Source organism: Spinacia oleracea, chromosome 5 (assembly GCF_020520425.1).
Source record: "Spinacia oleracea cultivar Varoflay chromosome 5, BTI_SOV_V1, whole genome shotgun sequence".
NCBI lineage: Eukaryota > Viridiplantae > Streptophyta > Magnoliopsida > Caryophyllales > Amaranthaceae > Spinacia > Spinacia oleracea.
Genome location: NC_079491.1, coordinates 116,185,039 through 116,257,127, shown reverse-complemented (window position 1 = coordinate 116,257,127; position 72,089 = coordinate 116,185,039). Strand labels below are relative to the sequence as shown.

General features: G+C 38.3%; 2 protein-coding genes across 2 annotated transcripts; one reads left to right on the top strand and one right to left on the bottom strand.

Moving 5' to 3' along the window:
• Window positions 1-51,358: 51,358 nt before the first annotated feature.
• LOC110805525 (probable serine/threonine-protein kinase PBL21) lies at window positions 51,359-55,036 on the bottom strand. Its single transcript, XM_022011143.2, has 6 exons — window positions 54,374-55,036; window positions 53,984-54,016; window positions 53,746-53,906; window positions 52,746-52,938; window positions 52,258-52,649; window positions 51,359-52,171 (listed from the first exon to the last, which is right to left on the bottom strand). Exons 1-6 carry the CDS (start codon window positions 54,477-54,479, stop codon window positions 51,842-51,844), a joined length of 1,215 nt encoding a protein of 404 aa, XP_021866835.2. The 5' UTR covers window positions 54,480-55,036; the 3' UTR covers window positions 51,359-51,841.
• Window positions 55,037-55,899: 863 nt separating this feature from the next.
• On the top strand, window positions 55,900-57,963 carry LOC110805527 (uncharacterized). Its single transcript, XM_022011146.2, has one exon. The coding sequence runs from the start codon at window positions 55,900-55,902 to the stop codon at window positions 57,961-57,963; it is 2,064 nt and encodes a 687-aa protein (XP_021866838.2).
• Window positions 57,964-72,089: the final 14,126 nt, after the last annotated feature.

Here is a 72,089-nt window from a genome sequence, read left to right as displayed (position 1 = left end):
TATAAATACAGCCCCAAATTCGACGTGACACAAGACACAATTATATTCTGAGTATTGACTCCAACCCTTAGCCTAAGCCTCACGCTGCGAAACTGTTCACGCGTTCTGTCGCAATCGATCCATAAATCGAACAGAACGTATCCTGTCCCATAATTTGAGATTCGTTAAATAAAAAGGAGAAATAGCAAAGTCAAAGTGGTTAGTTTTCTGAGAACCGTGACGCACCTCTCAAGGGTGCGTCGTAATGTGTCCCTTTTCGATGATTTAACTGCTTTCCTCGCCCTTTTTATGAACTGTTAAACTAACTAAATCTGATTGTTCTATCACGCCTAACAAATATAATATTTTTGGGAAATTGGATTATCATGCTAGGTCCCTTAATCAATCTAAATCAGATAACCACGATCGATCTAGTATTATATGTTGCATATTGCTAAAATCAACTCAGATTAGTTTAATAGTTAACGCATGTCCCTTCAATTATTTATGCTGAGCTAGTAAGGATATCCTGCCTCTGGAGTTATCGAAGAGCGAGTACTCCTCTCGGTAGTTACAGTCCCCCGAACCCTCAATCTCTACCTTGCGGGTGTATGTTGAGAGATCCCCACACCAGGGATCACAAGGGAACCTACGGCCGTCGTGGTCAAACATAATTGCACTCCCTTTATGTCACGATAACCGGGTTTTGTCAGTTTTTCTCATTGTCGTTAAAAACTGAATGGCGACTCCTATATTACTAGTCAATTGGGTGTATACTCACAGGAAATCCAATTACACTTGATTGAATAAAAGAATCGTCACACCCACGAGGGACGAGGTCACGCATTAGCCTCGCGCTTTTTCGACCCCCTCACACCACCCTAGGCCAACTAAAATTAAAGGTCCACCCTAGGCCTACTAAAATTAAAGGTCCACTATAGGCATACCAAACGAGGCTCACTCAGTCTCGCCTCGTGACTCAAAGACCACAACCATCTACCTCTTAGCTTAAATAAAAAGGGGGGGAAATCCCGAGCAAAAAAGAAAAAAGAGAAAAAGAAAAGGGAGAGCGAAAAGAGCGAGCCATGAAATACTTATCCCGTACCTCCCAAAGTGCAACCTTTACCCAAGTAAACGAAGGAAAAGAATTGAGTCAACCAATCCAAATCATGCCACAAAAACTACATAAAATTCTACAATGTCTACCCTTCCCAATCCTTATGTTCTTAGACGCCTTCGCTCTGGGGCCCCTGTTCAGCTCATTTAACCCATCCATGTTCTCATTGCCATAACCCAAGAAACCATTACCTCGACTCTTGTTCTTGAACTTGTTGTCAACTGCAAACCACGTACGACCATTGACACGTGCGTCATACCCATTATTTCCAAAGCCCAAACCTGCTCTTACACCACCATTAGTATAATGACCATATAACTTGTTTGGATACATCCTTGAGCCGTCCCCATGCTACTCATTGGCCTTGGTCAATGTAAACTCATGACACTAGCACGAGGCTGCAAATTGTGAGTCATAGCAGATGTAATCCTCATGCTTGACTAATACCTATACAAATTATCCTATCTCATTCGACCCGTCTTTCAAGCCGTCTTGAGTCACGAATAAAAAAAAGCAAATGAAAAGTACGTTCTACGCTTAACGTAAATAATAATAATAATAATAATAATAATAATAAAAAAAATAATAATAAAATAAACTTTGCAAAGCGCACAAAAAGAAAGAAAAGAAGCATTTAAAAAAGGAAAAGAAGCATTTAGCGCACAAAAAAGATTCGCAAATATTTGGCACGAAACGAAAAGGAGCAGCGCAAAAAGGCAGCCTAGAACACGCTTTCAACGCCCAGACCTGGGCGCCGAAAATAATAGCGCCCAGCCCTGGGCGCCGTTCTTGCTCTCAACTCCCAATTCTTAAAAGTGTTCGTATATTTTCCTACATACATGCGGAAGAATAACGAACACTTGGGGGGTAGAAGATCGTATAAAATACGCAAAACACGTGCGCTCCAAAATTTTCGTACACTTATTTCACCCTATTTCAAACATTACGGTTCCACTCGAACGTACTTGTTCAAAATTGCCATTCTAAGAAACCATTTTCTGGCTAAGAACTACGCAAGACCTGATTCCGAATTAAATATATTTAAGGCAAATACGTAGGCAATCCATGATTCGGTCCAACCAATTTGCAAAATATTAAAGCCTATAGAATAACAAGAATAAAAAATAGAGTCCCTTATTGAAATTTAATTACTTGCAATCCAAATCGAAAGAAAAACTTAAGTCAAACAGAAGAATCCAAGTCATCAAGATGCCAAAATAAGCACACATCGAAAAATAATAGGGGCACGTACCCTTGCCAGAAGGAGCACTCACACTCCTAGGCACTTAGCCAATACTCAAAAATCGCTTTGCCTCAATAGAATGGGGGCTAGCGCGAGCGTCCATGACCTCTAAAGTACTCGACTTCACCCTCCCTAAAGCAAAGTAACTCACTTAAAGACCTTCTTTCACCACTAGCCACAGTCATAATCGCCAACAAGTAGTAAAGGCAGTAAGCTTGCAATAAAGAGGATTGTTCTACGGCATCGCCCCATCGTTCCTTCGAACTCAGGGCACCCGTTCATGGTAATTCAAATGCTTGCGAATCCCCTTTGAAAAAAAATCACGAATCCCCTTTGAAAAAAAATCAGACATTGCCAATAGGACTTGGCACTTAACAAAAGCTCACCCTACTCAGACATATGACACGGGCATCTAAAATCAAAATCTAAAAGCATCATTAATAGGAAGAAATAATAGCAATTGGGGGCTAAAAAATTGAAATGAAAGAGCTAGGGAAAGAACTAAGTATACCTTGACCTTTTGTACAGACATACACCAAGTAAATCTAAGTCAATTTAAAGATGGTTTATATTCCCGCAATTCTGGAAAATATGGCCCTAAAAGCCTAAAGCATGTGCCGCACGGGCACAAGTAAAATCTTGGCGCCTGCACCCTAGCTTCCAGCAAATCCTTAGACAGCATTCCAAAAATCGTAACATTATTTTGATTCACTCATGTAATCCTGTACGAACACTTCTATAAGTTAACTTACTTAGGACACCTCGGGTTGTACACAGTAGGACTCGGATTTCAAATAATTTTCAAAGACTTTTTCGAACATAATAAAGTGTCGTTGGTTTAAGCTAAGTATGCGTTTATCTCAATGTTGCAAGTGAGTCAAAGAGATTTCTAAATATGATTATGGGTAAAGAAAGGCACCTAGCTTTTGGCCAAGGCACACTTCAACATGTGACTACCTTGACCGTGGCAATGTCGCACAATACGACATTTACAAGAGAAGTAGCAAATCACTACTCGAACGTACCTCGCACTAAACGAGTCTCGTTCAAACTATTCATGATCCATATCACCATGAATGCATAAAAACGTATGCCAAGCATTATAGCACCAAGCCAATCCCGTAGCTACAATTGGGGGCTTGAGAAAAACACTCTAAAAATGCTCGAAATGACGATTTTATCGCAAATTCTAGACGCTAATGCTATACACACGTCATAGGGGCACAATCCTAAGGTTTGATCGTGTAAAACGAACCTTAGAATGGCTACAACCTCTCCCAAATTCTAAAGCACTACTTAGAATATATAAAGTCACCCCACGAACAAGGGTAACTGAAAATCGCGAGTCACTAAAACTCCGATCAAACTACTGCACATAACGCTCGCCCTATAAGCGCCCGTTACACAGTCTACGTCGTTCCAAAGCAAAGGCGAAAGGAAAAAAAACTGTCAAGTTCTGCCAAGAAATCATTTTCAACGCCCAGCGCTGGGCGCCGATATCTTTAACGCCCCAGCCTGGGCGCTGAATATCTCTGCTAGCCAAGTTTTGCCCAGATATAAAAATAAGAAAGAAACACCTATGAATCCTCGCACCGAACGAAGTAATAAGCCGTGCAAACCCACGCAGAAGGTGCTACACTTGTTCGAGCACCTGAACGAGGCGTGATGAAGTACTCCAATGCAAAAAATAATAATGATATCCCAATACCTGGAGGAATGGTCTAAGACACGCCGTTAGGCCACACAAGCCTACGTCGCACCGTAAGTTCAACCATCCCACAGTACAAGTCTAAGGAAAATAAGAGTGAGGCATATTGCACTAATGCGGGCACGACCAAGAGCATGAGGCAAGGACTACTTATCGCCCAAATTCAAAATGCAAGCCACACGACTTCTATATTAAGGATTAAAGGTAGCAAAATATTACCTACCACGGAAGGGATAGCTCGCACCTACACGAGCGGGACCCCAAGGCATCTTTCTCGAAAGAACCTACAAAAACCCAAAAGGAAGCACCCCAACATGCATACTTGGGGGCTCCAAGCTACGAAACGACCATAGCAAAATAAAAAAATCTTGAAGCAAATGTTTGAACGATCGAAAGGGCACGATGCTTGAGCCCACTTCATGAGTGGGCCTGAACCCTATCAAGCTTCTAAGCAAACTATTCAAAATCAGTCATTGCTAAAAAAAAAATGATTCAAGCGAACTGATTAATTGACCGCACGCAACGGCCATGCTATGAACACTCGTTCGCACATACATATCATCATTCTAACCATCAAACATTCACGAACGCGTTCAAAGAAAAAATATATACGAGAGCGATCAAAGTCTTACGTCTCAAGGTATGTTCCTCGGGCCATATAGACTCGCCCAACTATTGCAATAACTGTACGCCTTAAGAGCAACAATTCCTTTAAATAATCGCCCCAAAGCGACAAACACCGTAGTCTACCAATCGGCTACGGCTTCTCGAGAAATCATCACGATCACTAGGCTCATTGTGATCTCTAGTAAAATTCTACGTTCCCAAAAATAAAGAATAAACAAAAGAGAAGAGAATACGTAGAATTCCCAAGTGAAATAAGCAAACGGAAAAGAGGCAGATCTGCCCAATAATCAACTCTGACGCCAAATCCCACGCCTGACTTTGGGCGTTGAAGATGAATCCCACAATCGTTCTAAGCTAAGAAATGGCGAACGAATAAGGAAATAATAAACACCGTTGGTCCACTATTAGGCTACAGTTTCTCGAGAAATAATTATTCACCAATCAACGGTGATCTCAAAAGAACGGTGCGTTCCAAAAAAGAATCTCTAGACGAAAAGAAAAAAAAGAAAACGAACGAACAAGAGGCCAACTGTGTCATCAAGAAATCTCGCCAGAAATCATTTTCAGCGCCCAGAGCTGGGCGCCGAAATCTTTAACGCCCAGGCATGGGCGCCGAAAATGATCTCAGACCCAAAAAAGGGCCCCTGACTTCTATAGGGCCCTGCCGTATCCATTCGACTCAAAAATTGCCGATTTCTTTACTGAAAGTCGCACCTCACGGCTTTGTTAAGCGTAGCACACCACTATAAAGATCGCTCGCACTTACGAGCACAATCCCAAACACGATCAAGGACATTACAAAATGCGTATCCCCAAGGAATCTCTTTGACAAGAAATGACCGTCAAGTACGAGTGCTTGGGGGCTCGAAAGAAAATATATATTATGCAAAGTTAAAACAATATTCCCAGACTACGCTGTACGAAGTCCCGTGTTTGGATGTCTCAAAAGATAAAACCGGTTTACGACCTTAAGACAAAGGTCGCCGTTGATACCTATACGTAGTCCCCTAATCAAGGACCCAAGTAGTGGAAAAATTGAGCCGTAAAGACTAGCTCAAGACCATGAAAGATGATGACCACGAGACAATGGTCCGTCTAAGCACGTTGTCAACCCAGATTTAGGTTGCAACTGAATCCGAGCATCCTCGAAAGAATTCGCTCCTACAAGAATGAATAAAAAGAAATTCTCAAGAGAAATCACAAGAAAAAAATGAAATAGGGACTTGTCCACCTCAATCAGGCAAGACCGCGGCACGCGAATCCCAAATCGATAAGAAGAATTCAGGTTCGCTCACCTCCAGCGAGCGGGGCGTCCACCCTTAGCGGACAGGGCTCGCCCACCTTCAGCGGGCGGGGTCTGCGTCACTAACCGCGCAGGTCCTCAGCTTTCGAAAATGAAAAGAAAATAAAATCTTCAAAACAAAAACAGGCTCGCCATCTTCAGCCGGCGGGGTCTGCGTCACTAACCGCGCAGGTCCTCAGTTTTCAAAAAATGAGATCTTCAAAACACAAACAGGCTCGCCATCTTCAGCCGGCGGGGTCTACGTCACAAACCGCGTAGGTCCTTATTTTCAAAACATCAAAACAGATTCGTCCACTTCTATCGGACGGGGTGTCCACCCTTAGCGGACAGGCTTGCCATCTTCAGCCGGCGGGGTCTACGTCACAAACCGCGTAGGTCCTTATTTTCAAAAAAAAACAAACAAACTTCAAAACAGATTCTTCCACTTCTATCGGACGGGGGTGTCCACCCTTAGCGGACAGGCTCGCCATCTTTAGCCGGCGGGGTCTGCGCCACTAACCGCGCAGGTCCTTAGTCGCCGTAGCGATAACTTTTTCCGGTTTTCCCTTTTTCCAAAAATTAAAGGACTGGTTTTCCCTTTTTCCAAAAATTAAAGGATTGGTTTTCCGTTTTTCCAAAAAAGAGCGATGTGCTGGATTTTCCTTCGTTTTACGTCCTATAAAAACAAGGGGGTTTTCTCGTTTAGCTAACCCCGAAAATGAGAATCTTTAAAAACATTTTACCTCGTGATTGGGCTTGGCCAGGCCCAATTACACTTTATAGCTTTGATTTCGAAAACATTTGTAGCTACTTCCAATGACAAAGTGAGGGAGTTTCTACACATCTTTAGATACTTCCAATGACAAAGTGAGGGAGTTTCTATACTATCCGTTGACAAATCCCAATGACACGTGAGGGATATGTCGACACTTCAAGTGATGACCCTTAAGTCAAATGTTGTAACTCGGGGGCTCGTGAGACCCTCGCAAAACAGGTCACATACACCATGGCTTGTGTGACGCACTCCGTCCAGTACTTTGACCATCGTCTCATCCCGAGACTCAGTCAAAGTGGGGGCTAACTGTAGACACCTACTTTTGACCCCATACCCGAAAGGGAAGGTTCGATGATGAGAACATAAATCTCCACATGGCAATGCATCTCCTATAAAATAACGAATCTCAATCACCCTTTTCAATTCAACCAAAATTGCTATTTATAGAAACCTGCTAAAAATAGTAACTGCCGTAACGGGTAGTTGCTAAAAGTGGCAAGACATAAAAGATAGAAACCTGTCAGAATTAGGTGTTGCACTCCGACATAAATCCTAAAAGAGATGGAATTTACAAGAGGAATGCTATTCCTAGTATAATTCGAAAATAAGAGTTACGCATTAATTAAAATCCTAACGAACCTAAAGTTCGTAACGGGCCCAGACGCATTCCGTCATAAAGTTAATACGCACTAAAAGACTCGGATAAGTCTCAAACACTCCGGATTCTAAGAGTCCAAGTCTGACAAAGAACTCGTCCCAAACATCATTTTCAACGCCCAGCCCTTGGCGCTGAAATTGCCTGGATCCCATTATCAACGCCTGGCTCTGGGCGCCGAAATCTTCGGCGCCCAGCCCTGGGCGGTGAAATTACCTGGGTACGTGTTCTCTCCTAATTCTTCTTGGATTAGTGCTCTAAAATTCTATCTTTCCACGAACTCTTCCCTATAAATACAGCCCCAAATTCGACGTGAAAGGAACACACACAATTCATATTCTGAGTATTGACTCCGACCCCTAAGCCTAAGCCTCACGCTGCGAAATTGATCCCGCGTTCTGTCGCAATCGATCCAAAAATCGAACAGAACGTATCCTGTCCCTTGTAGCTGAAGAATTAAGCCCGGAAACTTGAGATTCGTTAAATAAAAGGAGAAATAGCAAAGCCAAAGTGGTTAGTTTTCTGAGAACCATGACGCACCTCTCAAGGGTGCGTCGTAATGTGTCCCTTTGCATGATTTAATCGCGTTCCTCGCCCTTTTATAAAACTGTTAAACTATTAATCTGATTATTCTATCACGCCTAACAAAGATAATATCTTGGGAAATTGAACTATCATGCTAGGTCCCTTAAATCAATCTAAACAAGATAATCACGGACGATCTAGTATTATGTGTTGCATATTGTTAAAATCAATTCAGATTAGTTTAATAGTTAACGCATGTCCCTTCAATTATTTATGCTGAGCTAGTAAGGATATCCTGCCTCTGGAGTTATCGAAGAGCGCGTACTCCTCTCGGTAGTTACAGTCCCCCGAACCCTCAATCTCTACCCTGCGGGTGTATGTTGAGCGATCCCCACACCAGGGATCACAAGGGAACCTATGGCCGTCGTGGTCAAACATAATTGCACTCCCTTTATGTCACGATAACCGGGTTTTGTCAGTTTTTCTTATTGTCGTTAAAAACTGAATGGCGACTCCTATATTACTAGTCAATTGGGTGTAAACTCACAGGAAATCCAATTACACTTGATTTGACAAAAGAAACGTCACGCCCACGAGGGACGAGGTCACGCATTAGCCTCGTGCTTTTTCGACCCCCTCACAGCTGATCAAGGGGATCAACCTTATGTCACCAAACTCGCCATTGTTATTCGACAGTAAATAGTGGTTCAACAAGCAAAATACAAATGCTCGAATAATCAATTTCTGTTCGGTCATATTTTTACTAGGTCTAAAGTGATGTTTTACAAGCTTTGCCAAATTAACCTTATCACCCACAACGATCTCAGCGAGCATGTTAGCATCTAGTCCTAGGAAAGCCCCTATAGTTGTTTTACCCTCTTCAACAGTTCCAGGGGTAGCAGGAGTAGCATTGGTAGGATAACCAAGGATCGCGGCAAATTCATCTGGCAAAGGGCATACTTCATTCCCCCGAAAGACAAAAACATGGTGATCAGAATCCCAAAAAAGTCCAGGGTCGCATACAGAAAATTATAATCAATATTAATTTGTTGTAAGCCTAAGAGTGCCTCTTAGTGGTATCCTTTCAACAAAGCCTTTTCTGTGGGATTAAGGGCTCTTAACCAGCGCCTAACAACTCGTTGGAGGGAGAAGGGAGGAATCGACATGGCAAGAGCAGGGAAGAATAAAAGCTAAAGCAATTGCAAAAAAGAGGAAGATCGAGAGTGGTGAAAAAGAAAGACGTACTTAACCCCTATATATACGAGAAAGCATCGAGTGACATCCCAATCCCATTCGGAAACGCGCAAAAAAATCCGGGAACTGCCAAAATAGAACTTCTTGCGCCCAAGGCTGGGCGCCAAAATTTTTAACGCCTGGCCTGGGGCGCCGGAAATGTAGCCCAAGGCCCGGACCCTTCAAAACGCGGAGCGGGAGAGGACTTAAAACCGTGTTAATAGACACGAGGCCCTGCTGTAATCAAGATCAAGCCCAAAGCACCTTTAGAGCCCGAATAGTGAAAACAAATGTTAAAGCTTGTCGAAACTCAGACTCATCTCAATAAAAAATATGTGTACATTTTTCAAGGCAATATAGAAAAAAAAATCAAGGTCATTCTTCGAAACAAAAAAAAAATCAAAATTAAAAAATCAAGTCGTTGGTTTCTCAAATTAAAAAGCGTTTATTTGTCAAAAGATCAATCCGGGCCAAAGTAAGCTCGATGTATTAATTATTGAAAAAATGAAGCAAACTTTGTCGCCCGAAAAATGAAGTCGCACTCCACGACTTCACCAAAGTAGCATACCGCTACAAAGATCGCTCGCACTTACGAGCACGATCCCAAACACGATCAAGAACATTACAAAATGCGTATCCCCAAGGAACCTCTTTGACAAGAAATGACCGTCAAGCACAAGTGCTTGGGGGATCGAAAGAAAATATATATTTCAAAAGAGAGTATGCAAAGTTAAAACAATATTCCCAGACTATGCTGTACGAAGTCCCGTGTTTGGATAATCTCAAAAGATAAAATCGGATTACGACCTCAAGACAAAGGTCGCTATTGATACTTATATATAGTCCCCTAATCAAGGACCCAAGTAGTGGCAAAATTGAGCCGTAAAGACTATCTCAAACCATGAAAGATGATGACAACGAGACAATGATCCGTCTAAGCACGTTGTCAACCCACATTCAGGTTGTAACTAAATCCGAGCATCTCTCGAAAGAATTCGCTCTTACAAAAATGAATAAAAAGAAATTCTCAAAAGAAATCACAAGAGAAAATGAAATAGGGACTCGCCCGCCTCGATCAGGCAAGATCACGGCACGTACCACGCGAGTCCCAAATCGAAAAGACGAATTCAGGTTCGCTCACCTTCAGCAGGCGGGGTGTCCACCCTAAGCGGACAGGGTTCGCCATCTTCAGCCGGCGGGATCTACGTCACAAACCGCGTAGGTCCTTATTTTCAAAACATCAAAACAGATTCGTCCACTTCTATCGGACGGGCGTCCACCCTCAGCGGACAGGCTTATTTTCAAAACATCAAAAGAGATTCGTCCACTTCTATCGGACGGGGCGTCCACCCTCAGCGGACAGGCTCGCCCACCTTCAGCGGGCGGGGTCTGCGCCACTAACCGCGCAGGTCCTTAGTCGCTGCCGCGATAACTTTTCCCGGTTCATCCTTTTCCAAAAATCAAAGGATGGTTTCCCTTTTCCAAAAATCAAAGGATGGTTTCCCTTTTCCAAAAATCAAAGGATGGTTTCCCTTTTCCAAAAATCAAAGGATGGTTTCCCTTTTCCAAAAATCCAAAAATCAAAGGATGGTTTCCCTTCTCCAAAAATCATAGGATTGGTTTTCCGTTTTTCCAAAAAAGGGCAATGTGCTGGATTTTCCTTCGTTTTACGTCCTATAAAAACAAGGGGGTTTTCTCGTTTAGCTAACCCTGAAAATGAGAATCTTTAAAACGTTTTACCTCGTGATTGGGCTTGGCCAGGCCTAGTTACACTTTATAGCTTTGATTTCGAAAACATCTTTAGATACTTCCAATGACAAAGTGAGGGAGTGTCTATACTATCAGTTAACAAATTCCAATGACGCGTGAGGAATGTGTTAACACTTCAAGTGATGACCCTTAAGTCAAATGTTATCACTCGGGGGCTCGTGAGACCCTCGCAAAACAGGTCACATACACCATGGCTTGTATGACGCACTCCGTCTAGTACTTTGACCATCGTCTTATCTCGAGACTCAATCAAAGTGGGGGCTAACTGTAGACACCTACTTTTGTCCCCGTTCCCGAAAGGGAAGGTTCGATGATGAGAACATAAATCTCCACTTGGCAACGCATCTCCTATAAAATAACGAATCTCAATCACCCTTTCATTTCAGCGAAAGCTACTATTTATAGAAACCTGCTAAGAATAGTAACTGCCGTAAAAGGTAGTTGTTAAAAGTGGCAAAGTCGTAAAAGATAGAAACCTGTCAGAATTAGGTGTTGCACTCCAACATAAATCCTAAAAGAGATAGAATTTGCATTCCTGGTATAATTCGAAAATAAGAGTTACGTATTAATTAAATTCCTAACGAACCTAGAGTTCGTAACGGGCCCAGACGCATTCCGTCATAAAGTTAATACGCATTAAAAAACTCGGATAAATCTCAAAAGCTCCGTGTTCTAAGAGTCCAAATCTGATAAAGAACTCGGCCCCGATCCCATTTTCAACGCCTGGATCTGGGCGCTGAAAATGCCTGTGGCCGTTTTATTCCCGGATTCTTTTTGGATTTGTATCTTAAAATCTATCTTTCCACACACCCTTTTCCTATAAATACAGCCTAAAACCGACGTGAAAAAAAACACACAATTCCATAACCTGAGTATTACCTCTAGCCTTAAGCCTATGTTAGGTTATGATACATATGAATAAACATAAATCATACGGAAAAACCATAAAGCCAGGAAACATATTATTTACACATAATCATTTAGCATAATTCAGATGCATACACTTTGTAGCGTGCCCTCCCTAGCTGCGCCCGAACCAAACAAGAACAAGTCTTTAGGACTCCAAGTGTCGTCCCTCCGTAAATAGTCCACAGCACGTCCGATTCCGCCTTAATCTTGACCAACTAGAATCGCGCTTAAGGTACTAGGATTTTCGGCTAATAGGCAAGTGTTTGTGGCTGATTTTTGCTTGAAAATCTTACCTTTGAATACTTCAATTCTCGATAAAAATATGTGACCCTAGGCACCTATTTATAGAGTTATGGAAAAGGATTTGGAATCCTATTAGGATACTAATTTATTTAATTAGAATTTTATTAAAACTCTATTAAACAAATTCTATCTTTATTAGGATTAGGATTTAATCATAGAACAAATTCCATTAGCTTTAGGATTTGTATTGAAACACAAACGTTGCACGAGCACGAGCATCGCACAAACCCGCGCAGGCCTTGCGGCCCATACGAGCTGGCGCTACTCGAAGCCCACGAGCATCAGCCCGCGCGCGCCAAGCCCATTGCTGGGCCCGGCCTTGCGCTGGGCCTGGCGTGGCTGGCGTGTGTTTGTTGCGCTTCGGCTTGCTGGGCGATGGCCTGGCTTCGTGTTGGGCCTTCGTCTGGCAGGCCTCGTCCGATGCTAATTCGTACGATACGCTTCCGATTAAATTCTCGATTTCGGAATTCATTTCCGATACGAACAATATTTAATATTTTCGATTCCGGAATTAATTTCCGTTTCGAACAAATATTTAATATTTCCGTTTCCGGAATTATTTTCCGATTTCGATAATATTTCCGATTCTGACAATATTTCCGTTTCCGGCAATATTTCCGATTCCGGCAATATTTCCATCTCCAATAATATTTTCCGATACGTACCATGTTTCCGTTTCCGGCAACATCTACGAATTGGATAATATTTATATTTCCGATACGATCCATATTTCCGTTTCCGGCAATATCATCGTTTCCGGAGTATTCACTTGCTTGCCTTTGACGATCTCAGCTCCCACTGAAACCAAGATCCGTCGATTCCGAATATCCATAGATGGAGTATTTAATGCCATTAAATACTTGATCCGTTTACGTACTATTTGTGTGACCCTAGGGGTTCAGTCAAGAGTAAGCTGTTGATTAATATCATTAATTCCACTTGAACTGAAGCGGCCTCTTGCTAGGCATTCAGCTCACTTGATCTCACTAAATTATTAACTTGTTAATTAATACTAAACCGCATTTATTAGACTTAACATTATATGCATACTTGGACCAAGGGCATTATTTCCTTCAGTCTCCCACTTGTCCTTAGGGACAAGTCTGCATTTCCTAATTCCTTTGTCGCTCGATGCTTGCTCTTGAACATAAGGTAAGAGTTGTCATCCTTATTTCGTCCAAAGGTGTTTCCCGGTTTCAGAGTTCAACTGATCAAATAAACAGATAATCATAGCCTATGATTCATCCGAGCACGGCCATGCATTTTACAGTTTCTAGCTCTCCGAGTGGCCTTGTACAACTTTTAAGCATCTCATCCCGATTTATGGGAGGACAATCCCAATCTTGCGATCTTGAGATTAGACTTCGTTTGATAGGTGATTACCTGAGCGTTGCCTTTATAGCCTCCTTTTACGGTGCGACGGTTGGTCAACGTCAAAGTAAGAAGTTCTCAAACAAGTAATCTCAAATCACTCAGGTATTGAGGATTTAGTGTCTAATAATTTTAATGAAATTGTCTTATGACAGATTTTCATCTCTTACAGTAAAGTTTCATAGGTCTGTCCGATACTAGTCTTCCCAAAGTAAGTATCTGTGCAAATGATTATGACATTGCCATGTCCACATAGCTCAAGGAACAAAACTACTAGTCATCTTGCATTCTGGTCGTCTGAAGTTTTCTATGCGTCCATCTTTATAGAAAACTCCGACCAGGGACCATTTTCAACTTTTGACAATCAAGTTCACTTGATAGACATTTCTTAGTCACAGGACTGGTCCTGACAGTCTATCTTGAATATATATTGTCAAATTGAAGGGAATCATCATTTAATACTGAACCAAGATTAAATGGAATATGAAAACACATTTCATATATGATAAATGTTCAACCTCAATGTTCTACAACCATGGGCCTCGAACCCATCTTTAAAACAGTTCATGGAATTCAAAGCTATGCTTGATTTCCAGTGCTAAAATGTGAGTGTTGCTTCTCACTTGTTGCATAGGTTTAGTTATCATGCTTTGCCATTCTTAATATCCTTTTCATCGAATGTTCTTCGAGATAGGATGATAAGATCTTTTGGGTTTGTTTATTATGTGATCTAGTCTTTCTTACTTCAATAGTGGTTCTACGCATTTTGCAATGAAGATTCATCAAGTCAGCAGACATGTGATCCACCCAAGTTCAGTGAAGAACTCTTTAACGTAAACAACCCTGTTTTATTGCTTCTAAGGCAGTAATTACTTTTACTTCAACTGTATAGGTTGCTAGTGATGCTTTGTTTGGATTTGCTTATCCAAGCAGTTCACGGATATGTGGAAGACTTTCCATCTGTATCTTAGAACATAGAAATTAATATTTAATTTCCCACGCAACAACTCATGGTCTCCAATCCATGTTGCCATTTCAAAACACGATGCTCTATAGCTCGTCCTTGCCAATGGTTAACTCCAAAGGGATCTTTCTTGATCATTTGCCAGTGTTTATGCGTGTAGCATCAATATTTAGCATATCTTTATTTTCTTGAGTCAAGAACTGTTCCTATGTACCTTTTCAAGTACCATAAGTTTTTCTTGATCTCAATCTAGTTGATCTTCACTTAGATCAATAGAGATTGGTATATGTTCGTCATGCCTAAAGTCATACGATACGTTTTTGGCGATCCTCATATTATATCATACATGATAAATTCTTTTGCAGAATAATTCCCAATTGAATTCTATTCATGTAACTTTAGCTCATTCAATTTCAGTAGATACTGAATCCAGCTAAATTCTTTGACATATAATATAGGTTAAGAATCTCACTTAGATCCTTTGATGTTTAACTTAGTAAAAGCTTATACATATTTCAAACATTCATTACTTAGATTTATTCACATGGGTCGAATATCTCTAATGGAGTATTTCGTGTTTGATTTAGTAAATGTCTTTACTTAATCCAAAACAATAACATAAGATCTTTGTAAATAGATCTTAATACCCAGTATGTACTAAGTTTCGCCATGGTCCATAATTGATGAATAATTTCAAATCTAAGTTATTAGCATTTGAATTTTATTTCACAATAACGAGATATGTGTGTGATACACATAGGACCAATTAAGTTTTACGTACTCCCACTAAACTTCTTATATATCTATAAGAATCATGTACATTTTATGAAACTAAAATACTTATTAGCTTCACTAAAATACAATTCCAATTCCCAATTGCTTGCTTAAATCTGTACTTAGATTTCATAAGCCAGCATTCATTTCAAGCATTTATTTGGATCCACAAATCCTATGATATTCCATGTACATAGTTTATTCCAACATTTGATTGAGGAATACGTTTTGTCATCCAATTGCCATATGTACCAATATGCAATTATTGCTTGATTTATAGACTTGAGCATTACGATTATGCATGAGGTTTCAACACAATCCATGCCATGAATTTTCTTGTAACCTTTAGCAACTACTCTAGCTTTGTGTTGTGAACACATTTCCATGTTTGATGGTTTTTATCCTTAAAACCAATTTGCAACCAATCGGTGTAAAACTATTCTTGCGAATCAACAAAATTTCAATTTTGTCATCAAAACATTGAGTATGTTTTATGGCCTTTAACCATTTAAAACATTTGAGTCTATATATGGCCTTTAACCATTTTAGGGAATCTAGGTTTCGTCATAGCTTTCTTACAAGTCACAAACTCATTAATCTACATGATAATAGTTTGACTGCAAGTTGTAGGTTTCTTCACTATCTAATAGAAGAATCTCATAGCTTCAGTGACCTGAACTCCATGCCTACTAGGGTATAGAACATCAAACAATAGAATATCAATAGCCACTTGTTAGTTTTTTCGAATATTCTGTTCTCCTTGAAGCACTTGTAAAGTCTTCTAGGAGATGTCTATTCTTTAAAAGCCACTTCTAAAGTCCTTAAAGAATACGTGTTCGGATTTTCTAAAGCACTTCGAAAAGCCTCCGGAATGTCCGTTTATGTTTGTTGTTCGCCTCGAAGACTTTCGAGGTGTATTTTCTCCCACTTGTCATTTTGGAAACGAATCTCCAAAAGGACATCATTTCGAGCAAACAAACATTATGTTCTCAAACATTCGTGGTAGAAATAATACCCTTGTGTCTCATTTGAATAAATCACAATGAAACATATATCTATACTTGGGCCTTAGTTTGTTGAATAACAAACAACAAGCTCCCAATGAGTTTAGCAACACTTTAGATATATATTATGAAAGGATATTCTGAAATTACTTTTCAATAGCTTTGACGAATTTGGTTTAGTTTGGTGGTAGTTGAGCATTTTGTTTAGAAATTATAGGAAAAGTCTTTATGATCCATCATTGATCGAATCAAGTACTAATGGACTTCGATCATTCAAACTTAGATATACCATATCTTATGGAGCTAGATCGTGAAATTTTAACACACAATCATTGACGACCATTCTTGGTATAAGTAATCAACAACATGATCTAACCTGGATCTTTATGATTTCGTGCCAAGTGGATTTTATACTTCTGAATCTTTGAACTAGCCAAACAGATTCAAACTTATATCACATTGAGTAAATAAACCAATATTCACTCAAATCTGGGTGAAATAAAATCTCTTTCTTTAGCTTTAAACTCTATCGTCTAGGCGTTCTAACAATAGTTCATATCTTTTGTTACTTTCAACAAGTAAGACTAACTTGTCTTGAATGATCTAGAAATCAATCAACTTTCAAAAGTCCATCAAAATAGAGCTCTTTGAATGTTAACTTGTTGATATGGTCTAAGCAACAATGCCAAAGATTAGTGGAACTCAAATCAAGGGGTTGGTTTGAACCTAGTAAAGTTTTTATTGTTAAAGAGTTGTTTTTTTTAATCAAGCATATTGACTCAACCCGTAAATGACCATTCATTCAAATAAACAAACAAACAAACAAGCATTGTTTTCGTTCTTCTGAATGTGAGTCTTTCTGTGTTTGAAGCAGAAATTTAGGTATGCTTATTATGGAACAAAATAGCCATTAAGTTCCAGCCTTGAAAGGTCTTAAAACAAACTAGATGACCCTACAACTAATGTAGCATTGCCATGCTTCATTTCCCACTTGTAGGCCATTAGTGTAGCCTAACTTCCATTATTTGAGTTATTACCGAAGTAAGAACCTCAAGCGGTATATGATACCAAGGAAGTTTGATTGCTAGGTCACTTCTCTTTAAACATAAACTTATAGGTAGAAACGGAATTGTAGGTTCCTTTCACTTGTTCCTTGTTTTTCCTATTTCTTGTACCCTTTCTAATAGCCTTAAGAATTGAATTCTCTAGTGTTGACTTTTATACTTTGTTTAGACATGTCCAATGTCACTCCAACAAAGTTCTTACCATTTATGTTGAATATTCTGTTTCAACTAGATGATCTTACCAGAAGCTTCTAAAGTTCTCTAAGCATCGATCTATTCGAATGTCTAGGGACTAGACTCATTCGAGAATTAATTGAAAAAAAGATTTTAGGTTGTTAACCATTGGTAAAGCTGAGCGTTTAAACTGAATGCTTTATGATCTCAAAACTACATTGTATTTTGAATTCACAAGCACCAATCGTTTCGCCATTCGACTTTGATACTCGAAAACAACCATAAAAGTCGCTAAAAGAAACGTACATTTTAAATTGCTCATTTTCTCTCATTTTCGTGAATCGTTCTTGGATTCACTACCAATCGAGGAAATTTACTGTTACCTTTCTAAAATGATTTATTGCAGTAAAAGATATTTAACTATAAACAATAATTAAAACATACATTGAAGCATGCAAAGTCTAAACATTTATCATGAGTAATAACTTGAAAATTAAAGCATTCATGCAATTTAAACAAGTTATTAGCATTTTATTCGAATTTATTGTTCGGCAGGTGTGAATAAAATGATTCCAATACCCTAAAATCATTAAAGAATTAAGCACATTATGTATTTTGACTCAATTCTAAAATATTTTAGGTAAGCAAAAGCCTTTTGCTAATAGTCTAGAAACTGCTCTTGGTTGATAGGTATGTCTAAGAACTTATTAGGAAAACCTATCGATTTTGCCACGACATAAAAGGAATCCTTACTTATATCGTTGAGTTTCACCAAAACTAACATGTACTCACAATTATTTGTGTAACTTACCTCTTTAGTATCGATAAGTAACACCTCGCTATGGCGGAAACCTATTACTAAGATCGATGTAAAGGATATCCAAGTGAGTGTTATTTTGGCATGGCACCTTTTAACTCAATTTTTAAGTTTGGAACTTAAGGCTCTTACTATTTTGGTTAGATTTTAAGTGAACTAAAATCCTTAATCATGCAACATAATCAAGCCACAATCTCATGCATATTTAAGACATATTTAAAAGCAATAAATAACTTAAAGCATGCATAAGATAATTGTGATCTAGTATGGTCCGACTTCATCTTTAAGCTTCAACTTCAAAGTCCGTCTTGAAAATGGATTGGAAACTTCGTCTTGAATTTCACCGTGGGAGGCGCCATTTTCTTCAAATAGGATAAGCTATAATTAAACTAATTACAACTATTTGATGGTACGCAGACCATATTTGAATTGAAAAACAAATTTGGTGCTATTAGACCAATTACATTCAAATTAATGGTACGCGGACCATATTTTCTATCCTATTTGGGCCATACTAGTCACTTCATAACCTGCAAAACAGTACATATACAATATATACCATTCACCCATTCATTATCATGAATGGCCCACATAGCTGGTTAGTAAAAAACACGTTGTTTGCATCACATAAATATTTGCAGCAATTAATTAAGGGCACCAATAATCTACCAATTATTCGATCCTTATTAATTCTAATCAAGTTGTTTTAACCTTAAAGGATTTGTAGACCTAATCAAGAGTTTATGACTAAAATTGCTACCACTAAAACCAATAAGTTCATATGCTTCACTAATTTTAAACATAAAAATGTATTTCTAGTCTAACCGGAAACATACGAATTTAATTAAAATTTAAAGCTCATATAAATTTATAATTGAATCCATTTTATTTAATTTATTTTTCAGTTGAATTAAATGAATTTAAATTAATTCAAGGTTTAATTTTAGTAAAATAATTAGTATAACTAAAATTTATAACAATTATAATATTCAAAATTAAAATCCGAGAAAACAATTTAAATTATTAATTTTAAAATTAATTAAAATTATTTCCGAACTGAAATTCCTAAATTAATATCAAAACGTATCAATCGTCTTAAGACGAGGCACTTGGGCTTGCGCCCAAGCGCCGTCGAGCTACGAGGCCGCATCGCCCCGCACGACTAATCGTATGGCATACGCGAGCAGGCCACACGCAACGCAGCAAGCCCAGGCCAAGCTACGCGCAGCCCGCTCGCTTCGACGCGCCTGGATGCTTCGCTGGGCAATGCAGCGCGCGCTGTGGCGCAGCATGCTCGCTGCCCACACGCGGCTGCTCGCCTGGCTTTGCGCCAATGCCTTCGCCCTTGCCCCTTCGCCCACGCTGCACACGGCACTCGACACAAGGGTAGCGTGCTGCCTTGTGCTCGTGCGCCATGGCCCTTGCTCGCTACATTGTACCGCACGAGCGACGAGCTCCCTTGTTCGTCGTCGCGTGCCCGGACTATACAACACCCCTTACGGGTAACACGTAGCGTCCATTGCTTTGTGCGTGCAAGATTTATGGGCGTGTTATATAAAAATTTTAAATTTTTTAATTCAAAATTAATGAAAAATTAATAAATCATATTAATTTCATAATTTTAGGGCGAAAAATCGAAAATTTATTAATCAATTAATTTCCGATTAACATGGATTCAAATCTAGGTCATAAAAATTTAAAATTTAACATAAATTAACAATTTTTATGGTGGATTTTAATCATGGATACCTAATTAAATTATTAATTAATTATGAAAAACAAATCAATTCTAAATTATTCGAATTTCAACAAATTAATCATATTTACAAATTAGGTTGTATAATTAACAAGTCTATGCATTCAAAGTTGTTAAACATATACTGTAGGCCAATCAAAAACTCAAGATTTATCAACAAGAATCGCAAATATTCAATTTAACATCTTAAATTTACAAACTTTTGCGTTCGAAAAACTAAAACCTCCGAAAAGTCATAGTTAGGCTTCGAATTCGGGAATTCTGGGTTCGGCCGAAAATTATTATTTTTGTTAAAATTTTAGAATGCCTTTTACATGCGGAATTGACACAAAAATCACTCGATTTGGAAGAGTAACGAAGAAACTGCCGAAAAACTGCGTACATATAATTAAATAAACGTAATTTGCAATTAATTACGAAAACTAATCAGCCCTTTAATTCCTTGAAATTTGTAAAATTTAACCATGTTCATGCAATTTAGATTATGAAAATAATAAGAGGCTCGTGATACCACTGTTAGGTTATGATACATATGAATAAACATAAATCATGCGGAAAAACCATAAAGCCAGGAAACATATTATTTACACATAATCATTTAGCATAATTCAGATGCATACACTTTGTAGCGTGCCCTCCCTAGCTGCGCCCGAACCGAACAAGAACAAGTCTTTAGGACTCCAAGTGTCGTCCCTCCGTAGATAATCCACAGCACGTCTGGATCCACTTTAAGCTTGACCAACTAGAATCGCGCTTAAGGTACTAGGATTTTCGGTTAATAGGCAAGTGTTTGTGGCTGATTTTTGCTTGAAAATCTTACCTTTGAATACTTCAATTCTCGATATAAATATGTGACCCTAGGCACCTATTTATAGAGTTATGGAAAAGGACTTGGAATCCTATTAGGATACTAATTTATTTAATTAGAATTTTATTAACACTCTATTAAACAAATTCTATCTTTATTAGGATTAGGATTTAATCATAAAACAAATTCCATTAGCTTTAGGATTTGTATTGAAACACAAACGTTGCACGAGCACGAGCATCCCACAAACCCGCGCAGGGCTTGCGGCCCACATGAGCTGGCGCTGCTCGCAGCCCACGAGCATCAGCCCGCGCGCGCGCCAAGGCCATTGCAGGGCCTGGCCTTACGCTGGGCCTGGCGTGGCTGGCGTGTGTTTGTTGCGCTTCGGCTTGCTGGGCGATGGCCCGACTTCGTGCTGGGCCTTCGTCTGGCAGGCCTCGTCCGATGCTAATTCGTACGATACGCTTCCGATTAAATTCTCGATTCCAGAATTCATTTCCGATACGAACAATATTTAATATTTCCGATTCCGGAATTAATTTCCGTTTCGAACAAATATTTAATATTTCCGTTTACGGAATTATTTTCCGATTTCGATAATATTTTCGGATTCTGACATTATTTCCATTTCCGGTAATATTTCCGATTCCGGCAATATTTCCATTTCCAATAATATTTTCCGATACGTACCATGTTTCCGTTTCCGGCAACATCTACGACTTGGATAATATTTATATTTCCGATACGATCCATATTTCCGTTTCCGGCAATATCATCGTTTCCGGATTATTCACTTGCTTGCCTTTAACGATCCCAGCTCCCACTGAAACCAAGATCCGTCAATTCCGAATATCCATAGATGGAGTATTTAATGCCATTAAATACTTGATCCCTTTACGTACTATTTGTGTGACCCTACGGGTTCAGTCAAGAGTAAGCTGTGGATTAATATCATTAATTCCACTTGAACTGAAGCGGCCTCTAGCTAGGCATTCAGCTCACTTGATCTCACTGAATTATTAACTTGTTAATTAATACTGAACAGCATTTATTAGACTTAACATTATATGCATACTTGGACCAAGGGCATTATTTCCTTCAGTCTAAGTCTCACGCTGCGAAATTGATCCAGCGTTCTGTCGCAATCGACCCAAAAGTCGAACAGAACGCATCCTGCCCCTTGTAGCTCGATGAATTAAGCCTAAATACTGGAACATTGCTTAGAAACCCGAGATTCGTTAAATAAAAGGAGAAATAGAAAAGCCAAGTGGTTAGTTTTCTGAGAACCACAACGCACCTCTCAAGGGTGCGTTGTAATGTGTCCCTCATATGATTTAATCGCTTTCATCACCCTTTTATAAAATTGTCAAACTATTAATTTGATTGATCTATCACACCTAATAAGATAATACCTTGGACAATTGAATTATCATGCTAGGTACCTTAAATCAATCTAAATAAGATAATCACGATCGATTTAGTATTATGTGTTGCATATTGCTAAAATCAATTCAGAATAGTTTAATAGTTTAACGCATGTCCCTTCAATTATTTATGCTGAGCTAGTAAGGATAACCTGCCTCTGGAGTATTATCGATGAGCACTCCTCTCGGTAGCTACAGTCCCCCGAACTCTCAATCTCTGCCCTGCGGGTGTACGTTGAGCGATCCCCACACCAGGGATCACAAGGGAACCTATGGCCGTCGTGGTGGAACATAATTTCACTCCCTTTATGTCACGATAACCGGGCTTTGTCAGTTTTTCTCATTGTCGTTAAAAACTGAATGACGACTCCTATATTACTAGTCGATTGGGTGTAAACTCACAGGAAATCTAATTACACTTGATCTGACGACGTCACGCCCACGAGGGACGAGGTCACGCATTAGCCTCGTGCTTTTTCGACCCCCTCACACGTGGCAACTAATTATTTATCTACGTGGCATTAGAATTTTAATTCAAAAATAATTTTGAAGTCTTATTTTTCATTGGCTGAAACCATTAGATTTACTACGTTGCGCTCTAATATTGGATTAATGTTTGATTTTGGATTGAATTTTATTCTAGATTAGTGTTTGATTTTGGATGAATTTTATTTTAGATTTATTTTTTAATTATTAGAGCGTTTGATTTTGGATGGAATTGTATATATTAGTAATTAATTAATAAATTTAAATATCTACGTGGGACCTAATTAATTATCTACGTGGCACTAGATTTTTTTAATTCAAAAATAAATTAGAAATCTTATTTTTCATTGGCCGAAACCATTAGTAATCCTAGGTGGCGCTCTAATAGTTCAGCAAATATGCCTCCTTTATATATGTATATTAGATTCCATCCAAAATCAAATACTCTAATAATTAAAAATAAATGTAAAATAAAATTTAATCCAAAATCAAACACTAAAATAAAATGTAATCCAAAAACAAACACTAATCTAAAATAAAAATTTGTCCAAAGTCAAACACTAATCCAATATTCGACCGCCACATAGGAAATCTAATAGTTTCGACCAATAAAATTTCTAAATCATTTTTGAATTAAAAAAGGTCGAGTGCCACGTAAATAAATAATTAGGTGTCATGTAGATATTTTAATTAACTAATTACTAATATATATACAACTCCATCCAAAATAAAACACTAAAATAAAAAAATACATAATGAAATTCAATTCAAAAGCAAACATAATTTAATCTAATATATAAAATATAAAGTTGTAATAAGAGTTTATTTTAACTTAACGATTTAACAAAATCCGTGCATCGCACGGGCTAAAATCTAGTAAAGTAATAAAACAAGTGGGTTGGGTAGATATTTTAATAAGTAAAACAAGTGGGGACCATGTTTTTTTAGGGGATGGGGGGTGGGTATTGAGTGTAGATAGATCATTTAATTAGATGGTGGGGTTGATAAGTTATTAAAAATGGCAAGTGTATCTATTAAATAAATACGGCCGGAAAAGACAAGAGTATCCCTTAAATAAATACAAAGGGAGTATAACTTATAACCCACCAAATAAAAAAAGAAGGGATATAAAAACCACTTAATTTTTCAATTAAAATCAAAAAGAAAAATTATATGTCAACAAGCCTAGGCCCACTAAAGTATTTTGTGTTTTAGTTAAAGGACCTATAAAGTATTGTGTTTGAGATAGGTTTTGCTCGGCCTTTTTATATGTCAAGAGAAATGCTCCGTCTACTTTAGACATCCAACGGGAAATGGATCTTCTTGGGTTGGTGCTAAATCTGTTGACAGACCAGTGCCATTTGCCACAACTAGGGGTGATCATAAAAAACCGTAACCGCATACCGTATCGAAAACTGAAAAAATCGACCTAAATGGGCGGTAAACCGAACCGAAAAAATAATATAAGTGAAAATGGTAACCGAACCGGCAAAATTAACGGTTAAACGGGTCGGTTACGGTTACAACTTTTGACAAAACGGTTAACCGAATAAATCGAAACTTATTTTTTCAAAATAATTATTCAATTTAATTCAGTTGGAGGTGACAAAATCACAAAATTATAGGTAAAGTATTTTAGTAAAAAAAGTTTGTTTGTGCACAACTGGCCCTATTAGTGTACTTACTTCTTAGGCTTTTAGCCCATTAGTCCTTTCTTGAAACAATAAGTACGTTACTTCGTAATTTTGTTTGAATTTGATGAACTTGTGTAATTTTAGACGTTGTTTAGACTTATTTTTGTTTGACTTGATCTTCTATTTCAAATTGTTATTTTTTGTAAAAGAAAATACGATAAATGTGATCCAAAATAAAAATAAATAATTTAATAGCGGTTTATGGTTAACCGGGTAACCGTACCGAAAACGCGGTTAACTGTTTAAACGGTACGGTTACGGTTCATGAAAATGCCGAACCGAAATTTTTGGTTACCGAACCGAATCAAATTTCGGGACGGTTAACTACCCATGAACACCCCTAGCCACAACAACCATCTGATAGGACCCTAGTAGTATAACAACTACTCACAAGGATCACCTCCAACTCTGCAAGACAATCAACCAAACAATACAACTCCAATTCACCACAAATAATCCACCAAACAAATAACTTAACAATCAACCAATAATGGACAGCAACAATAATCAAATGCGGAAGAACAAAATGCAATCAACAACACACGAATTATACGTGGAAAACCCCTTCGATGTGAAGAGTAAAAACCACGGGATTTTTGAGGAGTCCACCCTTGTCAGCTTCTCTTATTATGATAAAATTGAGGGAAAAAGAACTCAAATAAGACATACAAAGGTTCACAACCCACCAACACTTCCATACATAAGAGATCAACAATTAAGAGACAAGAGATGAATAATATCACCCAAAAACGTAGGTTATGTCCAGCAGCGACCACGGACACACCAGAGCTCAAAACGACGATCCAACCGTTCAAAATGAGGCCCTATGTATCCTCAACAAGCTGACCAAAAATCAGCACGATCCGACCATTCAATCTCCGGCAAACAGCAGTTTTCTGATGGCTGCCCTGAAAACTACAAACTCTCTCTTCTCTTTCTCTCCTCTCCTTTTTTGTGTGTGTGTTTAATCTGATTTCTCACACAGCTAACCTAACTCACTTTAGGTCATAACTAAACATTAAAACACTCCAAGGATTCTAAGATAAGCCAACCAATTTAGCCCCAAGTGGACTATAAAACATAACCCAACATTTTGGGCTCACAAACACAAGACAAATTACTTACTTGTGCAACAAGTGGGCTGGACCCACAACAATCTCCCCCTCCAGCCCATCACGGGGAAGACACAATCACTCCATGATCACATGAATCTCATCCCGGCAAGCTTACGACAAAGCTCAACCTTGATTCCGAAAACTACCTTTGTCAACATATCTACACCATTCTTGTCGGTGTGAATTTTCTTCAACTTCATTCTCTTTTCTTCAATTACATCTCGCAACCAATGATATCTGATGTTAATGTGTTTGGTGCGAGCATGATACATTGAATTTTTGCTCAAATCCATAACACTCTGACTATCACAGAATACTACATACTCACCTTGCTTCAAACCCAACTCTTGAAGGAACCTCTTAAGCCAAAGCATCTCCTTGCTTGCTTCCACTGCTGCAATATACTCTGCCTCAGTTGTGGACAAAGCTACACATTTCTGTAGCTTGGATTTCCATGAGATGGCTCCCCTGAAAATGTAAATTCATAACTTGAGGTAGACTTTCTATTATCAAGATCACCTGCCATGTCTGCATCAGTATATCCTTCAAGTATAGATTTTCCACCTCCATAACATAGACTCAATTTGGAGGTGCCCCGCAAGTATCTGAAGATCCACTTTACTGCTTCCCAGTGAGCCTTACCCGGATTGGATAAGAAATGGCTCACCAAACCGACCGCATGTGCAATATCAGGTCTCGTACACACCATAGCATACATCAAAGAACCAACAGCAGAAGAGTAAGGAATGGATGACATAACTTCTTAATTTCTCCTTCTCTGTTGTAGGACAAGCTCTCTTACTTAGCTTGAAGTGAGTAGCTAGTGGTATACTAACAGGCTTAGCATGCTTCATATTGAACCTTTCAAGCACCCGTTCAATATACTTCTCCTGGGATAACCACAATTTCCCAGCTTTCCTGTCACGAGCAATCTCCATGCCTAAGATTTGCTTTGCAGGACCCAAGTCTTTCATGTCAAATGACTTGGACAATGATTTCTTCAAACTTTGAATCATATATGCATCTTGTCCAACTATCAGCATATCATCTACATATAAAAGAAGGATGATGAAATTACCTCCAGGGAACTTTCTGAAATACACACAAGTATCGGCTGTAGTACGTTTATAACCATTGCTTGTCATAAACGAATCAAATTTTTGGTACCATTGCCTTGGTGTCTGTTTAAGCCCATAAAGACTCTTCTTCAACTTGCAAACAAGTTTATCTTTCCCTTTTTCTTCAAAACCTTCAGGTTGCTCCATGTAGATCTCTTCATGCAAGTCACCATGTAAAAATGCAGTTTTTATATCAAGTTGCTCCAACTCAAGATCAAGACTTGCTTCTAAACCCAACACAATTCTGATAGATGTCATTTTGACCACCGGAGAGAAGATCTCATCAAAATCAATTCCCTTTTTCTGATTGCATCCCTTTACCACCAATCTGGCTTTGCGCTTCACTATCTTCTCACCATCTTTCTTGTTCTTGAAAACCCATCTGTTTCTCAAGACTTTCTTGCCCTCGGGAGGATTCACTATCTCATAGGTGTCATTCTTTTCCAAGGAATCCATTTTTAGGTTATGATACATATGACAAAACATAAATCATGCGGAAAACCTTAATGTCAGGAAACATATTATTTACACATAATCATTTAGCATAATTTAGGTGCATACACTTTGTAGCGTGCCCTCCCTAGCTGCGCCCGAACCGAACAAGAACAAGTCTTTAGGACTCCAAGTGTCGTCCCTCCGTAGATAGTCCACAGCATGTCCGGATCCGCCTTAAGATTCACCAACTAGAATCGCCCTTAAGGTACTATAATTTTAGGCTAATTATGGGCAAGAATATGACAGATTTTTCTGCTCAAAAATCATTGTTTTATTGTATGAATACTCGTTGAAAAACTCGTGTATAAATTTATGACCCTAGGCATATATTTATTGAACCATGGAAAAGGATTTCGAATCCTGTTAGAATACTAATTAATTAATTAGAATCCTTTTAGAACTCTAAATAATTAATTTTATCTTTTAGGATTAGGATTTAATCATAGCACGAATTCCGATAGCGTTAGGATTCGTATAGCACGCACACGAGCACGAGCACGAGCACCGCACAGCCCGCGCGCATGCCTCGCGGTCCACGCGAGTTACACAGTGCCTTGGCCCTAAGCTTGCAACCCATTCGCTGAGCGTGCGCGCCATGCCTTGCTGGGCCTGGCGAGGCTTTGGCGTGTGTTGATGCGTGTGGCTTGCTGGGCGATGGCCTGGCTTCGTGTTGGGCCTTCGTCTAGCAAATCTCGTCCGATGCTAATTCGTACGATACGCTTCCGATTAAATTCCCGATTCCGGAATTCATTTCCGATACGAACAATACTTAACATTTCCGATTCCGGAATTAATTTTCGTTTCGAACAAATATTTAATATTTCCGTTTCCGGAATTATTTTCCGATTCCGATAATATTTCCGATTCTGACAATATTTCCGTTTCCGGCAATTTTTCCGATTCCGGAAATATTTCCATTTCCGATAATATTTTCCGATACGTACCATGTTTCCGTTTCCGGCAACATCTACGACTTGGATAATATTTATATTTCCGATACGATCCATATTTTCGTTTCCGGCAATATCATCGTTTCCGGAGTATTCATTTACTTGCCTTTGACGATCTTAGCTCCACCTGAAACCAAGATCCGTCGATTCCGAATAACCATAGATGGAGTATTTAATGCCATTAAATACTTGATCCGTTTACGTACTATTTGTGTGACCCTACGGGTTCAGTCAAGAGTAAGTTGTGGATTAATATCATTAATTCCACTTGAACTGAAACGGCCTCTAGCTAGGCATTCAGCTCACTTGATCTCACTGAATTATTAACTTGTTTAATTAATACTGAACCGCATTTATTATACTTAACATTAAATGCATACTTGGACCAAGGGCATTATTTCCTTCAGTCTCCCACTTGTCCTTAGGGACAAGTGTGCATTTCGTAATTCCTTTGTCGCTCGATGCTTTCTCTTGAACATAAGGTAAGAGTTGTCATCCTTATTATGTCCAGAGGTGTTTCTCGATTTCAGAGTTCAACTGATCAAATAAACAGATAATCATAGCCTATGATTCATCTGAGCACGGCCATGCATTTTACAATTTCTAGCTCTCTGAGTGGCCTTGTACAACTTTCAGCATCTCATCCCGATTTATGGGAGGACAATCTCAATCTTGCGATCTTGAGATTAGACTTCGTTTGATAGGTGATTACCTGAGCGTTGCCTTTATAGTCTCCTTTTACGGTGCGACAGTTGGTCAACGTCAAAGTAAGCAGTTCTGAAACAAGTAATCTCAAATCACTCAGGTATTGAGGATTAGTGTCTAATAATTTTAATGAAATTTACTTATGACAGATTTTCATCTCTTACAGTAAAGTTTCATAGGTCTGTCCGATACTAGTCTTCCCAAAGTAAGTATCTATGCAAATGATTATGACATTGCCATGTCCACATAGTTTAAGAAACAGAACTACTAGTCATTTTGCATTCTGGTCGTCTGACGTTTTCTATGTGTCCATCTTTATAGAAAACTCCAACCAGGGACCATTTTCAACTTTTGACATTCAAGTTCACTTGATAGACATTTCTTAGTCACAGGACTGGTCCTGACAGTCTATCTTGAATATATCGTCAAATTGAAGGGACTCATCATTTAATACTAAACCAAGATTAAATGGAATATGAAAATACATTTCATATATGATAAATGTTCAACCCAATTGTTTTACAACCATGGGCCTCAAACCCATCATTAAAACAGTTCATGGAATTCAAAGCTATGCTTGATTTCCAGTGCTACAACGTGAGTGTTTCTTCTCACTTGTTGCATAGGTTTAGTTATCATGCTTTGCCAATCTTAATATCCTTTTCATCGAATGTTCTTCGAGATAGGATGATAAGATCTTTTAAGTTTGTTTATTATGTGATCTAGTCTTTCTTACTTCGATAGTCGTTCTACGCGTTTTGCAATTAAACACCATCAAGTCAGCAGACATGTGATCCACCCAAGTTCAGTGAAGAACTCTTTAACGTAAACAACCCTGTTTTATTGCTTCTTAGGCAATAAGTACTTTTACTTCAACTGTATAGGTTGCTAGTGATGCTTTGTTTGGATTCACTTATCCAAGCAGTTTACAGATTTGTGAAAGACTTTCCAGCTATATCTTAGAACATAGAAATTAATATTTAATTCCCCACGCAACAACTCATGGTCTCCAATCCATGTTGCCATTTCAAAACACGATGCTCTATAGCTCGTCCTTGCCAATGGTTAACTCCAAAGGGATCTTTCTTGATCATTTGCCAGTGTTTATGCGTGTAGCATCAATATTTAGCATATCTTTATTTCTTTGAGTCAAGAACTGTTCCTATGTACCTTTTCAAGTACCATAAGTTTTTCTTGATCTGATCTTCACTTAGATCAATAGAGATTGGTATATGTTCGTCATGCCTAAAGTCATACGATACGTTTTTGGCGATCCTCATATTATATCATACATGATAAATTCTTTTGCAGAATAATTCCCAATTGAATTCTATTCATGTAACTTTAGCTTATCTAGTTTCAGTAGATACTAAATCCAGCTAAATTCTTTGACATATAATATAGGTTAAGAATCTTACTTAGATCCTTTGATGTTTAACTTAGTAAACGCTTATACATAGTTCAAACATCTTTTACTTAGATTTATTCATATGGGTAGAATATCTCCAATGGAGTCTTTCGTGTTTGATTTAGTAAATGCCATTACTTAATCCATAACAATATTATAAGATCTTTGTGAATGGATCTTAGTACCCAGTATGCACTAAGTTTTGAAGGAAATAATGCCCTTGGTCCAAGTATGCATTCTATGTTAAGTCTAATAAATGCGGTTCAGTATTAATTAACAAGTTAATAATTCAGTGAGATCAAGTGAGCTGAATGCCTAGCTAGAGGCCGCTTCAGTTCAAGTGGAATTAATGATATTAATCCACAGCTTACTCTTGACTGAACCCGTAGGGTCACACAAATAGTACGTAAACGGATCAAGTATTTAATGGCATTAAATACTCCATCTATGAATATTCGGAACCGACGGATCTTGGTTTCAGTGGGAGCTAAGATCGTCACGGGCAAGAAATGAATACTCCGGAAACGATGATATTGCCGGAAACGGAAATATGGATCGTATCGGAAATATGAATATTATCCAAGTCGTAGATGTTGCCGGAAACGGAAACATGGTACGTATCGGAAAATATTATTGGAAATGGAAATATTACCAGAATCGGAAATATTGCCGGAAACGGAAATATTACCAGAATCGGAAATATTGCCGGAAACGGAAATATTGTCAGAATCGGAAATATTGCCGGAATCGGAAAATAATTCCGGAAACGGAAATATTAAATATTTGTTCGAAACGGAAATTAATTCCGGAATCGGAAATATTAAATATTGTTCGTATCGGAAATAGATTCCGGAAATGGAAATTTAATCGGAAGCGTATCGTACGAATTAGCATCGGACGAGGCCTGCCGGACGAAGGCCCAGCACGAAGCCAGGCCATCGCCCAGCAAGCACGCACGCCACAAGCCCAGCGCGCGCCAAGGCCACGGATGCGTGGGCCTTGCTGCGTGGGCTGCAGCTCGCACGCATGGGCAGTCCTTGCGGCTGCCGTGTGTGTGTGAGTTTGTGCTCATGCGTGATTCCTGAATCTGCAAGAGTCAGTGTATGATTAAATGTCTATTCCTAATTGGATAAATTAATTAAATAGAATTCATGTAGGATTCTAATTCCAATTAATTCGCATCCTACTAGGATTACGATTCCTTTTCCATAACTCTATAAATAAAGGCCTAGGGGTCATAATTTATACACAAGTTTCAAAGTATTCAAAAGTGAGTTTTTTTGAGAGAAAATTAAAACACATCTTGCTCATAAAAGTGCCGAATTTTCTAAGTACCTTAAGGGCGATTCTAGTTGGTCAATCTTAAGGCGGATCCGGACGTGCTGTGGACTATCTACGGAGGGACGACATTTGGAGTCCTAAAAGACTTGTTCTTGTTCGGTTCGGGCGCAGCTAGGGAGGGCACGCAACAAAGAGTATGCATCTAATTATGCTATATGATTATGTGTAAATAATATGATTCCTGGGTTAATGGTTGTTTCCGCATGATTTATGTAAATGTCATATGTATCATAACCTAACAGTGGTATCACGAGCCCCTTATTATTTTCATAATCTAAATTGCATGAACATGGTTAAATATTACAAATTTGCAAGAATTAAAAGGGGTGATTAATTTTCGTAATTGTTAATTAATTGCAAATTGCGTTTATTTAATTATATGTACGCAGTTTTTCGGCAGTTTCTTCATTACTCATCCGAATTGAGTGATTTTTGTGTCAATTCCGCATGTAAAAGGCATTCTAAAATTTTGACAAAAATAGTCTTTTTCTGCCGAACCCAGAATTCTCAAATTCGAAGCCTAACTATGACTTTTCGAAGGTTTTAGTTTTTCGGATGCAAAATTTCGTAAATTTAAGATGTTAAATTAAATATTTGCGATTCCTGTTGATAAATCTTGAATTTTTGATTGACCTACTGCATATGTTTAACAAGTTTGAATGCCTAGTCTTGTTAATTATGCAATCTAATTTGTAATTATGATTAATTTGTTGAAAATTAGAATAATTTAGAATTAATTTGATTTTCATAATTAATTGTAATTTAATTAGAAACCTATGATTAAAAACCACCATAAAAATTGTAAATTTACGATAAATTTTAAATTTTTATGACCTAGACTTGAATCCATATCAATCGGAAATCAATTGGATAATAAATTTTCGATTTTTTCGCCCTAAAATTATGAAATTAATAATATTTATTAATTTGTCATTAATTTTAAATATAAATTTTAAATTTTTATGCGATTCGTTCAAATAACTTGCACGCACGAAGCAATGGACGCTTCGTGTTACCCTTAAGGGGTGTTGTATAATGCGGGCATGCGACGACGAGCAAGGGAGCTCGTCGCCCGTGCGGCACGAATGCAATGAGCAAGGGCGTAAGTGCACGAGCACAAGGCAGCAGCCCTGCCTTGTGTCGTGTGCCACGAGCAATGAACGAATGGGCATGGGCGAAGGGCGAGCCAAGGCAGTCGCGTGTGGGCAGCAAGCGAGCTGCGCCACAACGCGCGCTGCCTCGCACAAGTGCGCGCAGCCTCGCGCGCAGCGAGCGCAAGCTCGCGTGCCACGAGCGCTGCGCCCAGCACTGCTCGCGCGCGCAGCGCGCGATGTCGCTCGCCCAGCGAGCGATGTCGCGCCCCAGCGAGCGATGGCTCGCGCGCGCAGCGAGCGATCTCGCGCGCCAGCGAGCGATCTCGCGCCCCAGCGAGCGATGGCTCGCGCGCGCAGCGAGCGAGCTTGCGCGCCCAGCGAGCGATCTCGCGCGCCAGCGAGCGATGTCGCGCGCGCGCGCTGCGAGCGATAGCTCGCGTGCGATGGGCGCTGTGCGGAGGCTTGCGATAGGACAGCAGCAGCTATGCGACGAGCGCATGGGCTGCGCGCACATGGCCAGCAATGGCTGTGTGCGTACGGCCCATGGGCGTGCAACGCGTAGGGTGTTTGCATTACGATTAGATCGTTTTGAATGTTTAATTTGAAAATTTCAGTTCACGTAATTTTAATTAATTTTAAAATTAAAAATTTGAATTAATTTCTTAGATTTTAATTTTGAATATTATAATTATAATAAATGGAATTTATTCTAATTATTTTACTAAAATTAAAATCATGAATTAATTTATATGCGACTGAAATTAAATTAAATTTTTGGATTCAATTATAAATTTATATGAGCTTTAAATTTTAATTAAATTTGTATGTTTCCGGTTAGACTAGAAATACAATTTTATGTTTAAAATTAGTAAAGCATATGAATTTATTGGTTTGAGTGGGAGCGCTTTTTAGTCATAAACTCTTGATTAGGTCTACAAATCCTTAAGGTTAAAACAACTCGATTAGAATTAATAAGGACTGAATAATTGGTAGATTATTGGTGCCCTTGATTAATTGCTGCAAATGTTTACGTGATGCATAATGTGTTTTACTAACCAGCTATGTGGGCCATTCATGATAATGAATGGGTGAATGGTATATATTGTATATGTACTGTTTTGCAGGTTATGAAGTGACTAGTATGGCCCAAATAGGATAGAAAATATGGTCTGCGTACCATTAATTTGAATGTAATTGGTCTAAAGTACCAAAGTTATTTTTCAATTCAAAATGGTCTGCGTACCATCAAATAGTTGTAATTAGTTATAGCTTATCCTATTTGAAGAAAATGGTGCCTCCCACGGAGATTTTCAAGACGGACTTTGAAGTCAAAGCTTCAAGATGAAGTCGGGCCATACTAGATCACAAATATCTTATGCATGTTTTAAGTTATTTATTGCTTTTAAATATGTCTTAAAATGCATGAGATCAAAAGCTTGATTATGTTGCATGATTAAGGATTTTAGTTCACTTAAAATCTAACCAACATAGTAAGAGCCTTAAGTTCCAAACTTAAAAATTGAGTTAAAAGGTGCCATGCCAAAATATACACTTGCTTGGATATCCTTTACATCAATCTAGTAATAGTTTTCGCTCAGCGAGGTGTTACTTATTGGTCCTAAAGGGGCAAGGTACACAAATAATTGTGAGTACATGTTAGTTTTGGTGAAACTCAACGATATAAGTAAGGAGTCCTTTTATGTCGTGGCAAAATCGATAGGTTTACCTAATAAGTTCTTAGACGTACCTATCAACCAAGAGTAGTTTCTAGACTATTAGCAAAAGGCTTTTGCTTACCTAAAATGTTTTAGAATTGAGTCGACAAACTGTGCTTAATTCTTCAATGGTTTTAGGGTCTTGGAATCATTTTATTCACACCTGCCGGAACAATAAAATCGAATAAAATGCTAATAACTTGTTTGAATTGCATGGTTGCTTTAATTTCAAGTTATTATTCATGATAAATGTTTAGACTTTGCATGCTTCAATGTATGTTTTAATTATTGTTTATAATTAAATATCTTGCACTGCAATAAATCCTTTTAGAAAGGTAACAGTAAATTTCCTCGATTGGTAGTGAATCCAAGAACGATTCACGGAAAAGAGAGAAAGTGAGCAATTTAAAATGTACGTTTCTTATAGCGACTTTTATGGTTGTTTTCGAATATCAAAATCGAATGGCAAACCAATTGGTGCTTGTGAATTCAAAATACACTGTAGTTTTGAGATCATAAAGCATTGAGTTTAATACGCTCAGCTTTACCAATGGTTAACAACCTAATATCTTTGTCCATTTAATTCTCGAATGAGTCTAGTCCCTAGACATTCGAATAGATCGATACTTAGAGAACTTTAGAAGCTTCTGGTAAGATCATCTAGTTGAAACAAAATATTCAACAGAAATTAAAATGGTAAAGAACCTTGTTGGTGACATTGGACATGTCTAACAAAGTATAAAAGTCAACACTAAAGAATTCAATTCTTAAGACTATAAGAAAGGGTACAAGAAATAGGAAAACGAGGAACAAATGAAAGGAATTTACGATTCCGTTTCTACCTAAAAGTTAATGTTTAAAGAGAAGTGACCTAGCAATCAAACTTCCTTGGTATCATATACCGCTTGAGGTTCTTACTTCGGTAATAACTCAAACAATGGAAGCTAGGATACACTAATGACCTACAAGTGGGAAATGAAGCATGGCAATGCTACATTAGTTGTAGGGTCATCTAGTTTGTTTTAAGTCCTTTCAAAGGCTGGAACTCAATGGCTATTTTATTCCATAATCAGCATACCTAAATTTCTGCTTCAAACAATGAAAGACTCACATTCAAGAAAAAAAAACAAAAACAATGTTTGTTTGTTTATTTGAATGAAATGGTCAATTACAGGTTGAGTCAATATGCTTGATTAAAACAAACAACTCTTTAAAGAACTTTACTAGGTTCAAATCAAACCCTTGATTTGAGTTCCATTAAATCTTTGGCATTGTTGCTTAGACCATATCAACAAGTTAACATTCATAAGCTCTATTTTGATGGACTTTTGAAAGTTGGTTGATTTCTAGATCAACTTAAGACAAGCTAGTCTTACTTGTTGAAAGTAACAAAGAATATGAACTATTGTTAGAACGCCTAGACGATAGAGTTGAAAGCTAAAGAAAGGTTTTATGACTTTATTATTTCACATGGATTTGAGTGAATATAGGTTTATTTACTCAAATGTGATATAAGTTGAATCTGTTTGGCTAGTTCAAAGATTCAGAAGTATAAAATCCACTCGGCAAGAAATCATAAAGATCTAGGTTAGATCATGTTGATGATTACTTAAGACCAAATATGATCATCAATGATTGTGTGTTGTAATTTCACAATCTAGCTCCATAAGATATGGCATATCTACGTTGGAATGATCGAAGTCAATTAGTACTTGATTCGATCAATGATGAATCATAAAGACTTTTCCTATAATTTCTAAAACAAAATACTCAACTACCACCAAACTAAACCAAATTCGTCAAAGCTATTGAAAAGTAATTTCAGGATATCTTTTCAATTATATATATCTAAAGAGTTGCTAAACTCAGTGGGAGCTTAGTGTTTGTTATTCAACAAACTAAGGCCCAAGTCTAGATATATGTTTCATTGTGATTTATTCAAATGAGACACAAGGGTATTGTTTCTACCACGAATTTTTGAGAACATAATGTTTGTTTGCTCGAAATAATGTCCTTTTGGAGATTCGTTTCCAAAATGACAAGTGGGAGAAAATAGACCTCGAAAGTTTTCGAGGCGAACAACAAACATAAACGGACATTCCGGAGGCTTTTCGAAGTGCTTCAGAAAATCCGAACTTATTCTTTAAGGACTTTAGAAGTGGCTTTAAAGAATAGACATCTCTTAGAAGACTTTACAAGTGCTTCAAGGAGAACAGGTTGTATTGTTTGATGTTCTATACCCAAGTAGGCATAGAATTCAAGTCACTGAAACTATGAGATTCTTCTATTAGATAGTGAAGAAACATAGAGATCAGGTCAATGAAACTATGAGATTCTTCTATTAAATAGTGAAGAAACCTACAACTTGCAGTCAAACTATTATCATATAGATTAATGAGTTTGTGACTTGTAAGAAAGCTATGACGAAACCCAGATTCCCTAAAATGGTTAGAGGCCATATATAGACTCAAATGTTTTAAATGGTTAGAGGCCATAAAACATACTCATTGTTTTGATGACAAAATTGAAATTTTGTTGATTTGCAAGAATAGTTTCACACCTATTGGTTGCAAGTTTGTTTTAAGGATAAAAACCATCAAACATGGAATTGTGTTCACACACAAAGCTAGATTAGTTGCTAAAGGTTACAAGCAAATTCATGGCATGGATTGTGTTGAAACCTCATGCAAAATCGTAATGCTTAAGTCTATAATTCAAGCAATGATTGCATATTGGTACATATGGCAATTGGATGACAAAACGTATTCCTCAATCAAATGTTGGAATAAACTATGTACATGGTATGTCATAGGATTTGTGGATCCAAATAAATGCTTGAAAAGGAAAGCTAGCTTATGAAATCTAAGTCCAGATTTAAGCAAGCAATTGGGAATTAGAACTGTATTTTAGTGAAGCTAATAAGTATTTTAGTTTCATAAAATATACATGATTCTTATAGATATATAAGAAGTTTAGTGGGAGTACATAAAACTTAATTGGTCCTATGTGTATCACACACATATCTCTCTATTGTGAAATAACATTCAAATGCTAATGACTTAGATTTGAAATTATTCATCAATGATGGACCATGGCGAAACTTAGTACATACTGGGTATTAAGATCTATTTACAAAGATCTTATGATATTGTTTTGGATTAAGTAATCAAACACGAAAGTCTCCATTGGAGATATTCGACCCATGTGAATAAATCTAAGTAAAGAATGTTTGAACTATATATAAGCATTTACTAAAGTTAAACATCAAAGAGTCTAAATAAGATTCTTAACCTATATTATATGTCAAAGAATTTAGCTGAATTTAGTATCTACTGAAACTAGGTAAGCTAAAGTTACATGAATAGAATTCAATTGGGAATTATTCTGCAAAAGAATTTATCATGTATGATATAATATGAGGATCGCCAAAAACGTATCGTATGACTTTAGGCATGACGAACATATACCAGTCTCTATTGATCTAAGTGAAGATCAACTAGATTGAGATCAAGAATACTTATGGTACTTGAAAAGGTACATAGGAATAATTCTTGATTCAAGGAAATAAAGATATGCTAAATATTGATGCTACACGCATAAACACTGGCAAAGGATCAAGCAAGACCCTTTGGAGTTAACCATTGATAAGGACGAGCTATAGAGCATCGTGTTTTGAAATGGCAACATGGGTTGGAGACCATGAGTTGTTGCGTGGGAAATTAAAATATTAATTTCTATGTTCTAAGATACAGCTGGAAAGTCTTCCACATGTCTGTGAACTGCTTGGATAAGTAAATCCAAACAAAGCATCACTAGCAACCTAAATAGTTGAGGTAAAAGTAATTATTGCCTAAGAAGCAATAAAACAGGGTTGTTTAAAGTTCTTCACTGAACTTGGGTAGATCACCTGTCTGCTGGCTCGATGGTTCTTCATTGAAAAATGCGTAGAACCACTCTTGAAGCAAGAAAAACGTCTGCTATCTTGATGGTTCTTCATTGCAAAATGAGTAAAACCACCATCGAAGTAAGAAAGACTAGATCACATAATAAACAAACTCGAAAAGATCTTATCATCATATCTCAAAGAACATTCGATGAAAAGGATGTTAAGATTGGCAAAGCATGATAACTAAACCTATGCAACAAGTGAGAAGCAACACTCACATTGTAGCACTGGAAATCAAGCATAGCTTTGAATTCCATGAATTGTTTTAGAAGATGGGTTTGAGGCCCATGGTTATAAAACATTGGGGTTGAACATTTATCATATATGAAATGTATTTTCATATTCCATTTAATCTTGGTTTAGTATTAAATGATGAGTCCCTTCAACTTGACGATGTATTCAAGATAGACTGTCAGGACCAGTCCTGTGACTAAGAAATGTCTATCAAGTGAACTTGAATGTCAAAGGTTGAAAATGGTCCCTAATCGGAGTTTTCTATAAAATTGGACGCATAGAAAACGTTAGACGATTAGAGTGCAAGATGACTAGTAGTTCTGTTTCTTGAACTATGTGGACATGGCAATGTCATAATCATTTGCATAGATACTTACTTTGGGAAGACTAGTATCGGACAAGACCTATGAAACTTTACTGTAAGAGATGAAAGTCTGTCATAAGTAAATTTCATTAAATTATTAGACACTAAATCCTCAATACCTGAGTGATTTGAGATTACTTGTTTGAGAACTGGTTGCTTTGACGTTGACCAACCGTCGCACCGTAAAAGGAGGCTATAAAGGCAACGCTCAGGTAATCACCTATCAAACGAAGTCTAATCTCAAGATCGCAAGATTGGGATTGTCCTCCCATAAATCGGGATGAGATGCTTAAAAGTTGTACAAGGCCACTCGGAGAGCTAGAAACTGTGAAATGCATGGCCGTGCTCGGATGAATCATAGGCTATGATTATCTGTTTATTTGATCAGTTGAACTCTGAAACCGAGGAACACCTCTGGACATAATAAGGATGACAACTCTTACCTTATGTTCAAGAGCAAGCATCGAGCGACAAAGGAATTAGGAAATGCACACTTGTCCCTAAGGACAAGTGGGAGACTGAAGGAAATAATGCCCTTGGTCCAAGTATGCATTCTATGTTAAGTCTAATAAATGCGGTTCAGTATTAATTAACAAGTTAATAATTCAGTGAGATCAAGTGAGCTGAATGCCTAGCTAGAGGCCGCTTCAGTTCAAGTGGAATTAATGATATTAATCCACAGCTTACTCTTGACTGAACCCGTAGGGTCACACAAATAGTACGTAAACGGATCAAGTATTTAATGGCATTAAATACTCCATCTATGAATATTCGGAACCGACGGATCTTGGTTTCAGTGGGAGCTAAGATCGTCACGGGCAAGAAATGAATACTCCGGAAACGATGATATTGCCGGAAACGGAAATATGGATCGTATCGGAAATATGAATATTATCCAAGTCGTAGATGTTGCCGGAAACGGAAACATGGTACGTATCGGAAAATATTATTGGAAATGGAAATATTACCAGAATCGGAAATATTGCCGGAAACGGAAATATTACCAGAATCGGAAATATTGCCGGAAACGGAAATATTGTCAGAATCGGAAATATTGCCGGAATCGGAAAATAATTCCGGAAACGGAAATATTAAATATTTGTTCGAAACGGAAATTAATTCCGGAATCGGAAATATTAAATATTGTTCGTATCGGAAATAGATTCCGGAAATGGAAATTTAATCGGAAGCGTATCGTACGAATTAGCATCGGACGAGGCCTGCCGGACGAAGGCCCAGCACGAAGCCAGGCCATCGCCCAGCAAGCACGCACGCCACAAGCCCAGCGCGCGCCAAGGCCACGGATGCGTGGGCCTTGCTGCGTGGGCTGCAGCTCGCACGCATGGGCAGTCCTTGCGGCTGCCGTGTGTGTGTGAGTTTGTGCTCATGCGTGATTCCTGAATCTGCAAGAGTCAGTGTATGATTAAATGTCTATTCCTAATTGGATAAATTAATTAAATAGAATTCATGTAGGATTCTAATTCCAATTAATTCGCATCCTACTAGGATTACGATTCCTTTTCCATAACTCTATAAATAAAGGCCTAGGGGTCATAATTTATACACAAGTTTCAAAGTATTCAAAAGTGAGTTTTTTTGAGAGAAAATTAAAACACATCTTGCTCATAAAAGTGCCGAATTTTCTAAGTACCTTAAGGGCGATTCTAGTTGGTCAATCTTAAGGCGGATCCGGACGTGCTGTGGACTATCTACGGAGGGACGACATTTGGAGTCCTAAAAGACTTGTTCTTGTTCGGTTCGGGCGCAGCTAGGGAGGGCACGCAACAAAGAGTATGCATCTAATTATGCTATATGATTATGTGTAAATAATATGATTCCTGGGTTAATGGTTGTTTCCGCATGATTTATGTAAATGTCATATGTATCATAACCTAACAGGTTTCGCCTTGGTCCGTCATTGATGAATAATTTTCAAATCTAAGTCATTAGCATTCGAATGTTATTTCATAATAGAGAGATATGTGTATGACACACATAGGACCAATTAAGTTTTACTCCCACTAAACTTCTTATATATCTATATGAATCATGTACATTTTATGAAAATAAAATACTTATTAGCTTCACTAAAATACAATTTCAATTCCCAATTGCTTGCTTAAATCTGTACTTAGATTTTATAAGCTAGCTTTCCTTTTCAAGCATTTATTTGGATCCACAAATCCTATGACATGCTATGTACATAGTTTCTTCCAACATTTGATTGAGGAATACGTTTTGTCATCCAATTGCCATATGTACCAATATGCAATCATTGCTTGATTTATAGGCTTGAACATTACGATTATGCATGAGGTTTCAACACAATCCATGCCATGAATTTGCTTGTAACCTTTAGCAACTAATCTAGCTTTGTGTGTGAACACAATTCCATGTTTGATGGTTTTTATCCTTAAAACCAATTTGCAACCAATAGGTGTAAACTATTATTGCAAATCAACAAAAAATTCAATTTTGTCATCAAAACATTAATTACGTTTTATGGCCTTTAACCATTTAAAACATTTGAGTCTATATATGGCCTCTAACCATTTTAGGGAACCTAGGTTTCGTCATAGCTTTCTTACAAGTCACAAACTCATTAATCTACATGATAATAGTTTGACTGCAAGTTGTAGGTTTCTTCACTGTCTAATAGAAGAATCACATAGTTTCAGTGACCTGAACTCCATGTTTCTTCACTATCTAATAGAAGAATCTCATAGTTTCAGTGACTTGAACTCTATGCCTACTTGGGTATAGAACATCAAACAATAGAATATCAATAGCCACTTGAAAGTCCTTTGAATATTTTGTTCTCCTTGAAGCACTGGTAAAGTCTTTTAAGAGATGTCTATTCTTTAAAGCCACTTCTAAAGTCCTTAAAGAATAAGTTCAGATTTTCTGAAGCACTTCGAAAAGCCTCCGGAATGTCCGTTTATGTTTGTTGTTCGCCTCGAAGACTTTCGAGGTCTATTTTCTCCCACTTGTCATTTTGGAAACGAATCTCCAAAAGGACATTATTTCGAGCAAACACACATTATGTTCTCAAAATTTGTGGTAGAAACAATACCTTTGTGTCTTATTTGGATAAATCACAATGAAACATATATCTATACTTGGGTCTTAGTTTTTCGAATAACAAACACTAAGCTCCCACTGAGTTTGGCAACTCTCTAGATATATATTATCGAAAAGATATTCTGAAATTACTTTTCAATAGCTTTGACAAATTTGGTTTAGTTTGGTGGTAGTTGAGCATTTTTGTTTTAGAAATTATAGGAAAAGTCTTTTATGATTCATCATTGATCGAATCAAGTACTAATTGACTTCGATCATTCCAACATAGATATGCCATATCACATGGAGGTAGATTGTGAAATTACAACACACAATCATTGATGATCATTTTTGGTCTCAAGTAATCATTAATTAACATGATCTATCCTAGATCTTTATGATTTCTTTCCAATTGGATTTAATACTTCTGAATCTTTGAACTAGCCAAACAGATTCAAATTTATATCACTTTGGGCAAATAAACCAGTATTCACTCAAATCTAGGTGAAATAATAAAGTCATAAAATCTCTTTCTTTAGCTTTGAACTCTATTGTCTAGGCGTTTTAACAATAGTCCATATATTTTGTTACTTTCAACAAGTAAGACTAGTTTATCTTGAATTCATCTAGAAATCAATCAACTTTCAGAAGTCCATCAAAATAGAGCTTATGAATTTTAACTTGTTGATATGGTCTAAGCAACAATGCCAAAGATTAGTGGAACTCAAATCAAGGGGTTGATTTGAACCTAGTAAAGTTTATTGTTAAAGGGTTGTTTGTTTTAATCAAGCATATTGACTCAACCCGTAAATGACCATTTCATTTAAATAAACAAACTAACAAGCATTGTTTTTGTTCTTCTGAATGTGAGTCTTTCTGTGTTTGAAGAAGAAATTTAGGTATGCTGATTATGGAACAAAATAGCCATTAAGTTCCAGCCTTGAAAGGACTTAAAACAAACCAGATGACCCTACAACTAATGTAGCATTGCCATGCTTCATTTCCCACTTGTAGGTCATTAGTGTAGCCTAGCTTCCATTGTTTGAGTTATTACCGAAGTAAGAACCTCAAGCGGTATATGATACCAAGGAAGTTTGATTTCTAGGACACTTCTCTTTAAACATAAACTTATAGGTAGAAACGGAATCGTAAATTCCTTTCATTTGTTCCTTGTTTTCCTATTTCTTGTACCCTTTCTTATAGTCTTAAGAATTGAATTCTCTAGTGTTGACGCTTATACTTTGTTAGACATGTCCAATGTCATTCCAACAAGGTTCTTACCATTTAATTTATGTTGAATATTTTGTTTCAACTAGATGATCTTACCAGAATCTTCTAAAGTTCTCTAAGCATCGATCTGTTCGAATGTCTAGGGACTAGACTCATTCGAGAATTAAATGGACAAAGATATTAGGTTGTTAACCGTTGGTAAGGCTGAGCGTTTAAACTCAATGCTTTATGATCTCAAAACTACGTTGTATTTTGAATCTACAAGCACCAATTGGTTTGCCATTCGCTTGATATTCGAAAACAACCATAAAAGTCGCTAAAAGAAACGTACATTTTAAATTGCTCATTTTCTCTCATTTCCGTGAATTGTTCTTAGATTCACTACCAATCGAGGAAATTTACTGTTACCTTTCTAAAAGGGTTCATTGTAGTACAAAATATTTAATTATAACCAATAATTAAAACATACATTGAAGCATGCAAAGTCTAAATAATTATCATGAGTAATAACTTGAAAATTAAAGCAATCATGCAATTTAAACAAGTTATTAGCATTTTATTCAAATTATGTGTTCTGGCAGGTGTGAATAAAATGATTCCAAGACCCTAAAAACCATTGAAGAATTAAGCACTTTATGTATTTAGACTCAATTCTAAAATCTTTTAGGTAAGCAAAAGCCTTTTGCTAATAGTCTAGAAACTACTCTTGGTTGATAGGTACGTCTAAGAGATTATTAGGTAAACCTATCGAATTTTCCACGACATAAAAGGACTCCTTACTTATATCGTTGAGTTTCACCAAAACTAACATGTACTCACAATTGTTTGTGTACCTTACCCCTTTAGAATCAATAAGTAACACCTCGCTATGGCGGAAAACTATTACTAAGATTGATGTAAAGGTTATCCAAGTAAGTGTTATTTTGGCATGGCACCTTTTAACTCAGTTTTTAAGTTTGGAACTTAAGGCTCTTACTATGTTGGTTAGATTTTAAGTGAACTAAAATCCTTAATCATGCAACATAATCAAGCCACAATCTCATCCATATTTAAGACATATTTAAAAGCAATAAATAACTTAAAACATGCATAAGATAAATGTGATCTAGTATGGCCCGACTTCATCTTGAAGCTTCAACTTCAAAGTCCGTCTTGAAAATGGATTGGAAACTCCGTCTTGAATTTCACCGTGGGAGGCGCCATTTTCTTCAAATAGGATAAGCTATAATTAAACTAATTACAACTATTTGATGGTGCGCAGACCATATTTGAATTGAAAAACAAACTTTGGTGCATTAGACCAGTTACATTCAAATTAATGGTACGCAGACCATATTTTCTATCCTATTTAGGCCATACTAGTCACTTCATAACCTGCAAAACAGTACATATACAATATACAATTCACCCATTCATTATCATGAATGGCCCACATAGCTGGTTAGTAAAACACATTGTATGCATCACATAAATACTTGCAACAATTAATCAAGGGCACCAATAATCTACCAATTATTCAGTCCTTATTACTTCTAATCAAGTTGTTTAACCTTAAAGGATTTGTAGACCTAATCAAGAGTTTATGACTAAAAATACTCCCACTTAAACCAATAACTTTATATGCTTTACTAATTTTAAACATAAAAATGTATTTCTAGTCTAACCGGAAACATACAAGTTTAATTAAAATTTAATGCTCATATAAAATTATAATCGAATCCATTTAGTTTAATTTATTTTCAGTTGATTTAAACGAATTTAAATTAATTCAAGGTTTAATTTTAGTAAAATAATTAGTATAAATTAAAATTTATAATAATTATAATATTCAAAATTAAATGCCAAGAAAACAATTTAAATTATTAATTTCAAAATTAATTAAAATTATTTCCGAACTGAAAATTCAAACTAAAATTCAAAACGACTCAATCATAACACAACGAGGCACTTGGGCTTGCGCCCAAGCCCCATCGAGTGCACGACTGATCGCACGGCCATGGCACAATGCAGCAGCAGCTACGCGCAAACGCAGCAAGCCAAGCCACGCTTGCGCGCAGCATTCTTGCTCGCTCGCAGCAGCTACCGAAGGGATGCATCGCTTGCTAGGCGCAAGTAATCGACCATTGGCGAGGCTGCGCTCGTGGTGCGCGGAGCAATGCTCGCTGGGCGACCCAGCTTGCGCTCTCCCCCGCGCGCGCCTCGACCTTGTGCGCGCGCCATGACTTGGTTTCTCGCTGCATTCGTACCGCACGGGCGACGAGCTCCCTTGCTCGTTGTCGCGTGCCCGCACTATACAACACCCCTTAAGGTTAACACGTAGCTTCCTTTGCTTTGTGCATGCAACATTTATGGGCGTTTTTCATAAAAATTTAAAATTTTTAATTCAAAATTAATGACAAATTAATAAAACATATTAATTTCATAATTTTAGGGCGAAAAATCAAAAATTTATTAATCAATTAATTTCCGATTAACATGGATTCAAATCTAGGTCATAAAATTTTAAAATTTAACATAAATTAACAATTTTTATGGTGGTTTTTAATCATGGATACCTAATTAAATCATTAATTAATTATGAAAAACAAATCAATTCTAAATTATTCGAATTTCAACAAATTAATGATAATTACAAATTAGGTTGTATAATTAACAAGTCTAGCCATTCAAAGTTGTTAAACATATACTGTAGGTTAATCAAAAACTCAAGATTTATCAACAAGAATCGCAAATATTCAATTTAACATCTTAAATTTACAAACTTTTGCGTTCGAAAAACTAAATCCTCCGAAAAGTCATAGTTAGGCTTCGAATTTGGGAATTCTGGGTTCGGCCGAAAATTACTATTTTTGTCAAAATTTTAGAATGCCTTTTACATGCGGAATTGACACAAAAATCACTCGATTTGGATGAGTAACGAAGAAACTGCCGAAATACTGCATACATATAATTAAATAAACACAATTTGCTATTAATTAACAATTACGAAAATTAATCACCCCTTTTAATTCTTTGCAAATTTGTAAAATTTAACCATGTTATGCAATTTAGATTATGAAAATAATAAGAGGCTCGTGATACCACTGTTAGGTTATGATACATATGACAAAACATAAATCATGCGGAAAACCTTAATGCCAGGAAACATATTATTTACACATAATCGTTTAGCATAATTTAGGTGCATATATACACTTTGTAGCGTGCCCTCCCTAGCTGCGCCCGAACCGAACAAGAACAAGTCTTTAGGACTCCAAGTGTCGTCCCTCCGTAGATAGTCCACAGCACGTCCGGATCCGCCTTAAGATTGACCAACTAGAATCGCCCTTAAGGTACTATAATTTTCGGCTAATTATGGGCAAGAATATGACAGATTTTTCTGCTCAAAAATCACTGTTTTATTGTATGAATACTCGTTGAAAAACTCGTGTATAAATTTATGACCCTAGGCATATATTTATTGAACCATGGAAAAGGATTTCGAATCCTGTTAGAATACTAATTAATTAATTAGAATCCTTATAGAACTCTAAATAATTAATTTTATCTTTTAGGATTAGGATTTAATCATAGCACGAATTCCGATAGCTTTAGGATTCGTATAGCACGCACACGAGCACGAGCACAAGCACCGCACAGCCCGCGCCTTGGCCCAAAGCTCGCAGCCCATTCGCTGAGCGCGCGCGCCATGCCTTGCTGGGCCTGGCCTTGCGCTGGGCCTGGCGAGGCTTTGGCGTGTGTTGATGCGTGTGGCTTGCTGGGCGACGGCCTGGCTTCGTGCTGGGCCTTCGTCTAGCAAGTCTCGTCCGATGCTAATTCGTACGATACGCTTCCGATTAAATTCCCGATTCCAGAATTCATTTCCGATACGAACAATACTTAACATTTCCGATTCCGGAATTAATTTCCGTTTCGAACAAATATTTAATATTTCCGTTTCCGGAATTATTTTTCGATTCCGAAAATATTTCCGATTCTGACAATATTTCCGTTTCCGGCAATATTTCTGATTCCGGCAATATTTCCATTTCCGATAATATTTTCCGATACGTACCATGTTTCCGTTTCCGGCAACACCTACGACTTGGATAATATTTATATTTCCGATACGATCCATATTTCCGTTTCCGGCAATATCATCGTTTCCGGAGTATTCACTTGCTTGTGACGATCTTAGCTCCCACTGAAACCAAGATCCGTCGATTCCAAATAACCATAGATGGCGTATTTAATGCCATTAAATACTTGATCCGTTTACGTACTATTTGTGTGACCCTACGGGTTCAGTCAAGAGTAAGCTGTGGATTAATATCATTAATTCCACTTGAACTGAAGCGGTCTCTAGCTAGGCATTCAGCTCACTTGATCTCACTGAATTATTAACTTGTTTAATTAATACAGAACCGCATTTATTAGACTTAACATTAAATGCATACTTGGACCAAGGGCATTATTTCCTTCATCCATCTCTTCCTTCATTGCATCGAGCCACTGGTTTTTCTCATCATGAGACAACACCTCACGATAGTTCTCTGGCTCTACATCTCCACTAACAAGAATGAACTCTGAGCTTGGATACTTTGTTGAAGGTTTGCGCTCCCTAGTGGACCTTAGAACCTGTGTATCCTCCACTTGAGGGGTAGGTTGCTCCCCCTGCTCATGAACCTCTTCATAAACCACTTCCTCATGCGCATCTTCCTCATGGATTTCTTCATCAGATGAAGACTCATCAAGATCATCAACATCATCAACATGATCTGGTACATTGTCATCAAGTTGTACTTTACCAACATCATCATGTACATCATCAAGTACATCCTCAATATTCTCATTTGCTGGCTGAATAACAAGAGGAGTAGAAGTAGAGCCATTAGTATCAAAAGACAAATCTGAAGTAGAATTATACCTTGTACTCAGAAGATCTGCACCCTTCTCGTGCTCAAAGAATACTACATCTCTGCTTCTCACTACCTTCTTCTTCTATGGATCGTAGAGTCTGAAACCATACTCTTCATCCCCATACCCAACAAATACACATGGATTAGATTTTTAATCAAGCTTTGACCTCTGCTCTTTAGGCACATGCATGTATGCCTTGCTGCCAAAGACTCTCAAATGTGAATAAGTGGGATCACGTCCCTTCCATGCTCTGTCTAGAATGTCAAGACCAAGAGGAATCGATGGAGATCGATTAATCAAATACACGGCACATTGCACTGCTTCGGCCCAGAATGTCTTAGGAAGATCAGACATTCTAAGCATGCACCTCACCTTCTCAACAATGGTTATGTTCATCCTCTCAGCAACTCCATTGTGGTGTGGTGTGTCGGGCACTGTCTTCTCATGTCTAATGCCATTTTGTGAGCAATAATACTTGAACTCATTCGAAGTATACTCACCACCATTGTCAGATCGAAGACACTTCAACTTTCTTTCGGTCTCCCTTTCTACCATGGCATGAAACTTTCTGAAAATCTCGAACACTTGGCTTTTTGTCTTCAACATATACACCCAAGTTCTTCGAGTAGCATCATCAATGAAAGTGACAAAATATCTATTGTCACCAAGAGACTCCACCTCAATAGGACCACAAACATCGGAGTGAACTAACTCCAACTTTTCTTGCCTTCTGGTGGACTTCCTAGAAAAGGAAGCTCTATGTTGTTTACCTGCCAAACAATGATCACAAGGGTCAAGAGAAACTGATTTATCAACAGGAATAAGAGATTTACCTGCTAACAGTTTGATCCCCTTGTCACTCATATGCCCTAGCCTCCGATGCCACAAATTTGGAGAATTCTTTTCTTCAACTGCATTCAGCTCACCAGAACATACACTCAAGTATGTCTTATACAAAGAACAACACAACTCCCCATGAGCAACCGTCATCGAGCCCTTAGACAACTTCCACTTACCATCACCAAAGGTGTGTCGGTACCCTTCTAGATCAAGGACATTTGCAGCAACAAGTTAAGACGTAAATCAGGAATATGGCGCACATTCTTCAATGTAAGCATGCACCCAACACTTGTCTTCACACGAATATCACCCAACCCAACAATGCTAGCTGAGCTCTTGTTCCCAATCTTCACACTACCAAAATCACCAGATTGATAGTCCGTGAAATACTCCCTTTTGGGAACACAATGATATGAAGCACCTAAATCTACAAGCCACTATGTATCTGAACTCCCTATATGATGACACTCACTAGTTGCACAAATCAAAGTGACATCATCATCACTCTTAGAAGCGGTTGCTGCAGTATTTTTATCATCTCCCTGCTTTTGTGAGTCTTGCTTTTTACCTTGTTCTCTCTTCCAACGGTAGCAAAACTTTTTGATATGGCCAGGCTTGCTGCAGTAATGACATGTCCTAATCTCTTTATCTCTAGACTTGGACCTCCACTTTGAGTCATCACGGCCTTTGGGACCCTTACTCTTGCTTCTTCCACGATTCTCAACAACAAGAGCATGTGAATTATCAACTCCCAACTCCCATCTCCTTTCTTCTAATCTCTTCATTCAACATGCTTTCTTTGATCACATCCAAAGATAGAACACCTTCTGGAGCAGAGTTACTAATAGTCGCAACCAAGGTTTCCCAACTATCTGGCAAAGAACTCAACAAGAACAAAGCCTGCCATTTATCATCAAGAACAATCTTCATAGTAGTCAGCTTGTTAATAATATCCTGAAAGTCACTTAAATGCTCAAAAACAAACTTTCCACCTTTCAATTTCAAATTAACAAGTCTCTTAATTAATGAAGCTTTGTTATGTGCGGTCTTCCTTTCATAAAGACCTTCTAATTTCTTCCACAAATCATATGGGTCGGACTCCTGAGACACATGGTTGAAAATGCTAATATCAACCCACTGCCTAATAGTCCCCAAAGTTTTCCTCTTTAACTTTCCCCAATCTTTCTCTTCCATTTTCTCTGGTCTTTCAGGTTTAGAAATGGTGCCATCCGCTTTTGTGGTTGTTTCAATTGGATCATATAAATCTTTGCAATATAGCAAATCCTCATCATCGGTCTCCAGATGGAATAATTGGTTGATGTCAATTTAACCATTGAACTACCTCCACTACTACTAGTAGACTCCATAACAATGATCAAATTAAACCTCGCTCTGATACCAACTGATAGGACCCTAGTAGTATAACAACTACCCACAAGGATCACCTCCAAGACAATCAACCAAACAATACAACTCCAATTCACCACAAATAATCCACCAAACAAATAACCTAACAATCAACCAATAATGGACAGCAACAATAATCAAATGCGGAAGAACAAAATGCAATCAACAACACACGAATTATACGTGGAAAACCCCTTCGATGTGAAGAGTAAAAACCACGGGACTTGTGAGGAGTCCACCCTTGTCACCTTATCTTATTATGATAAAATTGAGGGAAAAAGAACCCAAATCAAACACACAAAGGTTCACAACCCACCAACACTTCCATACATAAGAGATCAACAATTAAGAGACAAGAGATGAAGAATATCACCCAAAAACGTATGTTCTGTCCAGCAGCTACCATGGATAACACCAGAGCTCAAAACGACGATCCAACCGTTCAAAATGAGGCCCTATGTATCCTCAACAAGCTGACCAAAAATCAGCACGATCCGACCATTCAATCTCCGGCAAACACCAGTTTTCTGATGGCTGCCCTGAAAACTACGAACTCTCTCTTCTCTTTCTCTCCTCTCCTTTTTTGTGTGTGTGTTTAATCTGATTTCTCACACAGCTAACCTAACTCCCTTTAGGTCATAACTAAACATTAAAACACTCCAAGGCTTCTAAGATAAGCCAACCAATTTAGCCCCAAGTGGACTATAAAACATAACCCAACATTTTGGGCTCATAAACACAAGACAAATTACTTACTTGTGCAACAAGTGGGCTGGACCCACAACACCATCAACATAACTGTAGCTCCAATAGTTCCTGATCAATAAGTAGTGCTCGGAAAATGTATAAATTTTTGGCATATTTATGACACTTTTTACTTAAAGCACTATACCCAAATGGTTACTATATGAACACACATGATCCTCATGACCGATTTGACACTGCTATATGGAAGTTTATTGAGGCGCGGATTGATTAGCTAACTTTAGTGTTCAATAATTGCATCTGGTTTACAATATTTTGTGCATACAATTACAAACTATGCAGTATTTCTCATGTGACAACGTTTACAATAATAGCACTTCCCATTATGTTTGTGAACAAAAACGTACTAGATTTTCTATTAACACGATTTACTAATACCATTGCACACACTTTACTCATTAATAATCACCTCTTTTACTTACGGTCCACTAACCATTTATTCCCTCCATCCCTTAAAAGATGGCTATTTAAAAGAACTTTAAGGCAAGCATGTAGAGATAAATATATTCTTTTCCATCTTAAAAATAATAATAAAAAAATCTGCTGAATGTCATCTCTCCATTTCATGTGTGTCACTTGTTCTCCTCCTCTTTGTCCTTGGAACTAAGCATTTGAGAGTAGAACTGAACATACAAATGCAATGATCGAGAATGATTTATCTCATTAAAATTGAGTAGCTATATTTCTCCTTTTCTATCTGTGGATTTTCTTTGGAGAATTGTCCTTCTGGAAGAGCTTCAATGGAGACCGAGGATTAACCTTATGTTCTGGCGTTAAGGGACTAAAACGTGTAGGGGTACTTTTAGCAGTTGAAGATGCTGTTTGAGGTGACACACATTCATTTGCTAGGTAATCCAGAGCCACTACAATGTCGTTTATAGACGGCCTACGGTGTGGTTCATCGTTCAAACACATGGAGGTAACAGCAATCAGATGACGAGCAGAGCGTGTAGGGAACTTTCCCCTTAGTCGTGAATCCACCAACTCTGTGTATTTTCTCCGATCTTTCAAATAGGGCCGAGACTGCAACCGTTTTAATTAAGATGAAAGAATTCTGAGTTTATTATAGAAAATTGGTTGTGGAAGTGAAAGTAGTTTGTAAATCTTACCCAAACAGCTAGACTCTGATGGCCTTGCCCCTTTGAAACATCAAAGGCCTTCTTTCCTGTGACAATTTCCAGTAAGACTACACCAAAACTAAAAATGTCAGATTTTACAGTGAGTTTTCCAGTCATAGCATACTCTGGAGCACAATATCCATATGTTCCCATGACCCTTGTTGACACATGACTATTATCATCAACGGGACCTAGTTTTGCTAATCCAAAATCTGAGAGTTTTGGGTTGAACTCGTTGTCTAACAAAATGTTGGCTGATTTCAGATCGCGATAGATTACAGGTGGCTTGGCTACACAATGTAGATATTGTAGTCCCCTTGCAGCACCTGCAGCAACTTTTACCCGTGTGTTCCATTCCAGGACATACTTGTCACTCTCACATTCTGGGAAACCATACCAAATTTGTTTATATGGACTAATTAATTAAAATTGGCAATAATCAACTGGAAAATCGATCATTAATTGTCAAATGTTTTTACCAAAAAGATGGTCGGCCAAGCTTCCCTTGGGCATGTACTCGTAAACCAACAGTCTTTGATCTCCTTCAGCACAATAGCCAATCAGAGTAACTAGGTTGGTATGATGCAGCAAACTTAACATCAAAACTTCAACTATGAACTCTTGATTTCCTTGAAGGCTGTCCTCCAAATTAAGCTTTTTAGTAGCAACTATCTGATCAATAAGCAAAACAAAATTTAAACTAATTTAAATTAAGACTATAAACCATACAAGACTACCATTATTCTTTAGAAGATTGGCTATTTGGCTTGAACAGAATCTGTAGGCCTCATTCAGTAGCTAGTTCAGATTGTGTTATACCAAATTTTCATGATGACTGATGAACAAGCACAAGTAAAAGATCATGCGAAAATGATAAAGGTCGCAACATGCGACCTTTAAGCCATGTCACAATGATGACATGACATGCTTATGTGTCATCATATAAATTGGAAACTAAAATATTTAACTTATATATCCTATTATACATGTTTTGAAAAAAGGTAGGAAAATCTTAATAACTAATTTGTTTCCTTCTTTATATCGGCTACCTTATTTACATATTTTCATAGTAAAAATATTGCATTGATCGTAAACATATTATGATTACTCATAGCCTACGTGGCGTATATATGTATCAATTAAACCCCGACACGTAAGATTGCGATAACTAAATGTTGTCGCAACTTGCAACCTTTATCATCAACTTGTCTCAAGATCATGTTGCTAGGCAAAGTCTTTCAGTTCGGATTGTTTTATACCATTTTTCTTTAATATTTGCCTGTTTCATTTACAACTTGAAAGTGTACCAAATGGAAATGAACGCTTTATTGTAATGAAAATACCAAGGAAATGAAGGCTTTATAGTAATAAAACAACACAAAGCTACAAAGTACGAAGTAGTAACACAGATCACGTCATAAAAGCACATATAAACAATGAACCAAATGAAGAAAATTTCGGCAGGGAAGGAAATTCAACCTGTCCATTATCTAGACGGCCCTTATAAACCTTCCCAAAACCACCTTCTCCGATCAAATTACTCTCTTTAAAGTTCCTAGTCGCCACTGCAAGTTCCTGGAAAGTAAAGCTCTGAGCTGAATTCAGAATGTCAACCCCATTCTGATTATTCCTATCTTGTTCTGCATCACAAACATGTATATTTCACCAAAATAATCTCAACTTTTTTCATTACACTGAATTTTAAAAGGTCCCTTACCTGCAGGTCCAAAAGGTGATTTTTCCTTCCCATCTGTAACAAAATGCACAACATTATATCGAATGTACCTCAAACTTTGAGTATTTCTCCAATCCAACCCGTCTTAATATATTAGTTAGGAATTTTCACAACTTTACATCCAAATACACATAAAAACCCTGAAAACTCATCCTTTTTTTTTGTTGCAAATTTCCTAATGATTTGACCGAACTTTTTTTTTTTTTTTTACACTTTTGCACAATTCATCCCAAAGTTTCACTCAAACAAAATTACAAGTGTATGAACATTTAATTCATTAACTTTTCATGAAATTTTTACCCTTTCCTCTAACTATAACTAAAAATTTAAAAGAATTACTAAAAATTGCAAAATATAAAAATTTGAAAATACCTGGAGTGTATAAATAAGAGGGGGAATCAGGATCAAAGAGTCTTTGATCTTCATAAGTAAGCCTCTTTCTGGGTGTATTTATGCATGAAAAACACCTCATAATCATCAATTATGATTTTATTATTTTCCAAAAAACCCACAAAAGTAACAAAAAAATCAATTAATTAATTTATTAAGAAGATGAAAAAGATAAATTTGTAAGATGGAATTGCCTCCCTTCAAGGGAGAAGGGAAAAAAAGAACATACAAAATCACAAACAAAAGTAAAAAAATAAACCCTTTTCCCTAACAAAAAAAAAGGTACGTAGAACTATTTCAAGGTATGTTCTTTTGAAGGGCAGAGCATAAAATTTGGAATTCCAAAACTAGAAGAAGAAGAAGAAGAAATTTAAAACGTTGATCATTCAAAGATGGTTTATTATTAATATGTATATTTTTAATTTTATTTTTGAATGAGAGGGAAGAGCAAGATTGAAAGGGTTATTTAAACAGGGAAAATGATGATGATTTTGGTAACATTGAATAATTAAATTAACATACTCGTATGAAACGCGTAATAACAGAAAATTGGTGAAGGATTTTTGCTAATTTTTGAGGAGCTCGTTTTCCTTTTTAATCGCTGGCGCTGTCTTTCTCCTTAATGAGATGATTTTTGTTTTCCTAATAAGCCACGAGGATATAGCAAATCATGAGATTCACCACGGGAGGAGAGAGGTCATTACTCATTAGAGGATTCGAACACATAATGATCCTTAGTTTATGTTATCCCACTTTTCGGACTAACGACATAACTGCTTTGATGTTTGATCATGCCGTGTCACCCAGGTAATGTCGTGTCGTAGATAATGTCGCACCAAGTAGACGCGTCAAATAATAAGATAAGCGACGAGGCAGAGGCGACGCAGGGCCAGTGACGAAGCATTAGCAACGAGGAAGTAACGACGACCGACAGACAAACAGGCGGAGATAGGTCAAAAACCAAGCCCAAAGCCCAAAGTAGACAACGCCGTTATAAGGGTAGAAGGAGTCCAAGGGTTGACCAAAGAATACGGAATTCGTTGGAGACTGGAGAGGATAATGGGCAATGACCCATAGGAAATCCCGACCTTGTAGGGATTCTCTCAACAAACAAAGCCGTTGTGTCCGACGTATAAAAGGAGAAAGATAGCATATCAGAAGACAAGTTAACTCAAGCACTCAAACTCTCAAGCTATCAAGCGCTCATATAATTCTTGTATTTGCTCTTTAATTCCTTATATTGATCCTTAGAAAAATACGTAAACAATCAGATAGAATACTTAGTGGATTGATAGCCTCATAGCTATCCGCGGTTTTTTACCTTATTCCTGGGTTTTCCGCGTCAACACTTCTCTGTGTCGTGTCTCTCTTGTCTCTCTTTATTTGATTCTTGCTTAGTTAGTGTCGACCCGAGCCAAAGGTCGCCCCTAGACGAAATTTGGCATAAACAGTTTGGCGCCGTCTGTGGGGACATTAACTAGGTTTTCCACAAGGACATCTTTTTCACCATGACTACTGGAGAGATGACGCTCGCAGAAATGAAGGCAGCCTACGAGCAAGCCCAAGCAGAGCTGGCCCAAGAAAGGGCATCCATTGAAAACTTGCAAAAAGAGCTCGATTCTGTGAAGAGCTCAAGATACCAGTCGCGTTACAAGGCTGGTGGGAAGCCGAGGAAGCTGACATTCGAGATGCCCGACGATTTCGAAGATCTGACCGACGACGAGGAGCCCCGAGATGAGGAAGACGGATCGACCCCAGACCCGGTGACCCAGCGCCTGAACAAGATGGATGCACGCATGACAAAGCATTACTCTCGCCTGATGAAGCTGATGATCAAGCTACCCGGAGCACCCACACCAGTAGAGACCGAACCAACCGACAGGTATGCGGCATCACCATTTTGTGAAGCGATCGCCAGAGTAACGGTTCCGCACACACTTCGACTCCCTACCTGGACCACCCTGTATGATGGAACGTCTGATCCCTACCGGCACGTCAACTTCTACAAGCAGCGCATGTGGCAGATCGGAATCCCATTCGATTTGGTCGAGCCTGTCATGTGCAAATCGTTCGGCGGTACCCTTGATGGAGCAGCTCTGGAATGGCTCATGAACGTCGCCCCCGGATCCATCTCCTGCCTGTCCGACCTAATCAACGCTTTTTATCAGCAGTTCGCCAGCAGTCGCCAATTGGAGAAGCAAACCAGTGACCTCTATCGGTTGGTTCAAGGACCAACCGAGTCGGTACGCGATTACTTTAACCGCTTTAATTGTGAAAAAATTAGTATAAAAAACTGTGATGTCAGGACAGCTATCGAGGCATTCAAAAGAGGTCTCATCCCCAACTCGGAGCTGTACCGGGAAATAACCAAATACCCCTGTGCAACCTTCGAGGAGGTGCGATCGAGAGCCACCGCCCAAATGCGGATTGAAGACGACGAGGTCATCCGGACGGCGTCCCAACGCTCAACAGGGGGCAGCAGCGACAGGAGATCATACACCCCAAGGAGTAGCAGCTGGCGACACCAGCCGTATAACCGGCAGAACCAGGTACAAAATGTCAATCAATACGATGACGCTAACAATGTTTACAGGAATGAACGGGTCGTTTATCCCCCCATCCCCGAATATGGCTTCAACGTCGACATCGGAGGCGTGGTGAACGCCCTTCAAAATGTAGGTGGTACCGTCAGATGGCCTAAGAAGAGCGACAGACCAGACTCCATGAAGGACATGAGCAAGTGGTGCGACTTCCACCGCGACAATGGCCACACAACCGAGGAATGCATCTCCCTCAAAAAGGAGGTAGCATATCTATTGAAAAGAGGACACCTGAAAAAGCTGCTGAGCGACAAAGGGAAGGAGACGTACAACAAGGACAGCAACACCCAACCCAGCCCAACACCAAGCGGCGACCGACCGGCCCCGCCCATGTTCGAAAAAGTGGTAAATGTTATTTCTGGTGGTTCAGATATCTGTGGACTAACTTCTTCTGCAGCTAAAAAAATCAACAGAGGCGAATCTGAAGCCGTCAAAGAGGGGCAGACCGAAGATGAAGTGGCACTCGACAAGTCATTAGCAGCGATGACAATAACCTTCGACGATTCAGTTTCAACCGACGCACAACAGGAACACCACGACGGGCTAGTCATATCGCTCCCAATAGGCAACGCTCTCATCAAAAGGATATTGATCGACAACAGCAGTTCAGCAAACGTACTGTTCTTAGAGGCTCTGCAAGAAATGGGACTGGAAGAAAAGAGTATAATCAGAAGGTCGACGGTCTTAGTAGGGTTCAGTGGAGAGTCGCTACGAACAGTAGGGGAGATATCGCTGCCTACGTACGCAGAAGGTGTTAATGTGATGACCAAGTTCAACGTCGTCGACTGCCCATCAGCATACAACGTCATTCTAGGACGACCGTGGATCCACAAAATGAAAGCAGTACCATCAACGTACCACCAATCAATCAAGTTTCCAACCAAATGGGGGGTCATAGAAATCAAAGGACAACCAAGAGAAGCGAAGAAGTGTTATGAAACAGCGCTGAAACCATCAAAGTCATCTATCTAGCAATTACAGCCAGGGTCGACGGTGGACGAGCCCGACGACCAGCAGATCGATGAGGTAATATTAGACCAGACAAAGCCAGACCGAGTCGTAAGGGTCGGAGCGTCACTACCTGACAACATCAAAAGTCAGGTAGTGTCATTCCTAAGAGAAAATTCGGATTGCTTCGCCTGGTCGCACGAAGACATGACAGGAATCAGCCCGGACGTCATCACCCACAAACTCAATGTCGACCCCAACTTTAAGCCAGTGAAACAGAAACGTCGAAAGTTTGCGCATGAAAGGAATAAAATCATAGACGAAGAAGTTCAAAAACTGATAGATTCCGGGAAAGTCAGGGAAGTCAAATATCCAGATTGGTTAGCAAATGTCGTTGTCGTCAGCAAAAAAAAACGGAAAATGGAGAGTTTGCATCGACTTCACAGACATCAACAAAGCATGCCCCAAAGATCCGTTCCCCCTGCCGCACATCGACGCCTTGGTCGACGCCACTGCCGGACACGAGCTACTCACATTCATGGATGCCTATTCATGATATAACCAGATCCTTATGCACCCAGACGACCAGGAGAAAACATCTTTTGTAACAGATAGAGGAATTTATTGTTATAAAGTCATGCCTTTTGGTCTTAAAAATGCAGGTGCGACGTACCAACGATTGGTCAACAAGATGTTCAAAGACCAACTTGGAGACACAATGGAGGTCTACATCGACGACATGCTAGTAAAATCGAGGAAGGCGGACGATCACGTGGAACACCTACGACAATCCTTCGACATATTGAGGAAATACGGTATGAAGCTTAACCCAAATAAATGTTCTTTCAGAGTGTCCGCAGGAAAATTCTTAGGATACATCGCCACCCAACGAGGAATCGAGGCCAGCCCCGACCAGGTGCGCGCAATAATCAACATTCAATCCCCCAGGAACATCAAAGAGGTACAGCGCTTGACAGGGAGAGTGGCGGCACTAAACCGTTTTATTTCACGGTCGTCGGACAAGTGTCGTTTATTCTACGACGTCTTGCGCAAAAACAAGGGTTTTAACTGGTCCGACGACCACGAAACAACTTTGCAAAACCTCAAAAAATATATGATGTCGCCACCCCTCCTGTTCAATCCCAAAAAAGGCGAAGTCCTACAACTCTACCTAGCCGTTTGCTCAACAGCAGTCAGTGCAGTCCTAGCTCGAGAAGATGAAACGCAACAGCTACCTATTTACTACATCAGTAAGTCACTACTAGAAGCAAAAACCAGGTATTCCTCCCTCGAAAAACTCATTTTAGCACTCGTTACTGCAGCCAAAAAGCTAAGGCATTATTTTGAAACTCACCAAATAGTGGTGATGACTAATTATCCAATCAAGTCTGTGATGCGTAGACCAGAACTAACAGGTCGAATGGAGAAATGGACGATGGCGCTAGGAAGCTTCGACATCAAGTACCAACCGAGAACGGCTGTAAAATCGCAGGCCTTAGCAGATTTTGTGGCAGACTTTAGCCCCGACTTGGAGAAGATAGCGGACGACGAAGTCAAACTCATCAATAACGTATAAGAGATATGGACACTCTTCGTCGACGGTTCATCTAACTTTCGCGGTGCAGGTCTAGGCGTCGTACTAAAGTCACCACAAGGGGACATGATAGCACAGGCCATTTGCTGCGATTTCAAAGCGACAAATTATACAACGAAGCAGAATACGAGGCGCTAATAGCCGGGCTGACGTTAGCTGATAAATTGGGAGCAAGCGGACTCAACATATTCAGCGACTCACAATTAATGGTCAACCAGATCAACGGCGACTATGAGGCTAAAGACCTAAAAATGACCTTATATCTCGAGAAAGCAAAAAAGCTAGCCTCCAAATTTAAACCCCTCTCCATTAAACAAGTGCCACGAGACTTGAACAAAAGCTGACGCCCTTGCCAATCTAGGATCCGCACTCAGAAAATCACCATTCTCGACCATACCTCTAGTACACCTACTGTCACCCGCTATTGAAAAGGACATACCACAAGACGCCAGCCTCGTCTTGTCAACCACAAACACGGATAGCTGGACCAAACCCATTCACGACTACCTAACACACGAAACCCTACCCGACGACAAGCTCGAAGCCAGGAAGATACTTTTCAAAGTATCACGATATGTTATTTTGCAGGGCATACTATTTAAGAGATCAGCGAACGGAATGTTGATGCGATGCGCAGAAAAAACAGAATGGGAAAGGCTACAAAAACAATACCACGAAGGAGAATGCGGCGGACACGAAGGAGGACGAAGCTTGTCAACCAGGATCAAAAGAAACGGATACTATTGGCCAACAATGATCAAAGACGCAATGAGGTACGTAGCTAAGTGCGACAAATGTCAACGACACGCAGGTATGACACATAAACCGTCTGAATTCTTACACCCCACCTTACTCCGTGGCCTTTCATGAAATGGGGAATGGACATCGTCGGTAAACTACCCGTCGCCCCAGGACAGAAGGTCTTCATGCTAGCTCTAACGGATTATTTTTCTAAGTGGATAGAGGCAGGTGCGTTCCAACAAGTAAGAGACAAAGAGGTGTGCTCGTTTATATGGACTAACATTATATGCAGATTTAGAGTACCATCAGAAATCATATGCGACAACGGATCACAATTCATCAGCGACCAGACTAGGGCTTTCTGCAAGACATGGAACATCGAGCTAAAGACGTCGACGCCAAGATACCCCCAAGCAAACGGACAGGCGGAATCCAGCAACAAAACGATCATCGCATCGCTAAAAAAGCGGCTGGACGACAAAAAGGGACGATGGGCAGAAGAGCTGCCATCCATCCTATGGGCCAATAGGATGACGCCTAGGACGGCGACGGGACAGACTCCCTGAAGTGACACTGCCCAGTGCACGATATGGACTCATGACATCGGAGCAAAACGACGTGGAACTTAGTGAAAATATCGACAACACATAAGACTTCAGAGAAGCAGCATTGATAAGGATGGCGTTGCAGCAACAGATCGTGGCAAAATGCTTCAACAAGAACGTCAAAGTAAAAGTGTTCAAGGAAGGCGACTGGGTGCTGCGCAAGGTATTTCAAAATACGAAGGAACTAAACGCAGGTAAACTCGCACCAGCTTGGGAAGGACCGTACTTGATCGATAAAATTGTCGGAAAGGGGGCATACAGACTCGTCACCAAAGACGGCAAGTCGGTCCCCCGAAGCTGGAACGCTACACATCTTAAACTCTATCATTTTTTAATATTCGTCGTAGCTAATTTTATCAGTTGTCATACCATCGTTTCTATCTTTTTCTTTACTTTTTATCGCTTTATTCTCATTCGAAACCATTACTGACTTAAGCATCGGAGGGCCGTTGGGGATCCTCCTAGCAACCCGTGTTTTCTTGTGCAGAAGGCGACACGCAGCGAACGTCTGCTAGAATCAACAACGCATATCCCAAGTAACAATGGATGAACAAGAGACGCAGGTACTATAATATACATACACATAGTTCTACCATTTCAATATCCGCTCTTTGTAAAACACTTGCCACACGACACAAAGACGCACGACGCACGACAGAAAAAAACTTCGAGACACAACGCAAAAATCACAAGGGACACACGAGTAAAATGTTTGGTTATGATACATATGATATTACATAAATCATGCGGAAACAACCATTAACCCAGGATTACATATTATTTACACATAATCATATAGCATAATTTAGATGCATACTCTTTGTTGCGTGCCCTCCCTAGCTGCGCCCGAACCGAGCAAGAACAAGTCTTTAGGACTCCAAGTGTCGTCCCTCCGTAGATAGTCCACAGCACGTCCGGATCCGCCTTAAGATTGACCAACTAGAATCGCCCTTAAGGTACTAGAATTTTCGGCACTTTTGAGCAAGATGTGTGATTGAATTTTTCTCTCAAAAACTCACTTTGAATACTTTTAAAACTCGTTATAAATTGTGAACCCAGGCCACATATTTATAGGGGTATGGAAAGGGAATTGGAATCCTATTCAGATACAAATTAATTAAACCTAGAATCCTACAAGAACTCTAATTAATTAATTTATCTAATAGAATTAGGAATTTAATCATTAACCGAACTCTGCATGTTTTAGGAATCGTGCATGAACACAAACACTTACGCACACACACACGGCAGCCACGATGGGCCGCCCATGCGCGTGCGTGCGAGCAGCAGCCCACGCAGCGAGGCCTACGCGAGCTACAAGCCCACGTAGCTCCTGCGCGCTGCGCGCGCTGTGCGCGCTGCCACGGCCTGCTGGGCCTGGCCTTGCGCTGGGCCTGGCGTGGCCTTGGCTGTTCGTGTGGCGCGCTTGGCTTGCTGGGCGATGGCCTGGCTTCGTGCTGGGCCCTCGTCCGGCAGGCCTCGTCCGATGCTTATTCGTACGATACGCTTCCGATTAAATTTCCGATTCCGGAATTCATTTCCGATACGAACAATATTTAATATTTCCGATTCCGGAATTAATTTCCGTTTCGAACAAATATTTAATATTTCCGTTTCCGGAATTATTTTCCGATTCCGATAATATTTCCGATTCTTACAATATTTCCGTTTCCGGCAATATTTCCGATTCTGGCAATATTTCCATTTCCGATAATATTTTCCGATACGTACCATGTTTCCGTTTCCGGCAACATCTACGACTTGGATAATATTTATATTTCCGATACGATCCATATTTCCGTTTCCGGTAATATCATCGTTTCCGGAGTATTCATTTCTTGCCTGTGACGATCTCAGCTCCCACTGAAACCAAGATCCGTCGATTCCGAATATTCATAGATGGAGTATTTAATGCCATTAAATACTTGATCCGTTTACGTACTATTTGTGTGACCCTACGGGTTCAGTCAAGAGTAAGCTGTGGATTAATATCATTAATTGCACTTGAACTGAAGCGGCCTCTAGCTAGGCATTCAGCTCACTTGATCTCACTGAATTATTAACTTGTTAATTAATACTGAACCGCATTTATTAGACTTAACATAGAATGCATACTTGGACCAAGGGCATTATTTCCTTCAGTCTCCCACTTGTCCTTAGGGACAAGTGTGCATTTCCTAATTCCTTTGTCGCTCGATGCTTGCTCTTGAACATAAGGTAAGAGTTGTCATCCTTATTATGTCCAGAGGTGTTTCTCGGTTTCAGAGTTCGACTGATCAAATAAACAGATAATCATAGCCTATGATTCATCCGAGCACGGCCATGCATTTCACAGTTTCTAGCTCTCCGAGTGGCCTTGTACAACTTTTAAGCATCTCATCCCGATTTATGGGAGGACAATCCCAATCTTGCGATCTTGAGATTAGACTTCGTTTGATAGGTGATTACCTTAGCGTTGCCTTTATAGCCTCCTTTTACGGTGCGACGGTTGGTCAACGTCAAAGCAACCAGTTCTCAAACAAGTAATCTCAAATCACTCAGGTATTGAGGATTTAGTGTCTAATAATTTAATGAAATTTACTTATGACAGATTTTCATCTCTTACAGTAAAGTTTCATAGGTCTTGTCCGATACTAGTCTTCCCAAAGTAAGTATCTATGCAAATAATTATGACATTGCCATGTCCACATAGTTCAAGAAACAGAACTACTAGTCATCTTGCATTCTAATCGTCTAACGTTTTCTATGCGTCCAATTTTATAGAAAACTCCGACTAGGGACCATTTTCAACCTTTGACATTCAAGTTCACTTGATAGACATTTCTTAGTCACAGGACTGGTCCTGACAGTCTATCTTGAATATATCGTCAAATTTGAAGGGACTCATCATTTAATACTAAACCAAGATTAAATGGAATATGAAAATACATTTCATATATGATAAATGTTCAACCCCAATGTTTTATAACCATGGGCCTCAAACCCATCTTCTAAAACAATTCATGGAATTCAAAGCCATGCTTGATTTCCAGTGCTACAACGTGAGTGTTGCTTCTCACTTGTTGCATAGGTTTAGTTATCATGCTTTGCCAATCTTAATATCCTTTTCATCGAATGTTCTTCGAGATATGATGATAAGATCTTTTCGAGTTTGTTTATTATGTGATCTAGTCTTTCTTACTTCGATGGTGGTTTTACTCATTTTGCAATGAAGAACCATCAAGTTAGCAGACGTTTTTCTTGCTTCAAGAGTGGTTCTACGCATTTTTCAATGAAGAACCATCAAGCCAGCAGATAGGTGATCTACCCAAGTTCAGTGAAGAACTTTAAACAACCCTGTTTTATTGCTTCTTAGGCAATAATTACTTTTACTTCAACTGTATAGGTTGCTAGTGATGCTTTGTTTGGATTTACCTATCCAGGCAGTTCATAGATATGTGGAAGATTCTCCAACTATATCTTAGAACATAGAAATTATTATTTTAATTTCCCACGCAACAACTCATGGTCTCCAACCCATGTTGCCATTTTCTAAACACGATGCTCTATAGCTCGTCCTTATCAATGGTTAACTCCAAAGGGTCTTGCTTGATCCTTTGCCAGTGTTTATGCGTGTAGCATCAATATTTAGCATATCTTTATTTCCTTGAATCAAGAACTATTCCTATGTACCTTTTCAAGTACCATATGTATTCTTGATCTCAATCTAGTTGATCTTTACTTAGATCAATAGAGATTGGTATATGTTCGTCATGGCTAAAGTCATACGATACGTTTTTGGCGATCCTCATATTATATCATACATGATAAATTCTTTTGCAGAATATTTCCCAATTGAATTCTATTTAGCTTATCTAGTTTCAGTAGATACTAAATTAAGCTAAATTCTTTGACATATAATATAGGTTAAGAATCTCATTTACACTCTTTGATGTTTAACTTAGTAAATGCTTATACATAGTTCAAACATCCTTTACTTAGATTTATTCACATGGGTCGAATATCTCCAATGGAGACTTTCGTGTTTGATTTAGTAAATGCCATTACTTAATCCAAAACAATATCATAAGATCTTTGTAAATAGATCTTAATACCCAGTATGTACTAAGTTTCGCCATGGTCCATCATTGATGAATTATTTCAAATCTAAGTCATTAGCATTTGAATGTTATTTCACAATAGAGAGATATGTGTGTAATACACATAGGACCAATTAAGTTTTAAGTACTCCCACTAAACTTCTTATATATCTATAAGAATCATGTATATTTTATGAAACTAAAATGCTTATTAGCTTCACTTAAAATACAGTTCCAATTCCCAATTGCTTGCTTAAATCTGTACTTAGATTTTATAAGCTAGCTTTCCTTTTCAAGCATTTATTTGGATCCACAAATCCTATGACATACCATGTACATATTTTATTCCAACATTTGATTGAGGAATACGTTTTGTCATCCAATTGCCATATGTACCAATATGCAATCATTGCTTGATTTATAGACTTGAGCATTATGATTATGCATGAGGTTTCAACACAATCCATGCCATGAATTTTCTTGTAACCTTTAGCAACTAATCTAGCTTTGTGTGTGAACACAATTCCATGTTTGATGGTTTTTATCCTTAAAACAAACTTGCAACCAATAGGTGTGAAACTATTCTTGCAAATCAACAAAATTTCAATTTTGTCATCAAAACATTGAGTATGTTTTATGGCCTTTAACCAATTAAACATATAGTCTATATATGGCCTCTAACCATTTTAGGGAATCTGGGTTTCGTCATAGCTTTCTTACAAGTCACTTCTTTTAGTTTGACTGCAAGTTGTAGGTTTCTTTACTATCTAATAGAAGAATTGCATAGTTTCAGTGACCTGAACTCCATGTTTCTTCACTATCTAATAGAAGAATCTCATAGTTCCAGTGACTTGAACTCTATGCCTACTTGGGTATAGAACATCAAACAACAGAATATCAATAGCCACTTGAAAGTCCTTTGAATATTCTGTTCTCCTTGAAGCACTTGTAAAGTCTTCTAAGAGAAGTCTATTCTTTAAAGCCACTTCTAAAGTCCTTAAAGAATAAGTTCGATTTTTCTGAAGCACTTTGAAAAAGCCTCCGGAATGTCCGTTTATGTTTGTTGTTCGCCTCGAAGACTTTCGAGGTCTATTTTCTCCCACTTGTCATTTTGGAAACGAATCTCCAAAAGGACATTATTTCGAGCAAACAAACATTATGTTCTCAAAAATTCGTGGTAGAAACAATACCCTTGTGTCTCATTTGAATAAATCACAATGAAACATATATCTAGACTTGGGCCTTAGTTTGTTGAATAACAAACACTAAGCTCCCACTGAGTTTAGCAACTCTCTAGATATATATTATCGAAAAGATATTCTGAAATTTCTTTTCTATAGCTTTGACGAATTTAGTTTAGTTTGGTGGTAGTTGAGCATTTTGTTTTAGAAATTAAAGGAAAAGTCTTTATGATCCATCATTGATCGAATCAAGTACTAATCGACTTCGATAATTCCAATTTAGATATGCCATATCTTATGGAGCTAGATTGTGAATTTTACTAACTATCATTGATGATCATTCTTGATTTAAGTAATCATCAACATGATCTAACCTAGATCTTTGTGATTTCTTACCAAGTGGGATTTATACTTCTGAATCTTTGAACTAGCCAAACAGATTCAACTTATATCACATTTGAGTAAATAAACCTATATTCACTCAAATCCATGTGAAATAATAAAGTCATAAAATCTTTCTTTAGCTTTGAACTCTATTGTCTAGCCGTTCTAACAATAGTTCATATCTTTTGTTACTTTCAACAAGTAAGACTAGTCGTCTTAAATTGATCTAGAAATCAATGAACTTTCAAAAGTCCATCAAAATAGAGCTTTTGAATGTCAATTTGTTGATATGGTCTAAGCAACAATGCCAAAGATTAGTGGAACTCAAATCAAGGGGTTGATTTGAACCTAGTAAAGTTCTTTAAAGAGTTGTTTGTTTTAATCAAGCATATTGACTCAACCTGTAATTGACCATTTCATTCAAATAAACAAACAAACATTGTTTTTGTTTTTCTTGAATGTGAGTCTTTCTGTGTTTGAAGCAGAAATTTAGGTATGCTGATTATGGAACAAAATAGCCATTTAGTTCCAGCCTTTAAAACAAACTAGATGACCCTACAACTAATGTAGCATTGCCATGCTTCATTTCCCACTTGTAGGCCATTAGTGTAGCCTAGCTTCCATTATTTGAGTTATTACCGAAGTAAGAACCTCAAGCGGTATATGATACCAAGGAAGTTTGATTGCTAGGTCACTTCTCTTTAAACATAAACTTATAGGTAGAAACGGAATCGTAAATTCTTTTCATTTGTTCCTCGTTTTTCCTATTTCTTGTACCCTTTCTTATAGTCTTAAGAATTGAATTCTTTAGTTTTGACTTTTATACTTTGTTAGACTTGTCCAATGTCACCCCAAAAAGGTTCTTTACATTTAATTTATGTTGAATATTAAGTTTCAACTAGATGATCTTACCAGAAGCTTCTAAAGTTCTCTAAGCATCGATCTATTCGAATGTCTAGGGACTAGACTCATTCGAGAATTAAATGGTCAAAGATATTAGGTTGTTAACCATTGGTAAAGCTGAGCGTTTAAGCTCAATGCTTTATGATCTCAAAACTACAGTGTATTTTGAATTCACAAGCACCAATTGGTTTGCCATTCGATTTTGATATTCGAAAACAACCATAAAAGTCGATATAAGAAACGTACATTTTAAATTGCTCACTTTCTCTCTTTTCCGTGAATCGTTCTTGGATTCACTACCAATCGAGGAAATTTAATGTTACCTTTCTAAAAGGATTTATTGCAGTGCAAGATATTTTAATTATAAACAATAATTAAAACATACATTGAAGCATGCAAAGTCTAAACATTTATCATGAATAATAACTTGAAATTAAAGCAACCATGCAATTCAAACAAGTTATTAGCATTTTATTCGATTTTATTGTTCCGGCAGGTGTGAATAAAATGATTCCAAGATCCTAAAATCATTGAAGAACTAAGCACAGTTTGTCGACTTAATCCTAAAACATCTTAGGTAAGCAAAAACCTTTTGCTAATAGTCTAGAAACTACTCTTGGTTGATAGGTACGTCTAAGAACTTATTAGGTAAACCTATCGATTTTGCCACGACATAAAAGGACTCCTTACTTATATCGTTGAGTTTCACCAAAACTAACATGTACTCACAATTATTTGTGTACCTTGCCCCTTTAGGACCAATAAGTAACACCTCGCTGAGCGAAAACTATTACTAGATTGATGTAAAGGATATCCAAGCAAGTGTATATTTTGGCATGGCACCTTTTAACTCAATTTTTAAGTTTGGAACTCAAGGCTCTTACTATGTTGGTTAGATTTTAAGTGAACTAAAATCCTTAATCATGCAACATAATCAAGCCATAATCTTATGCATAATTAAGACATATTTAAAGCAATAAATAACTTAAAGCATGCATAAGATAAAGGTGATCTAGTATGGCCCGACTTTATCTTGAAGCTTTGACTTCAAAGTCCGTCTTGAAAATCTCCGTGGGAGGCACCATTTTCTTCAAATAGGATAAGCTATAATTAAAACTAATTACAACTATTTGATGGTACGCAGACCATATTTGAATTGAAAAACAACTTTGGTACTTTAGACCAATTACATTCAAATTAATGGTACGCAGACCATATTTTCTATCCTATTTGGGCCATACTAGTCACTTCATAACCTGCAAAACAGTACATATACAATATATACCATTCACCCATTCATTATCATGAATGGCCCACATAGCTGGTTAGTAAAACACATTATGCATCACGTAAATATTTGCAGCAATTAATCAAGGGCACCAATAATCTACCAATTATTCAGTCCTTATTAATTCTAATCAAGTTGTTTTAACCTTAAGGATTTGTAGACCTAATCAAGAGTTTATGACTAAAAAGCGCTCCCACTTAAACCAATAAATTCATATGCTTTACTAATTTTAAACATAAAAATGTATTTCTAGTCTAACCGGAAACATACAAATTTAATTAAAATTTAAAGCTCATATAAATTTATAATTGAATCCAAAAAGTTTAATTTAATTTCAGTCGTTATTTAAATTAATTCATGATTTTAATTTTAGTAAAATAATTAGAATAAATAACATTTATTATAATTACAATATTCAAAATTAAAATCCAAGAAAATAATTTAAATTATTAATTTTAAAATTAATTAAAATTACGTGAACTGAAATTTTCAAATTAAACATTCAAAACGATCTAATCGTAACGCAAACACCCTACGCATTGCACGCCCATGGGCCGCACGCATACAGCCATTGCTGGCCATATGCGCGCAGCCCATGCGCTCGTCGCATAGCTGCTGCTCTACCAATCGCAAGCCATCGCACGCTGTGGTGCTCGCTACGCGCGCGCCAGCGCTCGTCGCACGCGAGCCATCGCTCGCAGTGCGCGCTCGCCAGCGCTCGCTGTGCGCGCGAGCCATCGCTCGCTGGGCGCGCGACATCGCTCGCTGGGCGCGCGTCATCGCTCGCTGGGCGCGCGACATCGCTTGCTGTGCGCGCGAGCAACGCTGGGCGCAGCGCTCGTGGCACGCGAGCTTGCGCTCGCTGCGCGCGAGGCAGTGCGCGTTGTGGCGCAGCTCGCTTGCTGCCCACACGCGACTGCCTTGGCTTGCCTTTCGCCCATGCCCATTTGTTCATAGCTCGTGGCCCACGACACAAGGCAGGGCTGCTGCCTTGTGCTCGTGCACTACGCCCTTGCTCATTGCATTCGTGCCGCACGGGCGACGAGCTCCCTTGCTCGTCGTCGCATGCCCGCACTATACAACACCCCTTAAGGGTAACACGAAGCGTCCATTGCTTTGTGCGTGCAAGTTTTATGAACGAATCGTATAAAATTTAAAATTTATATTTAAAATTAATGACAAATTAATAAATAATATTAATTTCATAATTTTAGGGCGAAAAATCGAAAATTTATTATCCAATTGATTTCCGATTGTCATGGATTCAAGTCTAGGTCATAAAAATTTAAAATTTATCAAAAATTTACAATTTTTATGGTGGTTTTTAATCATAGGTTTCTAATTAAATTATAATTAATTATGAAAATCAAATTAATTCTAAATTATTCTAATTTTCAACAAATTAATCATAATTACAAATTAGATTGCATAATTAACAAGGCTAGGCATTCAAACTTGTTAAATATATACAGTAGGTCAATCAAAAATTCAAGATTTATCAACAAGAATCGCAAATATTTAATTTAACATCTTAAATTTACGAAATTTTGCATTCGAAAAACTAAAACCTTCGAAAAGTCATAGTTAGGCTTCGAATTTGAGAATTCTGGGTTCGGCAGAAAAATATTATTTTTGTCAAAATTTTAGAATGCCTTTTACATGCGGAATTGACACAAAAATCACTCGATTTGGATGAGTAACGAAGAAACTGCCGAAAAACTGCGTACGTATAATTAAATAAACGCAATTTGCAATTAATTAACAATTACGAAAATTAATCACCCCTTTTAATTCTTGCAAATTTGTAATATTTAACCATGTTTATGCAAATTAGATTATGAAAATAATAAGGGGCTCGTGATACCACTGTTTGGTTATGATACATATGATATTACATAAATCATGCGGAAACAACCATTAACCCAGGATTACATATTATTTACACATAATCATATAGCATAATTTAGATGCATACTCTTTGTTGCGTGCCCTCCCTAGCTGCGCCCGAACCGAGCAAGAACAAGTCTTTAGGACTCCAAGTGTCGTCCCTCCGTAGATAGTCCACAGCACGTCCGGATCCGCCTTAAGATTGACCAACTAGAATCGCCCTTAAGGTACTAGAATTTTCGGCACTTTTGAGCAAGATGTGTGATTGAATTTTTCTCTCAAAAACTCACTTTGAATACTTTTAAAACTCGTTATAAATTGTGAACCCAGGCCACATATTTATAGGGGTATGGAAAGGGAATTGGAATCCTATTCAGATACAAATTAATTAAACCTAGAATCCTACAAGAACTCTAATTAATTAATTTATCTAATAGAATTAGGAATTTAATCATTAACCGAACTCTGCATGTTTTAGGAATCGTGCATGAACACAAACACTTACGCACACACACACGGCAGCCACGATGGGCCGCCCATGCGCATGCGTGCGAGCAGCAGCCCACGCAGCGAGGCCTACGCGAGCTACAAGCCCACATAGCTCCTGCGCGCGCTGTGCGCGCTGCCACGGCCTGCTGGGCCTGGCCTTGCGCTGGGCCTGGCGTGGCCTTGGCTGTTCGTGTGGCGCGCTTGGCTTGCTGGGCGATGGCCTGGCTTCGTGCTGGGCCCTCGTCCGGCAGGCCTCGTCCGATGCTTATTCGTACGATACGCTTCCGATTAAATTTACGATTCCGGAATTCATTTCCGATACGAACAATATTTAATATTTCCGATTCCGGAATTAATTTCCGTTTCGAACAAATATTTAATATTTCCGTTTCCGGAATTATTTTCCGATTCCGATAATATTTCCGATTCTGACAATATTTCCGTTTCCGGCAATATTTCCGATTCTGGCAATATTTCCATTTCCGGTAATATTTTCCGATACGTACCATGTTTCCGTTTCCGGCAACATCTACGACTTGGATAATATTTATATTTCCGATACGATCCATATTTCCGTTTCCGGTAATATCATCGTTTCCGGAGTATTCATTTCTTGCCCGTGACGATCTCAGCTCCCACTGAAACCAAGATCCGTCGATTCCGAATATTCATAGATGGAGTATTTAATGCCATTAAATACTTGATCCGTTTACGTACTATTTGTGTGACCCTTCGGGTTCAGTCAAGAGTAAGCTGTGGATTAATATCATTAATTCCACTTGAACTGAAGCGGCCTCTAGCTAGGCATTCAGCTCACTTGATCTCACTGAATTATTAACTTGTTAATTAATACTGAACCGCATTTATTAGACTTAACATAGAATGCATACTTGGACCAAGGGCATTATTTCCTTCATAAAAAAGAAACATACTTGCCATAAGAAACTGCGCAACCCCTGAGGCCACGACCATCACAATACACACACACAAATTATCCAA

Bases quoted from the DNA above. Each gene is read 5' to 3' on its own strand.
- LOC110805525 (XM_022011143.2), bottom strand. From the start codon at position 54,479: ATGATTATGAGGTGTTTTTCATGCATAAATACACCCAGAAAGAGGCTT. The intron at 52,939-53,745 runs GTTGAATTTCCT...CTTATTGATCAG, and splicing joins GCCGTCTAGATAATGGACAG to ATAGTTGCTACTAAAAAGCT. The intron at 52,650-52,745 runs GTAAAAACATTT...ATGGTTTCCCAG, and splicing joins CTTGGCCGACCATCTTTTTG to AATGTGAGAGTGACAAGTAT.
- LOC110805527 (XM_022011146.2), top strand. From the start codon at position 55,900: ATGACTACTGGAGAGATGACGCTCGCAGAAATGAAGGCAGCCTACGAG.